At 34.6% G+C, this 62,301-nt stretch overlaps 6 protein-coding genes and 1 pseudogene across 9 annotated transcripts; 5 read left to right on the top strand and 2 right to left on the bottom strand.

Moving 5' to 3' along the window:
- The first annotated feature begins 4,363 nt into the window (after window positions 1-4,363).
- LOC18054929 (acyl-protein thioesterase 2) lies at window positions 4,364-8,881 on the top strand. 4 transcript variants are annotated; one of them, XM_024177513.1, is made up of 11 exons: window positions 4,364-4,598; window positions 4,994-5,017; window positions 5,121-5,210; window positions 5,304-5,415; window positions 6,426-6,462; window positions 6,600-6,669; window positions 6,843-6,947; window positions 7,595-7,754; window positions 7,870-7,952; window positions 8,241-8,334; window positions 8,425-8,881. In XM_024177513.1, exons 3-11 carry the CDS (start codon window positions 5,180-5,182, stop codon window positions 8,510-8,512), a joined length of 780 nt encoding a protein of 259 aa, XP_024033281.1. In that variant the 5' UTR covers window positions 4,364-4,598; window positions 4,994-5,017; window positions 5,121-5,179; the 3' UTR covers window positions 8,513-8,881. The 4 variants fall into 4 exon arrangements, with proteins under 4 accessions (XP_024033281.1, XP_024033279.1, XP_006450483.1 ...); XM_024177511.1 differs by lacking the exon at window positions 4,994-5,017 and having other exon boundaries at window positions 8,425-8,880; XM_006450420.2 differs by lacking the exon at window positions 4,994-5,017 and having other exon boundaries at window positions 7,595-7,745; window positions 8,425-8,879.
- A 79-nt stretch (window positions 8,882-8,960) lies between these two features.
- On the bottom strand, window positions 8,961-15,875 carry LOC18054928 (protein tesmin/TSO1-like CXC 2). Its single transcript, XM_006450418.2, has 12 exons — window positions 15,660-15,875; window positions 14,666-14,817; window positions 14,044-14,560; window positions 13,788-13,937; window positions 11,973-12,532; window positions 11,808-11,882; window positions 11,531-11,702; window positions 11,330-11,428; window positions 11,149-11,215; window positions 10,592-10,751; window positions 9,660-10,486; window positions 8,961-9,581 (listed from the first exon to the last, which is right to left on the bottom strand). Exons 1-11 carry the CDS (start codon window positions 15,768-15,770, stop codon window positions 9,691-9,693), a joined length of 2,859 nt encoding a protein of 952 aa, XP_006450481.1. The 5' UTR covers window positions 15,771-15,875; the 3' UTR covers window positions 8,961-9,581; window positions 9,660-9,690.
- Window positions 15,876-22,086: 6,211 nt separating this feature from the next.
- Window positions 22,087-23,197, top strand: LOC18054927 (TATA-binding protein-associated factor 2N). The gene is made up of 3 exons (XM_006450417.2): window positions 22,087-22,131; window positions 22,300-22,701; window positions 22,810-23,197. Exons 2-3 carry the CDS (start codon window positions 22,313-22,315, stop codon window positions 22,901-22,903), a joined length of 483 nt encoding a protein of 160 aa, XP_006450480.1. The 5' UTR covers window positions 22,087-22,131; window positions 22,300-22,312; the 3' UTR covers window positions 22,904-23,197.
- A 4,461-nt stretch (window positions 23,198-27,658) lies between these two features.
- LOC18054798 lies at window positions 27,659-29,056 on the top strand. Its single transcript, XM_006450416.2, has one exon. The coding sequence runs from the start codon at window positions 27,771-27,773 to the stop codon at window positions 29,040-29,042; it is 1,272 nt and encodes a 423-aa protein (XP_006450479.1). The 5' UTR covers window positions 27,659-27,770; the 3' UTR covers window positions 29,043-29,056.
- A 192-nt stretch (window positions 29,057-29,248) lies between these two features.
- LOC18054797 (crooked neck-like protein 1) lies at window positions 29,249-31,539 on the top strand. Its single transcript, XM_006450415.2, has 4 exons — window positions 29,249-30,323; window positions 30,524-30,731; window positions 30,845-31,043; window positions 31,375-31,539. The coding sequence occupies exons 1-4, from the start codon at window positions 29,478-29,480 to the stop codon at window positions 31,487-31,489; spliced, it is 1,368 nt and encodes a 455-aa protein (XP_006450478.1). The 5' UTR covers window positions 29,249-29,477; the 3' UTR covers window positions 31,490-31,539.
- Window positions 31,540-38,362: 6,823 nt separating this feature from the next.
- On the top strand, window positions 38,363-48,442 carry LOC18054796 (annotated as a pseudogene).
- A 10,153-nt stretch (window positions 48,443-58,595) lies between these two features.
- On the bottom strand, window positions 58,596-59,407 carry LOC18054795 (EG45-like domain containing protein). The gene is made up of 3 exons (XM_006450413.2): window positions 59,215-59,407; window positions 58,808-59,084; window positions 58,596-58,712 (listed from the first exon to the last, which is right to left on the bottom strand). The coding sequence occupies exons 1-3, from the start codon at window positions 59,321-59,323 to the stop codon at window positions 58,706-58,708; spliced, it is 393 nt and encodes a 130-aa protein (XP_006450476.2). The 5' UTR covers window positions 59,324-59,407; the 3' UTR covers window positions 58,596-58,705.
- Between the last annotated feature and the right edge of the window lie 2,894 nt (window positions 59,408-62,301).

Raw genomic sequence — 62,301 nt, 5'->3', positions numbered from 1 at the left:
GATTCTCGAACTAAACTAAATTTGTGCACAAGGTTATTGCAAGAAAGATTCGATGGAACAAATAAAGACTTATGAAAACAAATAAATTGAAAACAAAAAGGGGTGTGCTGTGCAGCCAGCTATCCAGCTGGTAGCATCTAAGTATATATTTGGATTAATTTGTTCAAAAGAAATAGGGCATTTGCATGCACGAACAATTGAGCATGGCTACTACCAATAATGGCAAAAAGAATAATATTAGGTTTCTGCTATTTTCATCGAAGTGCTGCGAGGATTGATTGATAAATGATACAGCTAGCTATATACATTCTCGATCATTAATCATCTTTTTACAAGCCATATAGGCCCATGAAACAGAAGACAAATTAAAGAAGATGCGAAAGTTTCAAGCTTGCATGCATAGCCGTTCATATTTTCTTGCTTTGCTTCTTTCTCGTTCACATTGTAAACTCATAGAAACTCGTGTTGATAGCGAGGAGGACTGTAGATTGTAATATTGTCAGCAACAATGTCTCTTTCATTATCTTCATGACATCATACCCAATAGATTTGTAGTGCCTGCTTCATCATCAACCGCAATGATATCACAATTAAGAGTTGACTTTACCATCATTACAGCTGGGGGGGCCAAAATAAAAAATAAAAAAGAAGGTAATAATTATAATAATCATAATAATAATGGCGAGGTATCCTGATTCCATTTAGTTTGAAACCAAATGAATATGATGATTAAGATGCCACAATAAAAATGGCCAGTCCTAATTTGAAACTTTTAGTTATTAATTTGTGTAACGTAAGCTTCAATTGAGAAAGGGCACTTTGGCAAAATCTGATTCCCTTTTTGTGTCGTCATCTAATTCAAAAAGTTGACTTAATTTGAAGAACAAGTTTTTCCAAATGGCTCGAAATTAACATCCCAATTTTTATTTTTTTTTTAAAAAAAAACCCCCACTTTGTTTAAATCAAATTCCACTTTCTTAATTAATTTCTAAAAAATCCCACTAACATTTTTATGAGAATATGACAAATCGAGCACCAAAATTGTACGGAAAAACTGTTGGATCCTTTTGTTCACTCAAGTTACTTCATGACTTTTGTAAAATCTATTTAATCTATTGAACATTTAATAAAAATATATTAATTTATTAATAATATTAATATATGACCAAATAATGAATATGTTCATTTTGATGATTATACGCACGGCATTTTTATTTCAAAAAGTCATTACTAAATCTTAGCAGATAGTAATGGAAAACGAAATAACGATATGATAAATAGGATTTATATGTAAAAATTTTGAAAACTAATTTATTTTTTTGAATTTTCAATAAATAAATAAAATGAAATACAATACGATTGAACTAAAAAAAAAAAGAGAGACAAAACTGGGAGTAAAATTACATCCGAACCAAAGTAGTTTTGTCCTCAACTGGCACATCAAATTGAAATCGCACCAATTAATTCAGCGTTTGAAAGGAAGAATGACAACTCACAAATCACGGAAAACACGAGGACGAGGAAATTACTTGAAAGAATCGAGAAATTCCCGACACAAATGCATTATAATAATGTGGAACTTTTAGTGTAATCTTCAACTTGGGCCATTAACGTTACGCAATAATAATAATAATAATTATACAATATAATATGATATAATCTTTGGTCTTTTGTGGCATCAGCATAAGTTCAGCACATATAGATAATTATATATTATGATTGTCGAAACCATGGAGAGACACATAAAATCTCAAGTAGGGTCACGATGATGATTATTCCAAAGGCAAATGTTTGGCCATTCTTCTTCTGTATTTTAAGGGAATTTTCTAGGATATAACCATGATTCCTCTTTTATTAGTTGTGGGGTAAGTTAAATGTATGCGTAGAGTTGACAACTTAAAAAGCATTGCTGCTAACTACTAGGTTAATTGCTATCCACTAATTTTATATCAACTCCATGGTTATTATTCCCGAAAATGTTTTCATTTCTGTTTATAGTTGGATTAACATTAACATTAACATTAATTTATAGTTGAGTGATTTGAAGTTTTTAACCCCTTGTGAGTAGAGGATTTTCCTTTTTCGCAGAAAAATAAAAATATCAATTAGATATAAACATTGAAATCTGAATGATTCGTAACTGAAAAATATGACAATTTATAACAATTACGTTATATTAGTAATAAATATTTATCAAATTTTCATAAAGTATAACTGTATCCTTTCATGATAAACATTAATAAATTTTTGATACCACCACAGCCACGTATAAATTAATTAAAATCCCTAACATTACTTTTTTATAATCAACTAAACTTAACTGTAAGTTACACGTCAAAGCCCCCTCATAAACCATATATGTAAAATTCGCTTGAGTCAACACACACACACACACACAGACACAGATGTGTGAGTGGGAGTGTGTTTTACGATCACATCTCTCTTCGAAACTTTTGTATAAAGAAATATTAACCAAAAGAATACAAGAGACAGTGGTCACCCATGCTTCACATTTGAAGATCTCCATTATCATTCTTTTCTTTTTTTCCTGTTAACTATCTTTCTTCTATTCATTCAATGTGAAATGAGAAACACTTTCCCAAAAGCACCAGAAGACGCCATTTTAGAAAAGCCCTTTTCTTTTTTTTTTGTGGTTTGGCCACTGCAAACGAAACCATTCTTTTCATCTTTAAAGTTTAAAAGAAACCGAGGCTCTATATTTTGCAGAGTTTGCATTTGACTAATTTATCCTCTTCTCTTCATAGACTGATGGATAGAGAAGTACTCTCATCTATTATTGACTTCAGAGGACGAAACTACGTCGAAGCATAGGGCCCTTACCCTTAGCTTCTAGGCTATTAAAATTAAGGAGTCTGAATGAAATTTTGTTTAGCTCATTTTTAATGTAACTCTTATACTTTGGCCTCCTTAGCTTTACAATTATGGTGTTAAGGGTCTGTCCATTTTTATTATTTGGGAAGTTTTAGTTTAAAAGTTACAATATTAAAATATTTAATAAACATTAATTTTTGTACCTTGAAAGTTATGTTGATATAATTTTCTACTTGTATCATAAAAAAATTATTATACCTTTAATAATTTTGTCAAAATAATTTTTTTTTAATTTATATTTATTATAAATTATTAACTTTTATTTCATAATTATAACTTTTTTTAACAAATACGTCGCCTCAATTCTAAACACATAAACCGATATCAAATCTCATCGAGACCTATGATATTTAGTATCACTGTCACTAGGCCCTCAAAATAAGGTCTAGCTATGTTGCAATTGCAGTAAGGTACCATAATTGTTTTCAACCATTGGATCCAGCCAATATAACTGCGCAACTGTAAATTTAATGGCTGGTTGCAACTGTAGTACCATACCACATGTGCAACATAGTTTTGCGCATTCTAAGAAGGGCACGCGTTTGAAAACGACAGTTTGGCTGGCTTTACTCATTCACATTTTGACATTACCAAGCCCATAGTTTCACTCTTTTTAGTAGTTTTCATTCATTCATTCTTTAATTCTTTCATTGTAATTGTTTTGTTTTTCTTGGATAAAATTACCCGCCCAACGAAAGTAATGAATTCAAAAGTCCTAGGACTCGAACTCTCATTCTCTTGCTAATATTCATTTGTAAATAATTTTTTATAGATCAATAATGTTAGGAACTTTAATATTCAAGCCTCAACTTAAAAGTATTTAAAGTCTTTAAGTCGACTGATATTAATTTATTTATAAATAATTATTAGTAAAATTATTACACAAGTGCAAAAGTTATTAATTCTTTCACATTGATATTTATTGGTTAATTTACTAATAAACAAGTATTGGTTAATTTATTAATTATTTTTTATAAATAAATTATCTAATATTAAGAATATTATTGGAAGGATATTATTGTAAAAGAAAAGAAAAAATAAAAATAAGAATGTAATATATATTAACGTAGGAGTGCTTTTAAAAAAATATTTTTAAAAATATAAATATTAAATGAATACTTAAGTTAAAATATAAAAATTAAATGAATATTTATTTATGTAGATTTTTAAAATATCAATGGACTTTCAAGTTTATATAATTAGCAAGTAATAATATGCTTTCAAAATTGTCATACAAAATTTGTATAATTGTATTCCACGTAACTTATCACCACTGATCGTGACCAACGGCTGTTCATTACTCTGTATTTAGACTGCGATTAGATCTTGGATGCAAGATATCATAAATAGTAACAAATATATATTTTTCTTAAAGATAAAAAGAAATCGAAAATGTGACACGTTTAAAGGACATTTTGGTCACAGGAAGTGGATGATGCAAGGAAATGACTAGTTTATTTTTGGACTCAATAGCTTCTCTGTGAGCCTACTTGGGGGTTTCACACTTTCACTGTATCTGCAGAATGAACAAACAAAAAACAAAGTTGTGGGTAAACAAGCAAAGCCAATACAGCTAGCTGAAAGGAAAGAATAAAAAGCTCATATGCTTTTTCAGTTTTTATTTGAAGGCTGTACCATAACTCTCAAACTCCACTTAAGTATTCAATATTATTTATCCCCATTTTTATCAGATCTTCTCCATACTTGTAAGTTAATTCGTGCTACTTTTATTACCACATTCAACTTGTAAATATTTTAAGTTGTTGTTTCTTGTGTAATGGGTATCCGTCAATAATGAATATATTATTTAAAAATTGGATTTTTTTTTTGGGTTCTTTTTAGACTTGTGGTTATATTCCTGGGTTGTTGTAGTTGAAGTGCTTTACTTTCTCTCCACTGTCCACAAGCATAGATTCTTTTCCACTCTCTGCATTGCAAGCTCAAGTTTGTGTTAACTCATATTGTGCATTGATGATGGCTTGTGGATTCTTTGTTCGTAAAGAGTGACTGCTTTTCTTTTCTTTTCTTTTCTTTTTGTCCTTTTCTTTATCCCTCTCCTTTCCTTTGTTGCCTTTCACTTTCTTGATAGTTTCTTTTGAAGGTTTTCAGGCAGTGTAGAACTGGGGTAAGCAAGAATAGTTGATGTAGATTGATAGGTTACATTCCTTTTTCACCCTTCTATATGGTTATAAATAGAGATAGTGACAATCAGTTCTTGTTCATTGCAGGAACTCAGCTTAACATTGAAACAAGTGGTTTCGGTAGTGTGATCATTTTGTTGCTCATAATGAGTTACAGTAGCACCACTATGGGTTCTGGTTGGTCTTTCTTTCTTTGTTTATATGATGTCGTATTTATCAGTTAATTAGTAGGAACTCTTGTTTATGAGGGTTCAAATTGCAACATTTCAGGTAGTCAAAGTAGAAGACCGTTTGAGTTTGGAAGAACTCATGTGGTTAGGCCCAAGGGGAAGCACCAGGCTACCATAGTTTGGCTGCATGGACTTAGTGATAAAGGATCAAGGTATATAATGCTAATTTTTCATCAGCTCCTTCCACTAAGGAATTACCTTTCTTTTTGTTCTAATTTTAAGATGATAACTCTTTAACTAATTTACATTTAAAATTCTGTTTTGGGAAGCCTGATCTTTTAAGCTTGGTCTTTTTATTTTGTCAAGATTATTCTAGCAAAATTTCCATTCTTTTCTGAAATCATTGCTCCATGGACATGCATGGATCAGCAAAGTGTAAGGTTTAGGCTTCAAACTGTTAGTGATCATCTGTATTATTGTCTTTTGATGCTTTAAAAACTGGCTTTTCAAGAAATTCGATTCTTTTCTCTTTGTATTGAGCTTATACCTTGTGTAGGAATGGTGGACTTGTTTTAGTTCCTAAATAAGGAATAAAGGATTCAGAGAATGTCAATGCCTTGTCCTCTTCTGGTGGAGAAATTTGGTGTTTCATTAACTTGTTGAACCTTCCTTGCACTTTTGGAAGATTCTCACATGATTAGATTTGGTGGAAGAGAGCACCACTTCTGTGAACCAAAGAAAACATGATTGGTTGTCGCTTTCCTCCATCCTCTCTGTTAACTCTAAGGCATATTGGAGCAGGCTTGAATTCAAAAATTATATATGCTATATGTTAAAATTGGGGACCACTCTACTACTATCTTGTTTGTCCTTTACAATTTAGCAAAGAGCAATATACTATTCCTAATGATATTAAATTTAGGATCTAGTAATTTATTCTTATTTTTCTAAAATATGCAAGGTCAGTTTTGTTGAGCCCTGTATATTGTCATTTTGCAAGACTTACCCAATGACTGTTAAGGTTTGTGCCCAACTTTGAGTGTGGTCCCAGTGCTAGATTGGTTAGGGTTTTCCTTTTATTAAATTTTGTTCAAATTTCTTGGACTGTGATAGTCAATCTTGGTTTCTGTTATGTTATTGTTTCTGCATGTTGATACTGGTCAAACTTAGGTAGATGGTATGATAATCCCTAATGTGGATTCCCTTTTGCTCTGTTGTGCAGTTGGTCCCAGCTCTTGGAAACCCTCCCTCTTCCAAATGTAAGGATAAGCACGTTTGCCTCTATTTGTGTGCTCATGCAACACTTATCAACTGGTTATCCTAGTCTCCCGGTCGACAAAGTTCTTCATTGGTAAATAGTCTGATTTATTTCTCTGTTGAACTGTGAATCTTGCAGATCAAGTGGATTTGCCCTACTGCTCCCACTAGGCCGGTTGCAATATTTGGTGGATATCCTTGTACTGCTTGTAAGATTTTGTTGCTTTGGATTGCTTTGATTATCTCTATTTTAGGAATCAATTCTTAGGAAAACTTTCATTTTCAGCTACTGCCAAATCAAAATCATCTGACAATGATTTTAATATCCTTTCAAAAAGAATTTAATGTGCTTAGTTGATAATTTTGCTATTTTTATTTTAAGGGTTTGACGTGGGAGATCTTTCAGAAGATGGTCCTGATGATTTGGAGGGGTTAGATGCTTCAGCAGCACATGTGGCCAATCTTTTGTCGACAGAACCTGCTGACAGTAAGTTCCTCTCTTGGTCCTGTAAGAATAAATATTGTAGAAACTAGTTCCGACGGGATCACTGGAAAGTAACAAAATTCTTTCCTGAAGCGTATGAATAGATTAAACTGTTCCAAGCCTTTTGACCACTTTGAGACTTGTCACCCTTTTCGTGTTGGAAAGAAAAGTGGCGAATGTTAAGATTTTCTAATTCTTCTCTCTTCAATAGTTTATTTTTTCTTTCCATGGCTTTCCCGTATACAAATGATTTGATTTTATTTTATTTTTAATTATTTATATTTTGTGTGTATGTGTGTGTGTGTTTGCCTTTCATTGTTCATCATCCAAAACTTAAATTTTCTTCCTAACTTCTGCAGGGTATTTTTTCCCACCTTTTTGGTTCTTTACTGATTACCTTTTCCCTTCTCTTCTCTTCAACTTTTGTTGTTCCATAGAATTAATGCCTTCTTGTGTTTCTAACACCGATGAAGTAGGCCAATTCAAATTGACTTGAGAATGGTATGATTCAAAGTCTTTTGATGATTTTATTTTCTTGTGGATTCCCTGAGCATCACCAAGCAGAAGCTATTGCTGGCAAACCTTTTCTACACTGGCAAGAACTATAGCGACACTATTAGAACTAACATACTTATTTTGTTGTTTTGCAGTCAAACTTGGTATTGGTGGCTTCAGTATGGGTGCTGCAATAGCACTCTACTCTGCCACATGCCGCATATTAGGACAATATGGGAATGGAAACCCATATTCAGTCAACCTTAGTGCAATTGTGGGTTTGAGTGGCTGGCTTCCATGTTCAAGGTTTGACGTGTATGTCATAAAGGCATACAAACACGAGGCACTTGCACAAAAGAATGTATAAACCATCCTAAGGATGGTTAACCAATTCATTAATATAGGCAACTTTTTTCTGTTTTTCTTTTAGGACCCTAAAAAGCCGAATGGAAGGATCGCGTGAGGCAACAAGGCGTGCGGCATCTTTGCCCATCTTGCTCTGCCATGGTTCAGGTGATCATATTCATCCCCAGATTTTTTGAGTAATTCTGGTTCAGTTAGTTCTTCATAAACATGTCATTTTTCTTGTGATATTGCAAAGCCACCCACTGACTTACATATCATCAGCATCTGAACAAATTCATGTGAAAGAGTGAAAAAGCTGCTGTGTTTATGGGTTTGTTGATAGTATAATAAATTTGGTGGTCAGTGAAAAGTGGAAATATTATCACTATTGTATCACACATTTCGGAAATCAATTTCGCTGTGCATAAAATTTACATGTTTATTTCCCTGTTGCAGGTGACGATGTGGTTGCATATAAACACGGAGAGAGATCAGCACAGACGTTAAATTCTGTTGGATTTCGAGATCTTACATTTAGATGCTATAATGGGTATTCATGTCCTTCCTGTTGTGTTTGTTGCGTTTATGTATATGTGTGTGTTTGCATATTGTAACATTCTCAATAAATATCATTATGTAGGGTAGGTCACTACACAGTCCCTGAAGAGATGGATGAAGTTCGTAACTGGCTCACTGCCAGGCTGGAACTAGAGGGTTTACGGGCATGATGACAAATATATTAGTTGAGGCAACAAGGGGATATGAACAACTGGAGTCGAGTTATATTATGTATAAGAAACTCTAAGAATAGATGTTCGGTGTGGGGTATATGGTATAGCAGCATGGTTCGGCTTTCTATTCCCATGATGATCTTATTTTTGGCATTTTTTTTGGGCAACCAATAAAACTTTTTTGACGTTATGGGTTTAGCCTTTTCTTTGATTCTGCTGGTCAATAAGGCGTCATTGTTATTTTTCTTGTTGGAATGGGGCTAGACGATTCTCTTATAGGAGAAATTTTTTGTTTGGGTGAATTATTATCTTTATTCTGTAGCGTGCTCTCACAATGGATGTATTCTTAATTTATAATAAAAGTTGGATCTGGGTGGGCTCATTTTCCATTTCCTAAATTGTGTTATTGCATCTCCGATTTGCTGCTACATCAGGAATTGAAGCATAAAAAAAACTTGCTAGCTGAAATATCCTTGAATACCTCACTGTTTGAGATGCAAAAAGCAGTCACTAAGTTCTACAATTTGAGATGCAACAAGCAAACCTGAAATTGTATGTGCAAAGGCATACAAATACAATAACGTCTTACAAAACTCACTTACATTGTTTACTAAGAAAGTAAAATTTATTTTGACCTAAATCGAATCTAGCATCCTTGAATAGTTACCCGTTATCTAAGCAATATGAAACCAAACTGAATAAAAAAGATTCATTTTAACAACAAAGCAAATAGCCAAATACTACCATTTAATAACAATCGGCAGGGCAACACTACACTACACAATTGCTGATTCCATTGCAATATTCACGCTTCAAGCCTTCAACTGACTTTGCTCCTTTGAATGGGGGTACTCTACCTCTGGTACCTCTACCACAAGAGTGATGACAGTCACCATCACATGATAGAATGATGATGACCAACTTTTACTTTTATGCGTTGACACATTATATATATATATATATATATATATATATATATATCCATTTCCAAACCTGGAGTAATAGTTGAACCGACAACTTCTTGGCTTAACTGCAGCCTAACACCAAGGTGACCTAAAAGAGTTTGCTGAAAGAAAAATGGAATTAAAAAAGAAGCCGCCAAAATCTACATAGATTGAATTGTTAAGATGTGATAAGGACTCACCTCGCATGGCTGATGCATCTATCATACGCTGTCATTGTTTATTTTCTTGAAAATTGCTTCTTTCCTGATCAGTGCTTTCTTCGGAGTCAGTGCAAGGGTTGAGATGTGGGAAAGATTTCTGACCAGTGCTTCCTTTGGAATCAATGCAAGGGGTGAGAGGTGGGAAAGATGGCACGGCCTTTAATATGAACTTACGGCCACTTTTCAACATGCTTGAAGAGCTGGACCCATGCTCATGTGCACGACCATGGGGAGGTGAAACACGCTTGCGGCTTGGGGAACTTACTTTAACAGACTTAATGAGGGTTGAAGCATCTTTCAATACCTCAGGCGTATCATCTCCCAGAATGCCACTAAGCCTGCCATCAGAGTCAAGTGCCTGGAGACTTTTGGTCCCACCTAGCTGAGTCAACGGGGTAACAGGTGAACTACGCCAACGAAGTGAACTGCCTGACAAGAGGCTTCCACTTCTCGGGCATAATTGGAGTCTGGAAACATTTGTCCAGCCTGTTGCTTTTGATGATGCTGAAGACTCCATGGCTGTTGAAGGAAAATCAAGCAGTGGATTGAAATCACATAAATCAACAAGTGAATGACACCTTGGCGAGAATTGTTCTACCATATCTGCACTGCTGTAATCCCTTTCCTGACCATAAGGATCTACATCCACAATTTCTCTACTCTTTTCCAGAAGCATTTCATTGCTATCAGAACTATTCAGAGTTCTTGAGGATTTTACATAAGATGATAAGATGGTAAGATCAGACTTGGGCGATGGAACATATCTACCAGAAAGAATTCGTGATTTTGACGCATCCTTTCCATGGCTAAATAAAGACAAAGAGGTTAATTAGTAAATAAACAAGTTGAACCTTTCTTTGTTCATCTAATCTTTCTAGCCAAAAACACATATCAGATCGAAGGAACCTTACTCTGAGAACTGGAATGATGGGGTCAGTGGTGTCAGGTTGCAAAGATCATACAACTCAGCATGCAAGAACTCATTCTTGTTTGTAACCCTTTCTGGTTTGGAATCTGACACACCCTCTGGTATGGCTCTACTATTAACCATTTCTTCATTTCCAACATATTCTGTGAGACCGAGAACAAAGATTACTCAAACAATTTTCAGTTAGTGTGACCATGTTATTACTCAAATCTTCAAACCTATTTTCTGCAATATTCATGCTAAAACTAAACCATGAATCGATGAATCACCCAAAAGATTCCCTTATATATGTCAGCTTAAAATGTAAAACAGAAAGCACAAACCATAAACAAGATTTCACAATAAATAGCCATAAAGCAATATCTTCAACTCTTTGAATGTCAGTTGAAAATACAATCAACAACAATTAGTTTGGGAAGAGAATATCCTTATTTCTTCTTTCCCTATTTAGATAATGACTCGCCTCATTTATATCTATATATATGATTGATAATGTGCCATTAGGAGTTGAGGTAAAGAATCTAAAATGCGTTTTCTTACCTTCCTTCCTGCCATAGACATTTTTACAATTCTCACATCGACATCCACTTGAGCAACCAACATAAGCCTTTTTAACATAAACCAGAGAAAGTGATATCAGCAATTTAATAAATGGCAATGATAAATTGAGAGACAATAATATGACATATAGACCAATATAGGCAGTGCAAAAACATTGAACCTGGTAGCATTCACAATATTTTTTCAGACACATTGACTTTTTGCAATTGCAGCCTCTTTTATGCCTAGATGAGGATGGTGTGAAACGGTTTCCATCATCCTGTATAGTGCAAATACAATTGGTATTTCCAAATTAAACAGAGAATCAGAGAATCATAATACGAATGACATTGACTTATAAGGGGTCAAACCCATTCTTTACCGGAAACTCAGTGACCCGCGGTATAATCTTGGGAGCAAAAGCCAGTGGATTACGGGATTCAATTTGTTGCCGTGTCTCAAGTACAGTATCTTCATATTCAGGTCTGTTAAAGCACCCTTGGCAAGCACAAGATTCAGCACAATAGATTCCGGCAGCAAAACAATCGCAGTAACTGTTTAGTGGTAAAGTAAAATGAGAAAAAAGGTTCAAAAGAAAGCATAGGAGAAGAATACAACAAGGGAAGAATGATTTCTACAAAAAAAGTGAATTGACTTACAGTTTCAAGCATCTTGTCTTCTTACAATTGCAACGTTTGCAACCATCACTATCAACAGTGCTTGATGATTTCTTCCTGAAGAATTGTACAGAATTTACTGAGCCAGAAAAAGATATGAAGAAACATAGAACAAGCAAAGTTTTAAAATATCACATATAAACTTGCCTTTTCTTTTTGGGGCTCAGTTGGCTGATCTCCTCAAAGTTGTCAGCATGCTCCGAGTTAAACTTCCTCATAGTGAGTGGAGTTCCATTAGGGTCAACTGGTGGTGGCCAGTTCAAAGGTCCCATGTCATCAAATGATTCGGAAATCAAAGAACTAGCAGCTATTGATGCCTTAGATTCAAGCATCCCAGCTTCAGTACTGGATAAATTTACACCAACTGGTGCACCATGACCCTCTGGGGAAGACTTGATAAGATTGTTGAGATGCAAGCCAATACCCGATGGCTTGGAGACAGTTAAGGGAGATTTCCCAGTATGATGAGGGGGAAACACGGGAGTCACAGGATGGGGCAAACTAGCTAGCTGCCTCTTGCCAGAAGTTATATTTAAATCCACATGAGATGGATCCGGGCTCTCTGATTCTACAGGGGTAGTAGGTAATTGAGAACTTGTTACATCATTCAACTTATTTGAAGGATTGCTACTGCATACAGTAACTTTAAGTTGAGCTTCTTCAAATTGAAGGCAACGCCTACTCATGCCACGCTGGTGTTTACCGGCCTACATGGAATTTTGCAATTATTCTACAGCAAAAGAAAATCCGATAGGATTTGATACCAAGAACAAAGAAAAAATACTCAGTAACATTCTTGTGTTACTAAGCAGACAATGCTACCGTGCCAAAATCGTGAATTCTGGGAACAACAAGCAAATCATTCAAAGGCAATTAGTGAACACTGATCAAGCTCCATTGTAACTTCTTATTGTTGTAAAAATTGCCATCATTGAAGCAATAGATTATAAATTCCTCCCTAGTCCTTCATTGCTCAATCATCATCTTGTCAATGTTCAAAACCAAGTTTAAGTCATCGTAAAAATTGCCTTTTTTTTAAACACCAGATCCTAAATTTCTTCCCCAGCATGATATTGCTCAACTACTGTCTTATCAATGTTCAATGTTTGAAATTGTGGTACATAGGGCTTTGATAGATTTTCTTTGACTTAGTACTCAAGAGTGAAGATGTCCTAGCATCTACTCAGTGACACGTGGTATACCTCTTGATAAAAAAGAAACATGGCAAAGAAATTACATCAGAAACAGAAAAATTCAGCAGAATCCATGTCAGTAACTAATTCCATGTACCAACATCCGCAAGGATTCAATGCAAGTCAATAATCACCCCATTAATCACTCATCATCTAGCTGCCTCCAGATTCTGCCTCATTCGACTAGTTTAAGTCTACCTCCCATGACCTTGTTCATACAAAATTTGGGTTCAATGGTCATCTCCTATCAGAGGCATCTCAAAACCTTTTTCCTAAGCAAAGCCTTATTCCAGTTTCAACAGAATAATCATCAATCTACACATGCTAACACCCCCCCCCCCCCACCCAAAATAAAGAAGTTTATTTGAATATTCTCCAATATTTGAGTTATTAAAGACAGAAAATGTCAAAAGATTTGGTAGAGAAGTTATTGTTGAAATTTATTGTCAATTTTTAGTGATAAAATTGTTATTCAAGCTGCTTATCTACACATGCAGCACCCTAATTTCCTAATACAGTTACTCAATCCAGTAACACATGATGCCCAAAGTCTAATAAATTTACATAAATAAGAAAACACACATCATATTCAGTATAAAAAGGGGAAAGAGACAGCAATCAATTTCAAAGGTTGCATCTAGTTTATTACATACCACACATACTACCATAGTATTGGACAACATTACACACACATTGAAAGTTACAATTATAATAAATCAAGAAAACTAGCTATAAATATAACAATTACAAATTGTCAGATGATTCATACCTCAGGATCATGCATTGGATTATCATGAGGTCCATACAGGATTGCTCCTGCATTCTCACGAAAATCTTCATATGTCTGAATAGTCTGGAGTGGTTCACGCAGCGATTGAGAAGGACAATCAGATTCATCTCCACGGCCACTCCCTGCATTCTGCAAGTTAAACCAAAAGTCTTCTGAAACCAGTATATCTTTTCTCCTATATATCAAGATGGTCCTATTCCTCATCAAATGTAAGAAAGCTAGAACCTGTAATTACCTGAGCACTTGTGTTTTCACTTTGTTGTTTCTCGGAAGCATGGTTGGAAGAAGAGTTAGACTCCATCTTTGGATATTCATTTGGCTCAATATCGCACGTCAACTTTCCTTGAATGCTTTCTTCAGCTTTACCAATCATGGCTACTGCTACATCCACGTTCGACACTGCATCATTTTTGTCGTCAAATTTCAACAAGGCTTTCTTTGAATCAGTTCTACCACTTACTGATGATTGAAGCACATCAAAAGATTGTTTTGAGCTTATACTGACTCCATGCTCAGAGTGCGCACAGTCAACGTCCACAGCATCAGCCAAATATTCATCAACACACCCGGAGGAACCACTGGGTTGGACTTGTACGGAGCTTCGCACATCATTGTCTTTCTGAGAGTTAACAATCAGTCCACTTTGTAATAAGGAATCAGATTTCTCCACATTACCAAGATCTGCAGAAAATTTTCTGACTCCATCATCATTTTCAGACATTTCTGCAGTGGGCAATTGTTGACATGGTGGCCTGGTAAGAAAAATTACATGCAATGTGATTAATGCTCCAAACATCAATAATGTATAGTTTTGAAAAAAAAATAATAATAAGTACAAAATTAATGACATCTCCAACCTTTTGCAGGAACTTGTTTCTCTGAGTGCATTTATTTGTGGGGACGTGAATGCAAGAGGGGAGTTAAGTCCCAAGAACCCTTGTAATTCATGAGGACCGCTGACTGGCTTTATAGGTGATAGGTTGTTCAGGAAGTTAGAGAAAGGGGATTCCTGAGGATAATTTAAAAAAAAAAAAGAGTCAAATAAATAAATCCAGATTTCATGACAATGCCAATGAAATAGTTAAATAAAACTCTCCACTTGAGTACGTGCAAAAGACTGCAGGGTTTATATAAACATAGAAAGGAGTATAATTAAAGTAAAATCTTATACTTTCAACAGGTTTAGATACCAGAAACAAGAAGCAAGTTAAAGCAATGCATAAAAGTTTAGCCAAAATCCTTATTTGTCAATGTAGAGAGCATGGATTAAAATATTCACATATATTTCCCTTGTCTTTGTAATTATTGAACCAAACACCATCAATGCAAATATATATATATATATATATATATATATATATATATAACAAGCATAAATGTACTTAAGACTAAGACTCCAATTGGTCAAGAACACCAAAGTTTGGTAGACTATTAAACCAGTGACATCAGTAAATGATCCAGCAAAACCCCCTTTACGTCCCATTTGGGCAACCAATTTCATAGATAAACAGCCCCTATTACCAACTTAACACTTCAATTAACTTCAAACTAGTCTTCGGTTACTCAATCAAACCAAAAATTCAAAGCAATACAGATAAATAATTATGCCCAACAAATCCCAACCCCCATAAAAAATATCAAGCAATTAGAATAATACTAAACCCTAAGCCTCCCTAAAACAAAAACCAACCAAAATTCAGACCCAACAAACAGTCAATTCATAAAAATTTCACGAAAATTAGAAAAAAAAAAAACCCCCCAAAAAAAGAATTAGATCCCAAAAAAAAAAAAAACCAAAATGATGTCACATATCAGTAAACCTTTAACGCATAACAAAGGAAATGAAGTTACCTGAACTGGAGGAGAACTTGAAGATGAAGCGGTGATGTTGGTAGCGGCGGCGGAGGCGGCAACGGAAGCGGGGGTTTTAACGGCGGCGGTTGTAGGTTCAGGAGAGTCCATGTAGAGAAAAAGCCCTAAAACCAGGGGGCTCTCTCTGCATCTTTCACGCTCTCTCGCTTTCCCCTAGTCCATGAAATTGATTTTTGTCAAATGATGAATCAAATTTTGCAAAATAATGGAAACGAAGATTTTTATTTTTTATTTTTAATTAATTAATTTAGTGAGAGCGTGTGTGAGAGAGACGTACGGCTAGGAGGGCGGGCATTTAAAATCCAAGCGGGAAAATTTTTTCTTTTTTTTTTCCCACTCTGGGTTTAATTGGACATATGGGCCTTTGCTTCATTTTAGGTTGTTTCGGCTTAAGCCCTTAATTATTAACAGTCAATACCATTGGGCTTACCAGGAAAGACTATTTTGAATGAGTGATACTATTGGCACCCCTCAATAGTTCCTATGAAACTCCACTACTATGTATTTTACACATTTAACCTTGATTGAAATTATAAGAACTCTAATTCAAATAAAAAAGAAATTATAAGAACTCTTTACACCCCTATATTATTAAGAAGCGAATTGTTTAAAAAAACAAAACGAATTGAACCATAAAATAACAAACCTAAGCAAAAGAGGCATAAATATAATTTTGCCCTTAATACGTAGAACTAGCAACGTAGCAATCAAAGGGGTGTTTAATACTTTCATTAAGGAAGAGTGGAGGTTTATTCTTTAAATTTCGTTTACCGGTTATGGAAAATGTTGTTTATTAAGTGTTATATCTAGCCGAATGTTACTACTGGTCATGAGATTTAAAAAATATATATTTTAGGGTTCAACGAGGAGGAAGAAGATGGGGTTATTTGAGGAATTAAAATGAGTGTTATTAGTAAAATAGTAATTTTAGTACTTTAATTAATGGGTGCATTCAGAATAGGGGTTTTATGAGATTATTAGAGGGGTGTTAATAGCTCCACTCATTTTAAATACCCCTTTTTTTTTTTATAAAACACCTTCTATGGACCGAACAAAAGATGGGCCTTGTTCATAAATTATAATCCGGTATTGGTGGGTACGATAAGCAATTATTATTGGGCTCGAATTGGTTTCCATCTTAAATGATGTTGTTGAGGAGAGCAAAATAAATTTGGAAGAGGTTTTCAACAACGCCAATTCCAGATTCGTTTCCCAGCCACTATCGCAGTGTATTTGATTATCGAATGCGTAAATACGACATAATATTTGGGATAGTAGATGGAAAATTATGATATGCTCTTTTAGTAATAAAAAGACAACTAAAGTCACACTATTATATATATAGTCACAACTCCTTAATTGAATAAAAGGATTTCTTCTCGTCTCATTTTCGAGGTTAAAGATTTGAGTTTTTTAATATGTATAATGGGAGTAATATTATATGCTCTAATATGTAATATATATTAAAAAAAAAATCACATCATTATGCTGTAGGAGTCATGTAAAATGATTTTTCTTCTCACAAATGAAAGGATTTAAGTCTCATATGTGCATACGTGAATATGTTTTTAGAAAATATGATGTTTCAAAAAAAAAAATCTAATTTTTTATTCTCATTGTTATACTTTAAGCAACTTTTTTTGTGTGGGTATTTTATTGTTCATCACACCTCACCAGTCAAATTAAATGTATCTCTTTAAACGTGAACTCCAAATTTTATTGTGCTTTCGATGGAAGATCGATCAATTTGGGTCATCCAGTAAGATGCAATTGCGTCAATTGATATATGAATCATACACAATTACAGATAATAGTGTGAGATTGAGACGATGATTAATTAAATTTAAAATTGTGTCAATTTATGTTTTATTATGATTTTAAATATGTGTAAACATAATTTTGTTGGTCATTCAAATTCAAATCATCAAACAAAATAGCTTACATCAGTGTATTTTAACAGATAATAACAATCATTTACCGTCAGGGTTTGTGTAAGAACTGATAAAGAAGTGGGAGAATGAGGAGATTTGGGAACTCAGCACGATGAGAATAGAAAGATATCGGATGACTAAAAAGTAAAAGAAAAGAGAAAACTTTTATCATTATTGTTGGTGAAGTTGTGCAATTCCCTACAGAAACCTCACGTGCATGCAACCCAAGCACGCATTCCCTAAACCCGAAAAAGAAAGGAGGTAAAAAAAAAAAAAAAAAAATTTCAAACCACACAAATAAATGCATGTATATGTATGGTTTAAGGATAAAGATTCAATGCTGACAAATATATATTACGATAAAAATTTATTTATCAAGTTAATTTTTATTTATATTATGATATAAAGTTTTATCAAGTTAATTTTTATCAAAAGGTTAAAGCATAGTTTGAAAAAATTATGGAACAAAGCTTCGAATCAGTATTATAAGCATAAAAAATAGAAAACAGATTCTATTTTTCATTTGATAGAGATTGAATTGATGAAGTGGGCTGATATTCTACATTCATATGTATATTGATTACTATATAGTATAAAAGCAACATTCATTAATTATGAAATAATAATAATATGATGACAAATATATATAATCGATGCATCTGAATTAAATTGAAAATAATTAAAGCGATACTTCGTATTAGTATATTAAGGATTATACATTTACTGCGCAAGGAGTATGATCAAAATAATGAATGAAAAAAATTGCATGGAGGGATAATTTTTTTTATAAAGTTATAATTATGAAATAAAGATTACTAATATATAGTAAATATGAGTTTTAAATAATAATTTTGACAAAAATAACAAACTAAGATGTTATAAATTTATCATACAAGTGTGGAATCAAATCATTTTAACTTCCAAACCACAACAGTAAATATTTACCAAACACTTTAGTGTTATAATTTTTAAATTACAACTGTTCAATCTCAATATCGATTAAGGCATAATTCTTTTATCAAACGATTTTTTAATTAGATAAATATAATCATAACATCAGTAAATTTGTAACCTAACGCGCATACAAAAAATAATGTTGTATAATAGAAGATGAGGTGTCTTGTATGGGAAGAAAAAAAGGGGAAACTAATTAAAGTGGAAAGTGTACACGTATACGTTAGATGTAATGGGGTTGGTCATGCATGGAATGGAAAGCATTTCCCAAAGAGAGAATCGAATCAGTACCCCTTTCCTTTTGCTTTAATTTTCACAGTAATTGCTACAGCCTTCCGATTCTTTACCAATCCCCGAGAAAATTTTGTGGGTAATAATATCTTATGCATGGGATTTTTATTTTTTATTTTTTATTTTTTTCCTTTTCTTTTCTTTATAATTTCATGCAAATTCCTTCACTCTAGCTAGATAGAAAGAGGGGGGGGGGGTTCAAAAAATAAAAATGAAAGAGGACGAAGGAGAAGGAGAAAAAGAAAACTAATGACAGAGAAAAAGCCAACGCAGTGAGTGATCATGGAAGAAAAAGCAAAGGGGAGGTGAGGGGAAAAAAGATGGTCAAAATTTGATGAAACCTCGAAGACTACTTCTCTTGTATATTCCATACCATCAACTTCGACTATCTTTATCGAAACTCACTAACGTACCCATTTCCTTTTAATTTTATTAATTTCTTTGGCTAATTTTGAGCTCTCTATCTATTAATTATATTTCTCTTACTCTGAAGAGATCAATTAACATCTTATTGAATCTTTCATCAGAAATGAGAAACGTCGATATTCGATAAACTGTGTAAAATATTCAAGTAACAAGAAATTAAAACAACGTTCCTTGAAATTGTAGCCATGCAGATGCACCTTTGATTTTGCTTTAGTCTTGCCTACGTCTTTGGCCCGACCTGTACCACATTTACATCTTCCTCTAAATTACCAAACCTGACATGCACGAGTGACCCCGAATATTTATTATATGGTCTCTATGCAACCTGATTATTTTTCTCTCTTAATTTTTCGATGGCTTGGTTCGGGGGCTGAGTCATCTAGAATTGAAAATGTGGAGTCTAGAGGTCATAAAGAGTAAACGTTTACAAGTTAACAATTTAAAAAGTGTCAAAACTGTAGATGTCAAATTTTATATATATACCAGAATTTTAAAGTGTAAGAAAGTTTGAGATAACATGTAAACGGTTTATGCACTTTAAATTTTAAGCATCTTAAATCTCACGGTTTTATAAAATTTTTCCAAACTTTTTCCACACTTTAAAATCTCATATCAGAAAATTATTCTCTGTGTGTGTGTGTGTAGTGCGGCCCTGTAAAAAATAAAAAAAACACATATTTAATACATTAACAGACAAAAAAAAAACATAGTTTCCAATGAATTGAAATTTGTGTTTTTTTTAGTATTTTAATGATATCCTTACTTTAACAAAGTAAGGATGTCTTCTCTAAAGAACAATATGTGTGTGTGTGTAGTCCTTCTCAAGTCAGGATATCCTTGCTTTGTTAAAATGAACATATCCTCATTAGAGAATTATTATGTATACATATATATTTCCCTAATTTGCAGGAGAATTGAATACAAATCCTTAGTTTTGATATCATCACACTATAAAGACCGGCCCAACATAAATAACAATCCAAAAACCTCTTTAGATAGAGTTTCATATGATTGTTATAAATCTAATTATATTCTCGGAGTTATGAAGTTTTTTGGTTGACTTTTACTATTCTCATGAGCTTCTATATAAATGCACATTTTGTATCTCAAATAGGTGTGTGTGAGACATGAGAAATATGTAGAATCTATTAGAAAATACAAAGAAACCTACTAAAAGTATGGGTGCGTGAAAATGAGACAAAAGAGCTAGGTAGTGGGTTCTTGCAATGTGATCTAAACAAATTTTCTTTTCATGATTATCCTCCAATGTGATTGAAGGGATTTTCTTTTCACGATATCTTTATGACCACAAGCAAACAGTTGCATGACCATTTTCCTTATGATTATATTCTGCCTCTAATCAAAATGAAAAATCAAAATGACAGTGACATAACTTCGTTGTGATCTACTTCCGCATTCAGGGATAAAAAATTATACTTTTGGATCTATCATTAATTGTGTGTTAAATATATATACGAATTTCAATAATTTTGGACTTGAATCCTTAGAGTGGTAATAAACGGTACAACAATAATGCGAATCTTAATAGATGTTTCCTTTGAAAATTAGGGTTTCATGAGAAACACTTTTGACTTATGAGTGAATTATCAAGGATTTGAAGTACAAAACGAAGGAATATTCAAATTTGAAAAGTAAGCACCATTTTGCCGATATAATAACTATTACGAGGTCAGTTTGAATTTGCAAAGTATAAAAATCGAAAGGAGACGTGACACCTCCTTGGTCATTCTAAGATAAGAATAAGGTAAGCGTGGGGTCCTTCTTCACTCTTAAGGTTTTTTGGATTTATGGAATATTCATTTTGTCTTGCAAGAAATAGTAAATTTTGTTCCTCCTTATCTTTTCATGACTCAGAAAGAAAACTTATTCTACCAAGCTAGGCCATACTTCTACTTGCATGGATATTAGAAAGATCTTCAATTGCATCCATGCCAATGCTATGGTAAATAAATTAAAATTTTGTTAATATATATGTTTGATCACTGATCAATCACCATAATTGTCCATTGATTTCAACTCTTCTAGATTATTTAATGGTTTCATTCGAGCTATTTAATGGTTAGAGGTCACAATCCGCATCCTAGTTAATTTGCTTTAAGTGGGGACAAGAAGATGTTTTGACTAACAAAGTTGAATATGCAACAAGCTTTGAAGCATACAAATGTTTACAACTTAGTATTTATAACATTTTACGGGTACTGCTAAACAATGAAAGAATTTGGATTATTTCCACATTTGAGCTGAATTACCCTAGCAATTAAGTTAATTAAAGGAAGAATATATCATACTCATACATGGATAGTCACATATTTGTGTCAAAAGATTATTCAAAATTTAAGTAAACTTAGATCAGTAGAAGATATCTAAAGAATTAATATCAGAAAAGTCCATGAAAGAAAGGGGTATTTTTGGAACTTGAACATGAATTTAACCTTTTGGGGATTTGTTTTTGCATTTGCCACCTCTAGAACGAGAAGCCCTAATCTAAAGGAAGCTGTCGTACTACTGTAGCTTTATTAAACTTTGGTTATTTTTTTTCCACTTTGGAATGCCATTTCAAAATTTCTTTTAACTCTCTCTTTTTCTAAATTTAGCTTCTTGTGATGATTCCATTGTTCAAGTGGAGAGAGCCAAAGTGAAGAATAATGTATGAAAAAGAAAATCTAATTATAAGCCTCCTCTTGCAACAACCTCAATCTGCTCCGATTCTCGAGGCATTGGCTCTAGCTAGCCAGTATATAAACCCTCCCAGCCCCCTACCCAAAATCACAAGTTCCTTACAACAACAATCTCTCTTTACTTCAACTTCAACTTTCTGCTTTCCTAAGGTGAGCCTTACACACCTCCTATATATTTTGTTTGATTTATTCAACATGCTTATTTTAAATTTGCCACTCTCTGTGGCACAAGATGTATGTGATATTGCGAAAAAAAAATTCTTAATAGTCATAACTAATGAATTTTTTTTTTTTTTGGTTGTTGGCACGGGAGTCAAGATCATAAGAGAAGATGAGCAGGCCAGGAGATTGGAACTGCAGGTCATGCAACCACTTGAACTTCCAAAGAAGGGACTCATGCCAACGCTGCGGCGAGCCAAGAGCCGGTGACAGATCAGGCGACTATGGAAGTTTTGGAGGGAGAGGAAGCTCTTCTTTTGGATTCAGCACTGGGCCGGACGTTAGACCTGGTGACTGGTACTGCAGCGTCGGCAACTGCGGAGCTCACAACTTTGCTAGCCGTTCCAGCTGCTTCAAGTGTGGCGCTACCAAGGATGATTCTGCGGGTGGGTTTGGTGAAGGTGGCGACATGCCTCGAATGAGAGGCTTCAGATTTGGTGGCGGAGGCAGCAGCAGCTCTAGCCGCTCCGGATGGAAATCCGGAGACTGGATATGCACCAGGTTTTTTTTTTATTTTTTTATCAATTCATGCATATATATATATGTGTGTGTGTGTGTGTGTATTAATTTCAAATATACCTACAATGAAATAACGCCTGAATTTTACAGGCCTGGTTGCAATGAGCACAATTTTGCAAGCCGAACAGAATGTTTTAGATGCAGTGCACCAAGGGATTCTGCAGGCAACAAGTTTTCGTATTAATTCACATGGCTTCAATTATCAGTTCGATCGAGGAGAGAATTATCAAGTCGAGAAATTCGAAGATTACCCTAATATGATATTCTATATATCATTTAATTTTCTTTATTTTAGATATTTAATTATCGGTTTTCCTTGTACTAGGGTTCTTTAAAATGAATCATGGCACAGAATGTTCAAGTAGACCTAAAATTATTTATCATTTTGTGAGCTTTCAAAAATATATAAGAATACGCTGCATGTAGTTCTGTGCTATTGCGATCTAATACCAGTGTCCTTTAAAAAAAAAAAAATCAATTCGAGCTTTAAATTAGTTTCTTCATTTTATTTCCTCTCTATCTGCAATATGTTCAATTATTTGCATATATTATCTATAATTTGCAATTGCTTTTTTCTGATAGGTGTGGTCCAAGGAATATTTGACTTACTGTGAATATCTATATCTATATATATATATATATATATATAATATCACTGCTAGCTAATTTCTGCAAAGCAATTAAAGGGGTACTTTGTTCATGGACCACACTACGGGATCTTTTGTTCAGACCAATGCAAAATATTGAAAAAAAAAAAGATACATGATGATGATATTCAGATAGATTATTCGAGTATTTAACCTTCAAGTAAGAGTATTAATTAATTTTTGAAATAACAAGAATCCTATCCCCAAAAAATCATACTTGAGAATCCATTTAGTTTTTCTCTTCCAAAATAGAGTTAGGAATTAAAATCGAAATAGTGGGGTTCACCACAATTTGAAAATAAGGAATGTGAGATTCATTCTCAAGGGAGGGGGTGGGAATGACGATTGAACATTTTGCCTTCTCCACAATTAAACATGTCAACTTTGTCTTCATTTATAATTAATTAATATATTATTAAAATTAATTAATTAATATACAATTATAATAATTTTTAATATAATTGTTATAATTAATTCATATATTATTGTTAATTAATTAAATAATATAATTATTACTATTAATTAATAAATTAATATATTCTTAACAATAATATACTAATAATTATAATTTTTGAATAAATAATCACTACAATTAAAATATAAAATGATAATTATAATAATAATTCATTAAATACTTTTTAGTAATTTGTTACAATCTAACTTATTCCGATTCCGATTTTGATTCTAAAATAAATTAAACACAGTAATGACAATTTAACTTATTATGATTTCAATTCATACAGTTTAGGTAAACAATTTATTCTAATTCTCATTCTCTATTTACATTCTACCCCATTCCGATTGCAGTCCATTCCGATTTTAGTTTAGTAACCGCATCATAAGTTTAATATTGTTAATCACAAATTTAGACTTGAAAAGGTTTTGGCATGCATCCCAAACAATCATGATAAAGTGTTCTCCAACACAAAATCTTTGCCAAGTTTAAATCTGTTTACTGTGTTTGGGTTTCAGGCCACCTTTGAAACTTAATTTATATTGAATATCGATTAAACATAGGCTTATTGAAATTCTTCTTCAAAATAATCAAACTTTATAAACTATTTTCTGCTCCGTTTGGGATTGTTGTGGAGTTTGGTAACTGGCACCGCCTAATTGTGGCAGCTGTATTTTTACAATTTTTTGTTTTGTTTCATACATTTTTAAGCAAACATTCATATATTAAGTCTTAGATAATAATTTAGATAACACCCATATATATTTTTTTATTATAGTTTTTGTTTCATAACTATTGCAGTTTAAAAGCCTCAACACCTCACTATCAAATAGCCATAAATATATCATAAAAGATTAACGATGAAAATTAAATTTGCAACTAAAAATAAAATGAATTTTTAGTTCATTTAAATAGTATTAAAAGGGCGCAGCATGCTTCGACTAAGGCGAAAATCCGACCGAGTGAAAATGGTGTTATAGTTAATTTATAAGACCTTAAACTCACTATAGTGATTCAAATATTTTGAAATTTGAATTCTACTAATCATATCATATTTTTAAGTTTGGAATTTGGTCATCCATCTTCAAAGTGAAAAATAATTAATTTACTTAATTTTAAAGAGAGTGTGTGTGTGTATAAACCTCTGGTGAACCATATTCAACTATTCTGTCTCTTTGTTTAACTGAAAGAATGAAAGTTAACACCTAGTCTAAGGATGTTCAATCCTCGTCTCATGCCACTATGAGTTTTCTAAGAAATGACTATCAATTAATATCCAATTTATGATTAACGGATGGGGTTAGCTTTCCACTAATCCAATGAATTTGCACTCGCGAGCTGGTTGAACACATTTAAAAAGTATAATTTACATAGGATTCCAAAACTTTTTAAGCTATCACCTTTCATGGGTTCCCTCATTGACCTGTTGGATTCATCTATATATAACACCAAATAAAATTTTATTGGTCAAAAAGTAACCACACCTTCATTAGTGTCTGCTACTACACTCCATTACTTGGCTTTTAGCTAGATTCTTTGTTCTCTTTAAGCTTAGCTTTATGTTGCTTCATATGCTTGCTTTGTTGATTTTAGTGAAGTCAAGTACATATATCCCATTATATCTTGTCGTCACCATAATGCCCTAGTTTAGGTTCCTTTTGTTGCTTTTAATTTATTATTTTCAACGTTAAGGCCAGTTCGAGTGCATTATCTATCACTGCAGCTGCAGATTTTCATTAACAAATCACACATTTATTTATGTTCAAATTGAAATTAAGGGACTAAAATCAACAGCTGATCTGATTAACAACAATGGGAACAACATGACAGAAGTCCACTGGATCATCTCGGATATTCAAAGCTTAATGAGTCAGTTTAGTCATTTTGTGGCAAAGTTTGTTCCCAGGTCTTGTAATACCTGTGCTCATAAGTTAGCGAAAATAGCACTAGGTAAAACTGATTCTTTTGTTTGGAAGGGAAACTTCCCTCCAGAGATTGAGCATGTAGTATCTCTTCCCGAGTAATGGAAGCTTTATTTTCCTCTCAAAAAAAAAAATTGAAATTAAGGGACTAAATTATCCATACTCACACGACCTTGCAGAACATTCAGGGAATGAAATAATTAAAAAAGAAGGTATCATGTGCCTCATTTAAAGGAGCATAAACTTACTTAAGACATTCTAAAAAAAAATTAAATAAACAGTAAAAAATAAAAGGATATTTCATTTTTTTTTGTTCTTTCTTTCGGGTAATTGGCTATAAATTTATCGTATCCCAACTGACTATTTAAAACTTCCAGATGATCTTTTTAATTACATTTTCTCTTGAACCAAATATTAATTTTCTTAAGGTGTCTGGGTGCATCACCAACTTAAATGTTCAGGAATTTTTATTAGAAATAGGAGAGTCCAATAATTAAAAGGGTAAAATCAATTGATGATAGGTAACGAGTCACCACACACAAACTAAAATTATCCCACCAAAGAGTGACTTTAAATTGTAGCTCTACGTGTCATTAACTTTGTGTTTCAAATTTTTGTATTTTCCAATCCAAGATAAATCAGAATATATAGCGAGCATATTTGTTATAAAAATTTGAGATGCAGTTCGATCTAATTACAACAAAGACAAGACATTTGATGGTCTCTTCTTGCTCGAGAAAGAAACAACATGAGCATCTTTAATCATGAATTTAAATTTCTGTTGGGTCCCAAAAACCATTGAATACTTGGCAATTCGCTGAATTAGGTACTTGGAGAGTGAAATTTAGTAACACTGTGACGGTCAATGCTCTATGGCAAAAACAAGAGAACTTTTTATCCAATTCAAGGCACGAAAAAATGACTAATACTTTTTTTAAAGTTTTTTCCTTTTGCAAACTTTATATAAATTTATCAAGCATGTTCAAGATCGTCAAAAGTATTTTCCTTTTCTTTCTTACTAAAACAAACATGCATGCCCTTAATATTTTTTTCACTTCTTGTGGTTAGCTTAGAGAATAACATCATATATTTTATTAAGTAACAAATTAATTAAGAGAATCCTTCTTATTGAAACTGCCCACAAATCTGGATGGCATTATTTAGGGCTAGAGAGTGATTCAATACTTGTTATTTATATGCTTCAAAAGACTTTCCCTCCTTCACTGTAGAGAAATCGTTGGTTGAACTGTAAACCGTTATTTTTTCATATGCCGTTTAGATTTTCTCACAGTACTTACAGAGAAAATAATTGAGTAGCAGACTTCAGTGTAATACTTTTTCTTAGTTGAGTGATACACCTACTGAGATTTGGAAGTTTCTCTACTAAGATACTAACTGTTTCTCAAAGTAAATATTCAGTTAGACGTTTTATGTAGTTTCTCTATCTTTTGTTTTTTGTGACTCTTTTAATAAGATTTTCCGCTATAGTTCTTACAAGGAGTAAAACTCATTGTATTACCCGAGTTACTCTATTTCTGTATCATTTTCTTTTTCTTATTAATAAACGCCTCCTCTACGAGGCTTGCTTTTATTAAAAAAAGAAAAAAAAAAAAAGAAACCCTTGTGCTTTTCAGCTCGTATGACATGCGTAGTTATAAGATGGTTTTGAAAAATTTACTAAAATTGTCAAAATTTGGGGGCCGTTTACATATTTTACCCGAGTTAGACACAAATTAAAAAAAAAAAAAAAACCACCCACTAAAAAAGAAAGAGGAAGAAGAAGAATATTAAAAGGATGGGCTGAATTTGGGTTCCTTATTCGTACGTAACGCGACTAACCCACTCGTTTTGGGCCGAAACCATGATTCGGTGGGTTAAGAAGTAGGAGCAACGTCTCATCACATTCACAGCACAGGTCCAATGAATTTAAAAGGCAGGTTTTACTTCTTGTTAGTGCTATTAATTTCTAAGTTGACGTGCACAGCATTCGTTCGATGTAATGCTGCAAAGAGTTTTAGCTAGCCAATAATGGCGTATAAACTATTGTCCAACTTGTTACATGGTGCTAATTGTTGTAAAACCAAGAGAAATGGAGCCCTGCATTCGAACGGGATGTTATTCCACACCTCTAGAGATTCCCATGAAGAGATTTTGAGTTATGAATGGTATGCGAAGCTGTATCAAAAGATTACAAGACTGACCCATTTGTTAAAAAATGTTGATTTAGTTGATGGGAGGATGGTCAATGTAACAGACGATTCGGTTATCATTAATGAACGTATGGAACAAAGAATGCGTATTTTCAAATCTTTTGTGAGGGCCTTTATTGGGTGTCCTTCAGTTCAGCATACTATACAGAAGAATGTGGCGGCGTCATCGGGGGATGCAAATTGTGCCCGATTGGTTTGTTTCAGTAAACCATGTGAAAGAGAGCCCATGATTGTGAATTCACTCACCATAGTGAGCAACTTCCTCAAAGTTTCTGCCCAACAAAGGAAATCAGTGCGTGTCTCAATATGCCCTCAGGTTACACAGCACCGAATATGGGTAGGTGCTATTGATGAGATATTAAATGGGTTGAATTTAGAAATTGGTTTGTTGAACGATCAATGCCCGACCAAAGGGACTAAGATGGGTCAGCAGATTGTTTCCAGCTGTCTAAAGTTTTTAGCCAAGACAGAGACTTCCTATGATCGTGACTCCACTTCTTGGATGAGGCTTGCCCCTGCAAAAGTTGTTGATTCTCATATTTCTTCTAAATGGGAAGAGGTTCTTGAGATGTTCAATGATCTGATTAAGTGTTTGGAAAATGAAAGAGGGCTGCTTTATTACGTGTCAAAGCTTGAAGTCATGAAAGAAGGGTTGGCTCAGATCAAGGATGTGTTGGCTGATAAACATATTGGATACAAGGAAGTTCGGCTTCAGGAAAGCTTAGTGCAGAAGAAACTTTCGAAGACATTGGGTCATTCGTCAAAGTGCCTGTTCACTCTTTTGTTGTATTACCTGAACGGACAAGTTAGAGACATTGAAGTGGATGTGTGCGGTGGGATATATGCAAATGGCAGTGACAACAAATTTACCTTGTGCATGGGAAGAATTCTAACATCAGACGAGGATAAGATGGTTTGGTCTGGGGTTAAGCAGTTGGACAGGGCTCTTGGATTGTTCAAATTCTTGTGGGAAACAGCAGGAATGAAAGGGGTTCTGGATTTACAAGGCCACTTATGGTCTGTAGGGGCTACAGAGAGGTCCCTTACATATAGAGGAAACGCTTTTTTCTTACATGGGGTCAGTCTTTGATCAAAATCTATGTTATAATTTAATCAATACGATGAAGTTATGCTCTTTTTTTTTTCTTTAATTTTTCCTCTCAAATTATTCTACTGATGAAATTAGATGTGCCATGGTCAATGGTAAAATTTAGCAACGAAATAAAAAAGACAGGCGAAACACTTGCAATTGAGTTCATACAGAGAGAGAGAGAGAAAGATCAAAGGCAAGAATATTAAAACTATTTCATCATCTACTTTTTGCTAAAAAATTGGCCTCTTTCTGGCTCCGCCCATGCGCAAATTGGTCTCTGAACAAATTGGTTTCCTGTTATAACAAGGATTCTTCTTTCCTTGTCTGTCTATACTATATAAATTGTAATTTCAGCCTTTGGCAAATTGCGATCAAATTAATTCTCTTCAGTCAGAGAGCCCTACGGTATCCTCCCTCCTAACAGTCTCTCTCATGGCCAAGAAAAATCCCCGAGGAGCCCCCATCCGAAAAACGGCGGAGCAAATCCTCCGCGAAAGCCAGGAGCACTTTGGCGAACAGAAAAGCGTGGACCCCACTGCACTCTACGATTACCGCCTCCACAAACGCAATGATTTCGAAGACTCAATCCGCCGAGTGCCAGGGGACACCGCCGTCTGGATAAATTACGCCAAATGGGAAGGGTCCCAGAATGAATTCGACCGCGCAAGGAGCATGTGGGAACTCGCTCTCGAGGAGGATTGCAGGAACCACACCCTTTGGTGCAAGTATGCCGAATTTGAGATGATCAACAAGTTCATAAACCATGCTCGGAACGTCTGGGACCGCGCGGTGGCTGTGTTACCCCATGTAGACCAGCTCTGGTATAAATACATTCGCATGGAAGAGATAGCAGGGAACGTGGCCGCAGCCAGACTGATTTTCGATAGGTGGATGCATTGGACTCCTGATCAACAAGCATGGCTATCTTACATCAAGTTCGAGCTTCGATATGAACAAGTTGAACTTGCTAGACAGGTATTTGAACGTTTGGTTCAGTGCCACCCAAACGTTGTCTCCTCTTGGATTAAGTACGCTAAGTTTGAGATGAGAAGGGGAGAAATTGATCGGGCAAGAAATGTGTATGAACGTGCCCTCGAGAAAAAATTGGCTGATGGTGATGGTGATGATGATGAAGGTGCTGAGCAGTTGTTTGTTGCGTTTGCTGAGTTCGAGGAGAGATACAAAGAGTCAGAGTCTGAGGCACTTAGGAAGGAATTTGGAGACTGGGTACTGATTGAGGATGCGATTGTGGGAAAGGGAAAGGCTCCGAAGGACAAGGTAATATGCGTTGGCAAATCATAATCTATTAGTTAAAAGTTGCCCATCCCATTTTAATACAATAGGCAACATGCTATGCAGTAATAGATACAGTTTTTATTGCCAGCCTGATTGTCCTAGAACGGAACCAAGCAACTTGATGCACTTCCCTGCTTTTTTTCCTTTCTTGTCAGTTTCTACTTGAGTTCATTTAATTTCAGGCATACATTCATTTTGAGAAATCACAAGGTGAACGTGAAAGGAGAAGAGCACTTTATGAGAGATTAGTAGAACGAACAAAGCACTTGAAAGTGTGGATTAGTTATGCGAAATTTGAGGCTTCTGCCTTGAGCAAGGATGGTGGAAATCCAGACTTGTCAGAAGCGGATCTCTGTGAACGAAAGAAGCAATCCATTCGGGGTGCAAGACGTAGGTCATTCTGATTCCAGACCCGATCTTATCCTTGTTATTATTTTAATTTAGTCATCGTAAAATCTATCACCAGTTTGCAATATGTCTCATATCTTCTCTATCTTCATCAGGGGTTTTTGAGAAAGGAATTAACTATTACAAAACATCGGCGCCTGAAATGATGGAAGAAAGGGTTATGTTGTTAGAAGAGTGGTTGAACATGGAGCGTAGTTTTGGTGAGCTTGGCGATGTTAACTTAGTCCAGGCTATGCTGCCAAAGAAACTTAAAAAAAGGAGGCAAATTGCAAGTGACAATGGGCTTTCAGCTGGGTACGTACCAGTTAATTGTTGATATACTTTTCTCTTGCTGGGATATTCCTATTTTTTTGTCCGTATGATTTTGCCAAGTTATTGAATCCTTTTGCAACCAGTAGCATTCTTTTTATCTGCATACTTCGCTTTTAGCAGTTTTTCTTAATCCTACTATTGCATTGTATTACACTTAAGTGCAATACAATACAATGTGCTAAACACGTCCTTAGTCTAGATTAGTTGTTTGTCAAATAATCACACAAAACTAGTTAAATCTTGTTGATTGTAATGTTAGATTTTAAGTCTCGTTGCACACTCAGTTACAATTATCAAAATTTTGACTTGACAGGTACGGGGAGTACATCGACTACCTATTCCCTGAAGAGTCCCAAAAAACTAACTTCAAGATACTAGAAGCAGCGTCTAAATGGATAAAGAAGAAGATTGTTTCCAACGACCAGTAGAACAATTTATGTTCTTTTATATGAAATACAATGAGTTTTATTTTGTTTAAATTTCTGTCCACTGACCATTTACGCATGCTTTTTTTTCCCCCAGATCAAGACAGAAATGTGTGTTTTACCTTGCCTAAATTATCAATAGAAGCTTTAGTAGGGATGGCAAAAATCCCAACGGGGACGGGTACCCTTGGGGATTTTCTCCATTCGGGGAGGGTATGAGGATAATTTCATACCCAATTTCTTATTCGGGGAGGGGATGGGGAAATTTTTTTACCAAATTTCTTATTCGGGGAGGGGACGGGATGAGGTGGAATCCCCATCCCCTACCCATTTCCCCATTTTAATTTTTTAAAATTACTAGTAAATAAATAATAAAATTTAAATTATAAAATTATAAATATTGGTAAAAATAAAAAATATCAAAATATTTATATTATTAAACTTTTAGGCCTAATTAACTAATTAAAGTCCTAAATTTTTATTTAGGACATTAAAAAGACCGAGTAGATTCTATTAGCCAAACATTTTTTTATAATTTTAATATTCTTTAAATATTTTAAACTTAAATCTATTTTTTATTTATTTTTAGATGTTATAATTGCCCACAGCGAATCACAATTTTAATATCTAATCTAATCTAATCTAATATTTGCTTTTGATTTGCTCCGATTTAACTATTGTATTGTAAAGGGAATAGTCCACATTTATAAAGTACCCACGCCACCATTGAAAAAGTTAATTTTGAATCTAAATTCGATTTTATTTGTAACAATTTTGTATTAAACTATTAATTTGTTCATGATAATTTGTAAAAGAAGTGTGTATTCCTTGTATGTTGCGTTACTTACTAATTTAATGTATGTGACTTTTGTAATAGATATTAATGTAAGATATATTTCAAACTTTACTTTTATTTGAATTTTTTATTTTAATATATGATTAACTCAAAATTGAAAAAAAATGTATTAGTTATTCGGGGATCGGGGACCCTCGGGGATCCCCTGTTATTATTCGGGGAGGGGATGATGATTCTCTCAAGTAATTCTGACGGGGACGGGGAGGGGACGGGGACATACGCAAAATATCGGAGATGGGTACGGGGAGATCGGTCCCCTCCCCTCCCCTCCCCATTGCCATCCCTAAGCTTTAGAATGTGAAATTTTGACTATTGAGCATAAGTTTTACATGAACTCGAAAAAGAAGAAAGCAGCCTGAGTTATGAAGATTATTTGGAGCAATGGACAATGCCTTTTCATATTTATATCTAGACAGAAAAATTTCAAGGAGGAAATACTAAAAAAGAACAGGCAGGGAAGGAATGGTAGTTGTGGAGCTTTTCAGATGTTGAGGCACCAACTTGCTTCGACTACTCGGCAAATTTTCAAATGCATCGACTGATTGAGCCGCTCATTAATACTGGCAAATTTAGATAAGAAATATGTCACAACTTGTTTAATCGAACTTCTAGACGAATATTCTTCGGAAGAACTTCTAGGAGCCAAGAAGAGACTGTCTTGATCCTTGATTTGCTGAATGAATTTGCTTCTTAATAAACCCAGTCGTTAAATTAATCTTTGGGATCTGCTGGCTTGTTCCAACAAGAATTCTTCGTAATGCTAGTGAAATTGCATTCTCAAGCAAATAAGTCAAGAGCTCAACCTCATGCTGGCTACCATAGAATCCATTGATCTCGTGTTCTGCGAGATGCTTATATGGATATTCGAGAAGCAGCCTTTCTATATCTCTCAGATGGTTAATGAAGCTTGCCGAGAGCAACCGCAAAGAAGAAAATGAAATCAAGTTTAAGCATTGTAGTTTCCTACAGGATAACAGGAGGTTCAAAAACTATAAGTGCTTTTGGACACATATTATAATGCAAGCCGATAACAGTTAAATTGGTAAGTCAAAAACCCTCAATTCGGCAGGCTATGTTGAGTATGGTTCAAAATCTGGTTTTGGGTTAATTGAATTAAAGTGATGAAGACTAATGGGATATTTATGTAAATAACGAAACTAAGCTCAGGGGTGCTGTGTGCAAGGTTCTTAGATTTCTGCTTCATAGGCGGAAAGTTTGAGTATAGGAGTTTGACTTCTGTTGAGGCTTAGGTTCCAAGATCGGTACCGAGTGTCGTTAAGCATATGTGTAGTCTATGTGGAGGTAGCTTGTAAAACCATCCAGAATCCTTGGTTGTTTTCTCGTAATAAAGGAGAGCGTGAAGCTCATTTCAGGAGTGTTCATTTTTCTGGGCTTCGTTTGTGGGTTCCATTTTTATCTGTTTGCTCTAGTTTCTTGATTGTTTGCGGTTGTATTAAATATGTGACGAAATGGAAAATTTATTGAGTTTTCTGGTAGAAGAAACTAGTTTTCTGAATAATAATAAGCTTCATTGAAAAGTCTGAGTGAATAAAAATAGAGCTTTGAGCTCTTTTTATTTTTTATTTTTTGGTCTTAACCACGAGGTATTCTGGGAAATGCCCCAATTGTGGGAGGCACCTTTAAGCCCGTACCACACAACCCAGACTAGAAGTCCCCGCTCAAACCGGGAGGCACAAGTTCTCCCAATAAAAGCGACTTCCCTGCGACTCGAACTAGGGAGCAAACCCAATCAAGCCACTTAAGAGGACTCCATTGCCAGTGGAGCCAACACTTTGTTGGTGCTTTGAGCTTTTTTTATAATAAGCTTAAATAACGCGAATTTACCAAAATAGGCAAATGCGTAATCTAATATGATAATTAAATTCTTCTAAACAAAATAAGAAAAGGAAAACAAACGGCACTCAAATTCAAGTTCGAAAAAAAAATAAAAATCCTAGAATAATCAGGAAAAATAGGAAGGAATCTTAAAACTAAAAACAACTAGGAAAGAAACGAAATTTCAAATCTGATCACGGGGCAGAACGGCTTAGGTGGTTCTTGGTTTTGTTCGTCTCGCCATAAGTTTCAAAACGATATATTATACGCCGAAAACGGACACCTATAGCCCAAGTTATAGCATCCGGAAGGTCCACCACTCACTACATACAACACCCTACATCAATATGGGTCCTTCATTGTTCACATAAATATCGCCCTTGGGTGTATCTTGATCCAATTACATTGAATAGCTTTTACAGGCTAATTTTTGCATGTTATCAACTTCCAGCTAGGCCGAAATTGATTGATATTCAAGGCAAATATTGTTCAATTTCAATGGATTAATCTCTACTACAGATTAACAACATTTTAGTGATGTACATCATAAGTAACCAATAGGAAGGCAACATAGAAATGCAAGAACTCGCTATCAGAACCAGCTGCTTAACATTTGCAAATTAACGCAGGTCAATTATGTGGAAGCTCAAGTGCCTGAAATTCAAAGGAAATGTACTTGTTAGTATTATGAAAAAAAGGCAAAAACACAGAAATCTGTATGTAGAGGAAATAAAGGATAGATTAACTTTTAATTTATCGAACATCTGCTTTTACTCACTTTTATCGAAAACATGGAGTGTACATTCATAGTTTCCAACTAAGGTAGATCGCTTGCCAATTGTGTAAGAGCGTAGGTCACTGGTCACCCCATGACTTTGATTCAGTTGTGTGAAATTGAGATAAACTTCTGACAGCTTATGGACACATTTGAAGGAGAAGCTTATTGGAGGACAGGTATGTTGGGAAAACAGATGTCAAAGGACTTCTTAGTTCCTAAACAGATCCTCCTATCACTATAAATAAACGTTGGTTTACTAAGAATACACAAAAATAATATTTTGAATTGTTATTTCATGGCCAAAGGTGACCTAAAATCATTAGTTCATTATCTAATGAATTTTTTTCGTTCCAATACTTCATCCGAGAGTTGTTAATACTTATCAAATCTATTTCTATTTGATGGAATGCTTTTGTATCAAATGACAGAGATAACTTTTGTTTGGACGCAGATGAAATGGTTATTGTTATTTGCTCTTTCGTCCCAGGTCAACGGATCTACTCAATTGAAAATCCCTTATATGAATAAAACTCATTCTAATTGACCAAAATTCTTTTTTTACTAACCAAAGATATCCATGGGGTAGCTCACCCTATTTTGATATCAATAATCATATAATTTCAAGTCTTGAGAGATATCAATACTTTCAGCTCCCTTCATAACTGCCCCACTGATCCAGTGATGAATATGAGAAGATAATAAGTGAAACTGGATACCCGTGCAACGTTGATGCATTATCTTATCGACTCGTGCAACCTCCCAGCAGCATTTCTACGTACCTTTTTTTATTCAAACTGACAATTGTTTCTGCTGTTATAAGCTTTGGTCCCAAAGTACATTTATAAAATCCAACCTGAGGTCGGAGTGACAAGTCCAAATGTATCTCCATCTTTTGGATGTAATGCTAGTCCTTACAGCATCTCTCGGCGGTACCGTTAAGCCTTCAACTGTTTTCGACCCATATTTTTCTCCAATACAATCACAAGTAGTCAATGCCCTGAAAAGTAAGAAACAAATGTCAGTTAATATCCCATAGAAAATTATTTTAACACACAATTTGACCTATGCACATAGCAATCTTTAAATCACAGTATCTTATCCCAAAAAAAAAAAAAAAAATCCCAGTATCTTACATCTGAAACTCCTTATAAAACATAAAATATGATAGCAATGTCGTGACTCCTCATGCGTATTTCTCACTGTACTCTCTAAATCAGGCATGCACTAAGTTCAACAAAAAGTAACAGTTCCCGCCTTCAGCTTGACAAGACTCACGTTACAATCACAAGGGCTCCTCGTCATCAACGAAGATTGCCGCACTGTGAAGTAAATGAATTTGAGACAAACATGGCATGATGCACAGCTCTAGCAAGAGGCTTCCCGTTAGGCAGATTAATTATTGCCAACAAATCAACAAGTATCTAACCACAACCAAAGCCTCAACGGCTAGCTAATCTGCTCTAGCCATGGCTAAGGCTTTTACGTAGAAATTAGTTTATTCCATTTATATCCTCATCACTTGTAGACATCAAATAGTGTTGCAAAATATTTTAATGAATAAAGAAAAACAACTTAAGTTTTCCAGTTCTTGCATCTCATTTTCATTTCAGCTAACTGCATGTAATTTTTTTATATGGAAGAATAACATTTGGGTCACTCAATATTTAACTTGTTAAAAAATAAGGATATTGTTTATCCATTTGAATCAAATAGGACCCTGAGTCAGTGAGTCTTTCTCTTTGGTCGTCAAACTTTTTTGCCGGTTAAAATTATTTCTGGTATATATAATAAGTTATTTGGAAAAACAATTCAATATTCTTTGATCTATATATCCAATCATTTTAGATAATTTTTTTTTTTGTTTAGGCCAAGAAACTTTTTTTTTCCTGATTTTTTTCTTTTTTAATTCTTCAAAGTTTAAGATGCTATCGGAAATCCTGAAATAGTTATTACTTATGTATGTAAAAAGCTGAGCAAATGAAACTGAAACTAATGACTAGGATGAAGGGCTTGTACCGTGAAGTGTAACTGAGGAAGCATAAAATTAAAGACCGTCCTTTAATGTTGGCTAATGTCTCATGCTTTCCTTTCTCATCAATCACACAGCATCGTCGATTGCGGGCAATCATTGAGCAATCACCCTTGTTGTGCGGCCATCTATAACTCAATCAAATGCAGCTTGAACCACGAGTTTGCGTTATCTAGAAGTAATGATTCTGGAGCCTTCAGTACTATTTCTCTTGCTTGCAACCCTTTTCTTCAATGCTTCTGTCCGCAATATAATTGGACCCCTCTCTCACCCGCCATTGTGTCTAGCGCTAGCTATCAGTAAATCTCTCATATGAAATTAATCATATTGAATTGCTTTAAGAAGTGCTAGTTAGCAGAGCAATAAATGAATATGGTTTCAATTCTTTAACCAGCCGTTTTAAGCTGTGCCCAATGAACTTGTGAGCATTCGCCAATTCCGCTGCAGCCAAAATTTCAGCCTCCGTTGCACTTCCTTCCTTACGGTAGAAAGCAATGTTGACAGCTCGCATTGTACTGTCATTAGATAGACAGCACAGGCTCCAGGCTCACTAGGCCCATGCATTTAAGTCTCAGCAGTGATATAATTGTTGATATATTTTCCACTTGCACTATCTTCTCTAACAAGAGCTACTGTCTGATAGAAAGAATTCATTTGGTTAATTTCTGGACTACTACTAACATGCTGAAACTCAATATCTCCCTTTTTGTTCCACACTCTCTATTTTTAATTTCCTATCAAGAATTTCAAACTCCGAACAGAAGTAACAGCACCTTTTTGATTTCCTATCAAGAATTGCAAGCAAGAACACGTGATTGAGATTTGAGAAAGCTAGCCCAGGTAGCTGCCACTCTGAAGCAAAGAAAACCGGGACAAAATATTCCACTATTTGAAAAGAAACAATTATTTCATCTCATCAAGAAACTGACATACTGATTTAAGAACTTACGCGATAAACCTCTTGAGGACTCAACAAATCAGAGCTCCAGCGTAGACAAAATACAACAAGAGGAAGAACGATATTCGTCGTACATTTTCTGAATATTTCCCACAGCGTCATTTCCAACTTGACATTTCTGAATTATCAACTAGCTTTCTTTTTTTTCCTTTTTTTGGCTGGGCTTTATCAATTTCATCATGAAAAGTGGTCCAGTTCAGAGCGGAAGAAATTTTAGAATATCTCCCGCTATTACGTCAATCATATAATAAAATAAATAATGTTATAATTTATGTGTATGTAATTCCTCTTGAGAAGGGGTCCATCCAACTTACATAATTATTTCTCCCAATTTATCGACTTTTCCGTTCCGGTTAATAAATTATTCATGTTTATAAGGGAACCCTAACAAAGAAAGAAAAGAAAAGAAGAATCCTCCCATGGGGTCCAAGAGAGATGCGGATCGGACGCTGGGCTACCCGACTCGCAAGGACACGGAGGTGAAACTCCCGCGTCAAACACGAGTCAAAAACAAAACCCCGGCCCCAATCCAAAGCACCGCCGAGCATCTCATCCGCGAGGCTCGCGACCGCCAGGTGGCTGAATTCCGTCCTCCCAAACAGAAACTCACTGACTCCACCGAACTCAGGGATTACCGCCTCCGCAAACGCGAGGAATACGAAGAATTGATCCGCCGAATGCGATGAGTCTGTGAATGAATTCAACAGCGCAAGGAGAGTGTGGGAACGCGCCCTCGAAGTGGATTACAGGAACCACACTCTTTGGTGCAAGTATGCTGAATTTGAGATGAAGAACAAGTTCATAGACCATGCTTGGAATGTCTGGGACCGAGCGGTTACTTTGTCGCCCCGTGTGGACCAGCTCTGGAATAACTACATTCGCATGGAAGAGAATTTGGGCAATGTGGCTGGAGCCAGACAGATTTTCGAAAGGTGGATGCATTGGATGCCCGATCACGAAGGATGGCTATCTTACATCAAGTTCGAGCTTCGCTATAATGAAGTCCAACGCGCTAGACACATACAATCTCTCAGCTTGGATTAACTTCGCTGACTTTGAGATGAAAATGGGAGAAGTTGATCGCGCACGCAATGTGTATGAACGCGCAGTGGAGATATTTTTGGCAGATGATCATGATGAGGCTGAGCAGTTGTTTGTTGCTTTTGCTGAGTTTGAGGAGATGGGGTGTAATTGTAAAGAGACTGATCGGGCTAGATGTATCTATAAGTTTGCTTTGGATCGTATACCAAAAGGAAGGGCAGAAGACTTGTATAGAAAGTTTTTGGCATTTGGGAAGCAATATGGAGACAGGGAAGGGATTGAGGATGCAATTGCGGGAAAGATGCGGCTTCAATATGAGGATAGAGTGAGGAAGAATCCGATGAATTATGATACTTGGTTTGATTACATTAGATTAGAAGAGAGAGTAGGGAATCAGGAAAGAGTTAGGGAGGTTTATGAGCGTGCCATTGCCAATGTGCCACCGGCTGAGGAGAAACGATACTGGCAGAGATATATTTACTTGTGGTAAGTTTTTTAGTTGTTGAAATTCTGAGGTTTATCTGAGTGTAATTTTTTATTACAAATTTGCTTTCCTTTTGTGTTATATTAGGATTAATTATGCGTTGTACGAGGAGGTGGATGCTGGAGATCTGGAGCGAACGAGGGATGTTTATCGGTAAGCTTGCACTTTTCTCGATTGCAAATCTTGATTACATATAATATATTTTTGGTTTGTGCTTGTTACTAGTATTTTCTCATGTAGTTACAGTTACCAAACCAATTAAAGAACATGAGTATTGTTTATTCTATTATTGAATTTTGTTTTTATTTGTGGACAATATATTACTGTGTGTACTACGAACTGTTGGTTTATCTTGGCTCTCATGACTTCCTCAGATCAGCCAGATTGCTTCAGCAGCCATCTGCATTACCCATGAATGCCATCATCTTGTCTCCCATGCATAGTTTCTGTGCTAACAAATATTTGCCTATACTAATTTAACATTATGAAGTACCCTTTTTATTTTTTATTTTTCTTTCTCACCACGGATGGAAGAAAGAAGGGTTTTGACATTCACTTGCTATTTTTCCAGCGAGTGTCTGAAGCTGATTCCTCACAAGAAATTCTCATTTGCTAAAATATGGCTCTTAGCTGCTCAGTTTGAAATACGGCAGTTAAATCTCAGTGGTGCTCGACAAATTTTAGGCAATGCAATCGGAAAGGCTCCAAAGGATAAGGTAGTTTTCTGATTGATGCTATAAGTTGTGATTAATTTGATGAATTCGATTTGATTAATCCTCACTGATCTTCTGCTGGCTGCAAAAAGATATTTAAAAAGTACATTGAGATGGAGCTGCGTCTTGGTAATATTGATCGATGCCGAAAGCTTTACGAGAAGTATTTGGAATGGTCACCAGAGAACTGCTATGCATGGAGCAAATACACTGAATTGGAGAAATCTTTGGATGAAACTGAACGAGCTAGAGCTATTTTTGAGCTTGCAATTGCACAGCCAGTCTTGGACTTGCCTGAGTTTTTGTGGAAGGTAGCTTGAGTACACAATGTTTCTTTACTATATTTATATTATATGCATATGGGTTTTATTTTGAACTGTGTCCCCAGGTATGATCACCCTGTACTCCTACAAATCTTGATTTAGTTAATTCCATAACCATTCTTGTTAAAGGTGCTCATCTCTGTTTGACCGCAAATAGTTTATTAGTCATTTTATTTTTTTTGTCATATATCATGTTGAAATAAAGATTCAAAATTATGATTTATTTGTAATCTAGGCTATTTTAAGAATAAGTTAAATTATAATGGGAAGATTCATTAGGATTCTTTCCCAAATTTTGTTTCCTATTATTTAGGAAAGATAGATGTAGTTTCCTATTTTCTCTCCTATTTTGCTGTATATATCCCTTGTACATACCGTTCTGAAAAGTAAGAAAAAGAGGAACAAATTCACGATTTTCTTCATGGTATCAGAGCTAGGCTCTAAACCCTAGTTCTCCTATCAGCCGTCATTTCCTTCTTTTCTTCTACCACCTCTTTTCAACAGTATCCACCTTCCTTCCTCTCCCATCAGTTGTATTCTTTGTGACAAAATACGGGATGGCTTCTTCATCAACATCCGTTACAACATCATAGTCTAAAGGAAACGTAGAGACTGCAACTCATGGTGGAATTGATTCTTCACCGATCTTAATTACCAGTCATAAATTGAACGGCCACAATTATCTCCAGTGGTCACAATCTGTCATGATGTTCATCTGTGGCCAGGGTAAGGATGATTATCTCACGGGTGAGGAGGCCATGCCAGAGGTGTCAGATCCTAGTTTCAAAAGGTGGAAGCCAGAGAACAACATGATCATGTCATGGCTTATCAATTCCATGAACAATGATATTAGTGAGAATTTTCTTTTGTTTGGGACTACAAAGGACATATGGGATGCTGCAAAGGAAACCTATTCTAGCTCTGAGAACACATCAGAGTTATTCCAGATTGAAACCATCCTCCATGACTTTCGCCAAGCAGAACAATCTGTCACTCAGTACTTTAATACTCTGACTAGGCATTGGCAGCACCTTGATCTATTTGAAACATACCCTTAGAAGTGCACCGACGATACAACCTTGTACAAGAAAATTGTGGAACATAAGAGAACATTTAAATTTCTCCTTGGACTCAATAAAGATCTTGATCAGGTTAGGAGCCGTGTACTCGAGACAAAGCCTCTACCGCGCCCTCGTGAAGCCTTTTCTGAAGTTAGGTGTGAAGAAAGCAGGAAAAAAAGTGATGATGGTGTCATCAGAACCAACACTGGACGCCTCTGCACTTGCTACCCATGCATCCAACTCTGTAGGCCTTAGTGAAAATCGTACAAAGAAAGAAAGACCATGGTGCAATCATTATCGTAAGGCAGGCCACTATAAAGAGACCTGCTAGAAAATTTATGGCAAACCTGTTGATTGGAAACCCCATTCCAATGGCGACCGTGAATCTCGTGCTCAAGCAGCATCCACCACGGACAATCAGGCCCTACCCGAGCCAAATCCATTCAGCAAGGAGCAAATGAAGATTCTTCAAAAGCTTTTCGATCAAGCCACTTTGAACTCCAATGCAGGGACAAGTCTAGTGGCTCAGAAAGAGACTCATTCAGCATTTGCAGCCACTAATGGAGCCAGCAAACCCTGGATAGTTGACATCGGTGCTTCTGATCACATGACCAGAGATACCTCAATGTTGCAGGATTATAAAGCTAGCATCAACAGCACTTCAGTCCGGATCGCAAATGGCTCTCACACAAAAATAACAGGGACATGTTCCATCAGACTTACGAATGAGTTACACATTAATGCTGTGCTTTATGTGCCTAATTTGGCTTGCAATTTACTTTCAATCAGTAAATTCACTCGTGATCAGAATTGTGTAACTAAATTCTATCCAAATATGTGTGTTTTTCAGGACTTGGATTCAGGGAAGACGATTGGCAGTGCTGAGCTATGTTCTGGACTCTATCTACTCAAAAGTGATCAATCCTCCTTCATACAAGATTCGAGAGCAAATTGTGCCAAGTCCAATAGTCTGTCAACTAGTTATCCTCATTCTATTGTTAGTCCAAATGTCAATAACGATAGTGAAATTGTTTTGTTACACTATCAATTAGGTCATCTTAGTTTCATGTACCTCGCAAAAATTTTTCCCAATCTATTCATTTATAAAAACCCTTTATCCTTTCATTGTGAAATTTGTTAGTTTGCAAAACATACTCGAAATGTTTATTCAAGTGTTAAGTATAAGTCTTCTCGTCCATTTGCTTTAATTCACAGTGATGTGTGGGGTCCCTCAAGAAATATCTCTCGGGCTCGTTGGTTTTTGTCATTTGTGGATGATCATACTCGTCTCACTTGAGTGTTTCTCATGAAAAATAAATCCGAAGCTAGTCAAATCTTCCAAAACTTTAACGCCATGATTCAAACCCAATTCAATACCAAAATCCAAGTCCTTAAAACCGACAATGCCAAAGAATATTTCAAAGACTCCCTCAGCTCATATATTCTCCATCAAGGCATTCTTCACATCAGTTCTTGTGTTGACACCCCGTAACAAAATGGGGTTGCTGACCGCAAAAACAGACACCTTCTTGAAGTGGCTCGCTACCTTTTGTTCTTATCTCATGTTTCTAATTTTTTCTAGGGTGAAGTTGTTCTCATTGCAGCCTACTTAATCAACCGAATGCCTTCTAGAGTCTTGGGGTTTCATTGCCCAAGAAAAGTTCTTCTCAATTCCTTTCCACACACTAGGATTGTTTCAACAAATTTACCACAGAAAATATTCAGTTGCACAGCATATGTCCATGTTCACTCTCAACACAGTGAAATACAAGTATGCAACCCAAGAGGGGGGGGTGAATTGGGATTCTAAAAAATTATTTGATTCTAAAACAAATTATCATGCAAATCTAAAATGAATTTAATGGAATAACAATTAAATCAATTACAATATAAAAAGATAAGGGAAGAGAGATTCAAACACGAAAATTTTTACGTGGTTCGGCCAACCTCGCCTACGTCCACGCCTCCAAGCTTTCCGGGCTTGAGGATTTCACTAAGCAAGTCTCCAAGGCTTCAAATGCTTATACTTGATTTCCAATGTGTCAATGAACCTTTACAACAAAAGATTATCCCCAATCACTTTACCCAAGTGTATCCCAACACTTATAATCACTCAAAGTAAAAGATTAAAAATCATTTTTCTCTCACACAATATTTAAGATTACAAATTAATGCCCAATGTGTGAATAGATGAAACAAGAATGTGTTTTAAAGCTCTATGAAGATTGTATTCTCGAATATAAGCTCAATCGTCGTGTTGTGATAAACTCTTGTTTGAATTTGAATGAGTTTATTTATAGATGGAGCTGAAAACTAGCCGTTATTGACTTTCTGTAAACTGTCGGATCGCCGTTAACTAGATGTCAGATCGTCGTTTGACTGGTCAATATGACCGTTGGACTGAATTTTCAAATTGTCGAATCACCGTTATCTAGATGTCGAATCGTCATTAGTTTCCAGAGACTAATCTTCAATTTTGTTCGATGTCGGATCACCGTTCTCTAGATGTCGGATCGCCATTAGTGTCTAGAGACTAATCTTCAATTCTGTTCGATGTCGGCGAGTCGTTATCAAGATGTCAGATCGTCGTTAGTGTCCAGAGACTAATCATCAATTCTGTTCGATGTCGGCGAGCTGTTATCAAGATGTCGGATGGCTGTTTTCTACAGTAACTGCTACAGTGTATTTTTTGTAAAATTACCGTTTGACCCCAAAACTTTATAAATTTATAATGTGGACTAAAACTTTATAAAACTTGTCAATTAGGTCCATTTTCAGGATTTTAAGCAATACTTGTTATCATCAAAAATCTCAAAGCTTTTTCAATTTGAAACCATTAACATGAGAATAACCAAAAACATTTTCATAGAATATAACGCCTTTATAAAATGAGAATGATGATTTAAAAATATATGAAAACTATTTTGAGTTTTTAAAAGATTAATAAATCTTAATCAAGTTTGTTATCATCAAAATCAATAAAGAAATATTTATGTTAACACACAGGACCAAACTTGATCCCCGATCTCTCAAGTGTATATTTTTAGGCTATTCTCCACATAAAAAATGATACAAATGTTATTCTCCTCACACCAGAAAAATATACATTTCCAGAGATGTAACATTTGTTGAAAACCTGCCTTTCTATTCCAAAACTGCTGTTCAGGGAGAGGGTACGAGCGAACATCAGCCTTGGGAATCTTCTTAGCAATCTTGGCTGGAAACCCCTCATGAAAACCCTCATAACTCAACCACCACACATGATCAATCTATCCAACAGCCATAATAAGCAATCTTCTCAATATCTTCACAGTCTTTTGAGTCATCTGAGTCCTCCCAACCACAATCAGCCGAGTCACCTCGCCATCCATCAGCTCATCAACTACAGCCTTTAATCTCACCTTTTCCGCAGCTTGCTGTTGATTATCTCAATGTTTATAGGAGGAGAAGAACCGGAGAGCAGATAAAGCACAGAACTCAGCCACTTGTCCAAGAAACTGAACCAAATCCAAGCTCTTGTGAAGACAACACATGTATGGATAATCTTGCCTCGGTTGATTTCATGGTTCCAAGCGTTGATGATTCTAATAAATCAATTGCAGAAAGAAAGGGGGTTCGAAGTTGCACCACTCATCCAATTGCCAAATATGTCTCATATGATGGTTTGTCCTCATCATACCGATCATTTGTTTCTTCTTTAGATAATATACATGTTCCCAATAATATACAAGAGGCTTTCGGTCATCCTAGGTGGAAGAGAGTTGTTCATGAAGAAATAAATGCTCTTGAGAAAAATGATACATGGGTTATAATATATCTTCCTGCAGGGAAACGACCAGTTGGATGTGAGTGGATTTTTACTGTTAAATACAAGGCAGATGTAAGTGTTGAGAGGCTCAAAGCTCGTCTTGTAGCTAAAGGGTTCACACAGTCATATGGGATTGACTATCTTGAAACTTTTGCTCCGGTTGCGAAGCTCAACACCATCAGAATCTTGCTCTCCTTAGCAGTAAATCTAGATTGGTACTTATACCAACTAGATATAAAAAAATGTGTTTCTCAATGGCGATCTTAAAGAAGAAGTGTTTATGGAAGTTTCCCAGGGTCTTGATCTAAATCTTACTGGAAATAAAGTGTGCAACCTCAAGAAATCTTTGTATGGGCTTAAGCAATCCCCTCGAGCATGGTTTGATAGATTTGCAAAGGCAGTTGTGAGACTTGGTTACACTCAGTGTCAGGCAGATCACACTCTATTCCTCCGAACATCACAAGCAGAGAAGATCTTTGTCCTAATCGTATATGTTGGTGACATCATTCTCTCAGGAAATGATGAGGAAAAACTGCAGAAGTTGAAGAAACAGCTAGCTTAGGAGTTCGAAGTTAAAGATCTAGGGAATCTCAAATATTTTCTTGGGATTGAGGTGGCAAGATCTAGAAAGGGAATTGTTGTCTCCCAAAGGAAATACACCCTGGACCTACTCAAGGAGACTGGTATGATTGGGTGCAAACCAGTTGATACTCCTATGGATTCCTACAAGAAACTAGGCTTAGTTGATAATAATGTTCCAATCAATAGGGGGAGATATCAAAGGCTGGTTGGTTGTTTAATCTATCTCTCACATACCCGTCCGGACATAGGCTTTGCTGTTAGTGCTATGAGCCAATTCATGCACAATCTTACAGAGGAACACATGGATGCAGTCTTTAGAATTCTGAAGTATCTAAAGATGACACCTGGAAAAGGATTGTTTTTCAAGAAATCAGAAGATAGGAATATTGAGATCTACTCCGATGCAGATTGGGCTGGAGACGTCACAAATAAAAGATCAACATCTGCTTACTGTTCCTATGTCTGGGGAAATCTAGTAACCTGGAGGAGTAAGAAACAATCAGTTGTGGCTAGGAGTAGTGCAGAAGCAGAGTTCAGAGCTTTAGCAAATAGAATCTGTGAAGGAATTTGGATAAAACGTGTACTCAAGGAACTCAGTGTGTGCATCCCGTCATCCATTCTAATGAGGTGTGACAATCAAGCAGCAATCAGTATCGCTAAAAACCCAGTGCATCATGATCGAACCAAACATGTCGAGATTGATAGGCACTTCATCTCAGAGAAGGTCACTAGTGGAAGTGTGGAACTAAAGTACATTCCAACTAGACAACAAATTGCAGACATCCTTACTAAAGCACTGCCAAGACCTAACTTTGAAGACTTAAGTAACAAGCTGGGCTTGTATGATATACACACACCAGCTTGAGGGGGAGTGTTGAAAATAAAGATTCAAAGTTAGGATTTATTTGTAATCTAGGCTATTTTAGGAATAAGTTAAATTATAATGGGAAGATTCATTAGGATTCTTTCCCAGATTTTGTTTCATATTATTTAGGAAATGATAGATGTATTATCCTATTTTCTCTCCCATTTTGCTGTATATATCCCTTGTACATACCGTTCTGGAAAGTAAGAAAAAGAGGAACAAATTCACGGTTTTCTTCATATCATAACTCTTTTCTAGTGATGGTCTATTAAAAAAGTTGATGTTTCAAGCTCTCTTTTTTATTTCATATTCCTGTTTTGTTTTGACTTCTGTATGTTGTACAAATGTAAGTTGCTGTGAACATCGATTGATTTGTATGCTCGTATTTCGTTTTATACTCTACCCTTTGTTTAGCATTCTTTTGTTTTTGCTCCTCAGAAGATGCTTAGTTTTGTGTGGAAACTGTTTAGACTTGCATGCCTAAGAGAATAATCTGCGAAAAGATGCAGTAATATTTACATTTTTTATTTTTTATTTTTTGGTTGTTGGCCAACTTAATTATTCTGGAGCTGAACCTAGCAACTCGATGCCCTTCCCTGCCTTTTCATTTTTTGTCATTTTATATTGAACATAGGAACTATATGACATATGTATGTTCATTTAACTTCAGGCATACATTGATTTTGAGATATCACAAGGTGAATATGCAAGAACAAGAGCACTTTATGAGAGACTCTTAGATCGAACAAATCATTTGAATGTGTGGATTAGTTATGGGAAATTTGAGGCTTCTGCCATGAGTGAGGATGGTGGAAATCCAAACACATCAGAGGATCTCTGTGAGCAAAAGAAGCAATCCATTCAGCGGACGAGAAGTAATTCATTCTGACTCCAGACCATGATTTATCCTTACTATCACTCTTTTATGTTCAATTTGATCATTCTGAGATCTATCACCAGTTTGATTTGTAGTCTCATATTTTTCAATTTCTTCATCAAGGGTTTTTGAGGAAGCTATTAACTACTACAGAGCGTCAGTGCCCGAACTGAAGGAAGAAAGGGCTATGTTGTTAGAAGAGTGGTTGAACATGGAGAGTAATTTTGGTGAGCTTGGCGATGTTAGCTTGGTCCAGACTAAGCTGCCCAAGAAACTTAAAAAGAGGAGGCAAATTGCAAGTTACGATGGGCTGTCAGCTGGGTATGTCCCAGTCAATCTAATGTTGATTGATAATTCTCATTCTAAGACATTCTAACTTACTGAATCCTTTGCAACTAGTGGCAATCTATTTATCTGTGTAAATGCACTTTTAGCTGTTTTTGATTCATAATACGGGGGCTGTGGGCAATTGGTGCACCTATATGCCATGAGTCCCACTGAATTACTTTTAACCCCACAGAGTTAGTCAACTAATTATGTAAAACTAGTAGTTAACTTTTGTTAATTGACATGTTAGATTATAAGCTCTATTGCCTTTCGGTTACTGATACCAAAACTTTGACCTGGCAGGTACGAGGAGTACATTGACTACCTACTCCCTGAAGAGTCCAAGACAACTAACCTCGAGATACTTGAAGCTGCTTACAACTGGAAAAAGCAAAAGATTGTATCCCACGAGGAATAGAACAATTTATGTATCTAAATACAGTGGGTTTTGTTAGTCTGAGTATGTGTTTAGTAACAGGAAACATGTATAACAATTTAACTGCTTTAATTGATGCTATTTAAATGTGCCTGGGAAAACAGACTAGCCTTCCAATGACATTTTGCAAATGAAATGTTAAACTAAAAGATGTTTCAGAGAGCAAACCATTTTCTTGGTGATGTACATGGAAAGTAATTGAGAGAGAAAAAGACAGGAATCTAGAGGAGAGGTCAAATTCTTTTCCAACCCACGTTACCTTATATTCTCTCGAAAAGTAAAGAGAAATAGAATAAAAATTGACCAACTGAAAAGGAAAATATTTTAATGAGATATTTGTTATGAGTCTCGGTGCATATTTTGTCATCAAAATTTATTAAATTTTATATATTATTTAATTGCATTTTGATTAGAGTTTTTGTTAATTAAATAAATTATTTTACTTTTATTAATAAAAATTTAAACTTTTGAGAGTAGAGGTTGTGGAGCTTTTAAATTGTCTAAAGCACTTTAATTTATTTTATAACTAGAAAATAAAACCGCGCTTCACGCGGCTTTGAAAAAAGAATTTAGTATTATCATTTTTTCTTACTTTACACTTGATGAAACTGATAAAAAATATGAATTGATTTTTTTTTAAGATGAGGCAGCCTTATAAAAAATAAAAAAAAACTATTAGCCAGCAATACAAATAAAGAAGTAACGTAAGATAAAGAATAAAATGAGAGAATATATTATAGAGTGATTTTATTCTTTCCAATTGTGTGTGTACAAAATAAAAAGATGAGCTCTCCTTTTATAGTTACATAATCACTCCATGAAATTAATGAAAAATTATGGATCATAATTTCTTATGAGATAGTAGGAGTTATAGGGAAGCTAAAGGTTGTTAATGGGAGATAGTGGGGAGACTAAGAGATATATGTTATGAACATCTACATTTATTTTAATAAATTCACAACACTCCCCCCTTGATGTTCATTACAAAGAATATGCCTCATTAAAATCTTCACATAATTGTTATTGTGTAATAACAATCAAATTAATTATGAGAAGATGAAAAGCCAAATTTAAAAGAAAATTTATCTATTTATTAGATAATAGAGAATATACAAAGATGAGAAATGGTGATGCCACATCACCTCCTCAAGTCCCAACTTTATATATATATATATATATATATATATATATATATATATATATATATATATATAGATATATAGATATTATATCATTCATTTCATAATATAACTTTAAAAAATTTATTTAAAAATGATTTTATAATACATACATACATACATACATTTGTTAAAGATTTAATAATAAAAAATTCTAGTTAACTAAATTTTATTTTTAAAAATGTATGAAATAGGGGCTTGTGTTGTGACCATATCAATACTATTACTAAGATTCGCTACAAAGCTTTATCGAGGTGAGGGGCTGCGGCTAAGTTACAATGTATGTACCTTACAGCCACCCTTGCACAGTAAAATGAAAAGTGGGCCCAACTGGGGCCCACAACCATTTTGTGGGGGTCCTGTAAGGTACAGATACTGTACCGTAGCATTCTCCTTATTGAGGCCCAAATTTGAAAGCCCATTTCCCATCAATAGCAGCAGCCTGCCACATCCCAGAGTCTTAAGAGACAGAGCGATATAAATTATCTTTCTCATGGAATAATTTCTGTTGCAAGTTTTTCAATTACGCCATTGTAAATGCATACAATCTTAATGTTTAAATCACTTGGAAGGAGATAAACAGATTGACAAAAAATACATGCAACAATTTGGATGGATGGATTAGAAGTAACAAAACAAAATTTGTAGCCTTATTGAAATCCCCGCTGCCGTACATCCCTTGAAATCATGCCACCGCACGTGACATCTTGGGATGGTCAACACATGTCATTTACACGTTTAGATAATTTTTATCAGAATTTGCATTGAAAGCCAGAATTGCCACGTGCAGATTTGTAAAAACCGATGCTTTAGGCTCACCTCACCGACCACCCCATGGACTGGCAATGGCATTAGAAAGAAAAATAGCATAAACATGTTTCATACTAAGAGAGAGATAACCTGCCGTCAATGGTGGATCGGTGTTCTCACTTCTCAAGTCTCAACAATATTAATGATACCAATTTTGAGCTTCCATGGGGACTGTTATGTAGAATATGAATAGATATACCATCTTAATATTTATATTTATAAGAGTAAATTTTTAAATTAATGTTAGTAGATTTTTTTTACTATTCTATAAAGAAATGAAAGAAAAGTAGAGACATAAAAAGAAGAGAGTCGTGGCAAGGGCGAAACTATGTGGGTGCTCGGGATGACCCAAGCAACCCCCACAATTTGAAAAAATATATTTTTTTTTACATATTTCAAAATTTTAAAATTATAAATAATTAAAAAAGAAAACACATGGGCCACTCTTTTTTTTTTACTTTTATTTCTTCTTTATAATTAAAGTAAATAAAGAAAACTTTTTTGGGTTTTAACAACTACTTCCCTGACCTTTGCTCCTACCTTTGCAAAGCTGCCCATCAACCTGCATCTGTTCATTACTTTGGATCTTACTCTCTGCATTTGCTTGGCACCGACTGATCATTATATTTTCAATTTAAAGGTATGAAACATCATGATACACAATGAGTTTATTTTATTTGTGGAAATTTATAAGAAGATTAGAGCTTTTGGTTTTTTTTTTCTTTCTAGAAGATGAGTCTTGGTGTATATTTATTTGTAAGTAAGATATGTTTATTGTTAATTTTCATTGTTGGATTATAATGATTGTTATTTTAATTCTTACAGATGAAAAAGCAAACGGTTAATAAATTTTTCAAGAGAAAAAAATCCAGAAAGTACTCAAGCAGATACACAATTACCATTAGTATCTAATCCTGAACCCCCAATTTCTGAAAATCAGCGAACAAAATCTTCAAGAGTTGAAACTAATGAAGTTGATGTTAATTCTTTAGAGCGTGATCCAAGACTACGTCGTCAAATATTATCATGTTAATCAACATGATGAAATTCGACGAGCTTATATTTGAGCAGATTCGTACCAACATGTACGTTCAAAAATCCCGCAGTCTGGAGATCATGGTCGCAATTTTCAAAGTTCAGGATATTCTCTATTTCCCACTTGGTTGGAATATTCTATTGCAAATAATACTGCTTTTTGTTTACCCTGCTTTCTTTTTAATAAACCATCTGGGCATAAAGAAGCAAAAACTTTCATGGTCGATGGTTTTAAAACTTTGGGGAAAGTGAGAAGTAAAAAATGTGCTTTTCTAAACCATGTGGACATTGATCATGACTCTGCTCATAAACGTTCTGAAAAATCATGTGAGGATTTGTGAATCAATCTCAACATATTCAACATGTTTTTCATAAGTATACTACTCAAGATATTCTCGATAATCGACTGCAGCTTAAGTTCTTAATTAGAGCATCTCAGTATCTTGTACTTCAATGTTTCGCTTTTAGAGGCCATGATGAAAGTAAGTCTTCAGATAATCGTGGGAATTTTCTTGAACTATTGGAAGTGTTGGTTGAAGATAATGAAACATTTGCTGATCTTATATCAAAAGCTCCTAGAAATGCAATTTCTAGTTTTCTACGTCACCAAAGATTCAAAAAGAAATTTTGCACATTTATTCAATGAAAGTCAGAAAGACAATTAGAGAAGAAATTGGGGATGCAAAGTTTTACATAATTGTTGATGAAGCTCACGATGAGTCAAACAAAGAACAAATGGCAATAGTTTTGAGATTTGTTGATAATGATGGAATTATTAGAGGACAGTTTTTTGGGCTAGTTCATGTCTATGAGACTTCAGCACAAACCTTGAAAAAAGAGATATATTTTGTATTGTCTAATCACACTTTAGACATTCAAAACATCTAAGGCCAATGATACGATGATGCAAGTGATATGCGAGGTAAATGGAATGGTTTACAGGCTTTGATTTTAAAAGATTGTCCATATGCTTATTATATTCACTGTTTAGCACATCGGTTATAATTAGCATTTATTGCAGCATCTCGATTCGTAATTCATGTGCATCAATTTTTTACGAAATTAACTTCTGTTGTGAATATTGTTGGTACATCTTGCAAGCGTAATGATGAGTTGAAACGTGCTAGAGCTGATGAAATTGCACATATGCTTGCTTCTAATGAACTTGAGACCGGTAAAGGGCTTAATCAAATTGGGACCTTACAACGGGCTGGTGAAACTCGATGAGGTTCTCATTTCAAATCAGTTTCTAATTTAATAAATAGGTTTAGTGCAACATGTGAAGTTTTAATTAGTATTGTGGAGAATGGAGTCACATATGTATCACGGGGAAATGCAGATGCAGCTTATGAAGTGATAACTTCATTTGAATTTGTCTTTATATTACATCTCATGAAAAATATCATGGCGATCATTGATTTGCTTTCTCAAGCTTTACAATGTCAATCACAAGACATTTTTAATGTCATGCGCCTTGTTTCATCCACTAAAGTACTTTTGCAGAAAATGAGAGATGAATAATGATAGAATTTGATGGAGAATGTGATTTCTTTTTGTAAGGCACACAATATTGACATTCCAAATATGAATGCTCGTTATATTGCAAGGCAAGGTAGAGCTCGTAATCAAGAAGATAACTTTACTATGAAGCAGCATTATTAGGTAAATATTTTTTATGCAACAATAGATTCTCAATTGCAAGAATTAAATATTCGATTTAATGATAGCTCTGTAGAGTTGCTTATGCTTAGCTCAGCCTTGGATCCTCAAGAAGGATATAATTCTTTTAGAATTGATGATATTTGTCAATTGGTTGATAAGTTTTATCGAGATAACTTCAGAGATAATGAAAAGATATATCTGAGAGTGCAGCTTGATCATTATAATGATAATGTTGTTCAACATCTAGTTTAAAAAATTATCGTCTCTTTCTGATTTATGTCAATGGTTGGTATGAACTAGAAGATCATCAATATATCCACTTGTCTACAGAATAATTGTGTTAGTGCTTACTCTTCCAATTTCTACAGTAACTATTGAACGATCTATTTCAGCTATGCGTATTCTCAAGACTAGACTTTGCAATAAAATGGGTGATGATTTCCTCACAGACACATTGATCACATACATTGAGAGAGATATTTCTAAGAAAATTAGCATGGAATCAATCATAGATGATTTTAGGGATACGAAAGAACGTAAAGTTCGCTTTTAATATATGTTAAATTATGTAGTACAACATACAAATATTTTATTTTTTCATGTAATTTGAGACTTGAATGATACCTTATTTTCATTTTTCTTTCACAATCCTTTTGTGCATGTTCATTATTTTTAATTTAAATTTGAAATTTTAGATTACGAATTAATCGCTAGCTAAAATTTGGACTTGTGACATATTTCAGCAACCCCTGAACTAGAAGTCTGGTTCCGCCCCTGGTCGTGGGATGAGAAAATGAAAGTGAATCTTAATTTCATTGTCTAACTTAACATCAAATTCATTCCTTCTCCATTTTTTTTTTATGCTCTCTCTTCTTTTCCCTCACATTTCCTTTAACTATTTTGAACCGAACATACCAGTATTCAAATTCCCAATAAATCTAATATCGTAAATATATATATATTGTAATAAAAGAAAATGAAAATATATGACTGTTAAGGTCAGTTACTGGTGTGTTTGTGTCCTCAACAAGAAGTTAGTAGGAGTAGATTTTCAAAGTTGGTATTGATAAAGTCTTTGGACTTCACTGCAAGTATATGTACTTAATACTACTAGTAAGCTTTACACTGTAACATAGGTACATTTTAACCAATTAAATAAAAAATAAAAATATAGCCTATTAATTCAAAATGAAAACTCTATTCCAACAGTACTATAATATGAAAAGTATTGTCGTTTCATGTGTGTTATTGTAGTACTGAGACATGAACAGTGATCTCATTTCTATCTTGGTGGTGTCTTCTTAGTATTTAAATATCAGTGCAGTGCTCTTCTTATAAAATTCATTCGTGCTGAAATTACATTAAATGATATTTATAAATTTGTTTAAACGTTACCATTGTTTCTTTCTCCCTCTCACACACACACACCAACTCTTTACAGCCACACCTACGTAATTTACCATCGTTCGTCATATGTCTCGTTCTAATATAAATATATAATCCCTTTATTTATCATGACTTCTGAGTTGTTAGTAAATAAACTTCAAAAACAATCTCTCTATTTCTCTCTTTTTTAATATTTTCTTTATAAATTAGTTATTTCCTTGAGGAGTACTTTTAAACTCCAAATTAAAATGTACATTTGATTCGAATGGAAGATGGTAAAATGATCAAAGTATCGAGACTGTCGGGAAGAGTAGGAGAAACAAGAATCGAACCTGTATTTGGGGTGTTTAAGAGAGGAGGCAAATGTAGATTAGATCAACGGAGCAAGGGCGGTTTTAGAATTAAAGCGGGTGTAAATAGTTATTATGGATTTTCCAATATTATTTAAAGAGGTACACGTAAGTAGAATGTTAGGGGTGCCGACTGCCGAAAGCTCCACTCTTTTTAATTAAGAGTAAAACACTGGTCCTTAATGTTTCAATGAAGGCCCAAATTCATTCTACTAATAAGGCCCATTTCCCAACACTAGCAGCCAGCCACCCAAAAGCTAAGACATAACGACGGTATTTGATTTCGAGTTTTGTATGTAAAAATTATCATATGTATTGCAACCTTTTTTTTTTGGGTGGTGAATCCGAACGTGTAATTTTTACGTGCATCGAAGGTTATAAAGATGGATACTAAGAGAAAATACATGGGACGATTTTGATTTTAAAAGTAACAAACTTATTTTGGTGCCTTATCTGTTTTATTGAAAGAGGCTGGTAGGTAGGGAGTGATATAAATTTTAAAATATTGACCATAATATAAAAAATTGTTTTAAATAATTACCTCCACCCTAATATAATTTTTTTTTTAATTTAAAAAATGAATAGGAAATTAAAAGAAAATTATTTTTGAGTGGGGTCAGTTGCCCCCCAAACCCTCGAATATTGTACACGTGCCTCTGCCTACAACACATCATGATTTCATATATTAGTCTACTGATTGTTTATCATCATTTCACATTGCTATAACTTGTAGGAAAGGAAAGGAAAGGGAAGGGAAGCGATATCTCTCATAGCTGCTATAGTTAGCAGTTGCCAGGCTTTCACATTGTTATATATATATATATACATATAGGAATTTAGGGATTGATTGTAAGCATGACAAGCATATATAATAGAGTAAATATCTATAATTAATGCATATATACTCTCAAGACTCAAAAGAGTCTCATGCATGCATAGATATGAAACTAATTAATTACGCTGGCGATCGACATACACACACCGCATATGATGGCGATGAACAACAAGTGGTTTGAAATATAATCATTACTTTGTGTTTGCAGCTGATTTTGGGTCAATGAATAAAAAACCACAAAACCAACCCAAGAGCAATAAATTTATATTTTTGTCGGGGAGCGGGGTACCTTGCTTGTTCGGCACGTGCGGGCTATTTAGGCTTTTTATGGAGTGAATGAGGATTGAGATGATGGTGGTTATGGAGGGGATCTAACTTCAGGTGCGGAGGGCTAGTGAAACTCGCCTTAAACCTGCAAAACAACCAAAAAAGAGGTCAGAGGTGGAGCCGGGGGTGGCCGGCGACCACACTCCGACACTCAAGTTAGAGTTGGGTTATCTCAGGTTAGAGAGCTTGCAAGCTCTCGGTAATGGAGATTTTGAGGTTGAAGAAACCCTCGTTTTTTTTTGTGAGTGTGTTAACTTACTTGATAAAAATCAAACCTGAGTATTTATATGATGTACCCCGGTCGCCGTGCCACCTGGCGCTATTTTAGTGGCGTTCCCTGCTGTCATGTCAGGAATATTCTTATTTTCATGCGTATGGCGGCTTAAGCGTTTCAAAAATATGCGTGGAGAGCAAGTTTGTGGCGTATTCACGTGCTGGGCGTAGTGGAGTGGTCCAGCGTACCTCTGCAATTCCGTTGTAATTTTGCAAGTGTAGCAGGAAAAGCTGGTGGTCCCAACTGTCACAATATCACATTTTTGGCGGATTCGCTGGCATGACAGGCGGCTGTCTCCTCTTTTGTAGCACGAGATTTCCTCACCGATTCCTTACTTTTTGACACGTGTTCAGCCGATCTTTTTGAGATTTGGAGCCCATCTATCTCTTGATATTTTACGAACATTTTTCCTCACCTTTTTATCCTTGCTCGTTGTACCCCAGGTACCGAGTTTTGTGGGGTAGGTCAGGTACCCCGGGTGCCGAACTAATGGTGTAGGTCGGGTACCGAATTTATAGTGTAAGTCGAGAATCTCGGGTGCCGAGTTTATTGTGTAGGCTGGATATCTTGGGTACCGAGCTAATGGTGTCGGTCTAGTACCTCGAGTACCGAGTTTATATTGTAGGTCTGGTATCTCGAGTATCCCGGGTACCAAATTTTATGATATAGGTTGGGTACCCCGAATGATAACTAATAATTACATAACATTTACATCAACACGTGGCGCTTCATTTTGAATACTATATTTATCCTCAAACACTTTGTCTTCCCAAATTAATTTTAAGTCGCACGGTTGGATATTTTTCAAGGCTTATTAATGAATGACAGTTGAGGAGGGAACGCAACACCAAACGTATACGCGTCGCCCGCGAAAGCCGTTTGAAGCGTGGTGCCGACACCATGACGCATCATCGCTTCCATTTGATCAATTAATTGCTTCTGCGTGCGTATCACCTTTGTCGTCATACAACAGCTGAATGGTTACAAGATTACGCTGAATGGTTTCTTTAAATATATAAGTAATTTCAATGTTTTAATACTGTTTAATTATTAGAATTGAATATGCTAATAGTGAATTGAAAATGATTCTAATAATAATTCTTTAAAATATTCTCACCAAATGTTACTTTTAGGATTATTTTTTAAAATAATATTGAACATATTTTTAAATTTTAAAATAATATTTTCATTCTCATTTTTTTCATAAAAATAAAAATTTGAAAATGATACCGAACGGGCTCTTCACTTTCCACGTGCAAGAGAATTCTGATATATGGTAATTTTTTCACTCAAAGATCTTGATAAATTTATGATAGAAATGAGTACTATGTACTTTTTTCTTTTTTTTAAGCTTATTTCTTTCTAGATTTGAACCTTATATAAAAGTTAGGTCTATGCAACTATAAACAACATATCAATCTTGCAGCACATTTGTTATTGTACACTTCAATTGGTTAGAGCCTTTAGGACGGAGGATTAACTTAAAAGAGCATAAGGATATTCTTATTGAAGGTCTCATAAATTTTTCATAATAAGTGGATGTATCATTTCAAGACACGCCGATGTACTGATTTTTCTCCTTGTTCATCAATACAACATAACAATAATAATTTGTCCATTGGTCTTTTGTGATTCTCTATTGTAATAAATTGTCCATAAATTATTCCAAAACACATGTTATAAAATTAGTACATTATACTTTTACCAGTTGGAAATGAAAAAAGAATTGAAAGTTATGTCGTACGTTTATGTTTCAATAACAAAGAAAAGTATCCATGCGATCATATCGCTGAATTAAACTAAAGGTCTTTCATTTCTTAGGTCCCCTCACATGCTTATTGGTGTGGATACAAGGATGCGTACGTTGCAATTAATAATGCTTAGAAATATATATATATATATATCATTATTTTTTTGTCTTTACCCACGTAGGTTCATTTAAAATAAATTAATATATACCAACAAGTGTGTAGATTAGCTGGTATGGGGCTGTTATGATTTAACCAAAGTTATCGGTTTGAGACTTAGGAATGCAGCTGCATTAAATACTCGTTATGAGAGCTTTGTCGTCTTATTGGTTCTATCCGGCTCGAATTTGAATTAGTTGAGAATCAATGTGATCTCCGGATACCAGATGTTTTAATACACACAAAAAAACTAATATATTATATGAATATCATTGTACAGGTACCTCATCTATCATTTATTATACAGCAATACAACTGTAATTTCTATAATCTATGTTTCTCAAGTTTCTAATTAAAACACACACACACACACACATATAGATATAGGTATATATATTAGCTAGCATGCATCACATTCATATATCACGCTTCTTGATTATATCATCACCAGCTCATTTTGTACTTTCCGAATCTTGAAGAGTCATATCCTGCAGCCACATATAAAATTAAGAGTTAGTTGATAGAATCAACAACAAATTAGTAAAAAGCAGCAGCATTGAGATGATCATGAGAAGATGCATACTGGACATATTCAACGTTGATTTTTGCATCAACACGGGAGATTGCTTGAAAAGCATCATTCGAGAGGACGATAGTTGAAGGGCAGGGTGATGCTCGGCAAAAATCCACAACCTTAACGTCAATGGTGCTGCCCTTGCATGGTTTGTTGTTACCGCTTATGCATCTCATCCGGTAACGCCTTCCACAGGCTGCGCCGTTATCCCACAGGCCTTCACCCACCGCGACAAACAAGTTCCCCGGTGGGAACTGGTCTTGTCTGTTGCCGTTGCATCTCGTTGCTGCATGCAGGAAAAAAAAAAAAAAAACATTACTATGAAGGTGCTTCATCACGTGCGTGCAAATTAATTAACAATTAGCTGTATGTATATGTACATGATTCATGTATATATGTATATGATTTTTACTCACGTAGGTATGGTGGATGATAAGCGGTAGCAGTTCCAATATCCGCGAACACGAAGCTTAATTCTGTGCTTAATAAACTTAATATGATTGTAAACACTAAGAGTACTGCCATACAGTAATTAACCAGTGTCCAAAATGAGACACTTAATATTAATTGGCTAGTTTAATATTGCTAGCTGTATGATAAAAGCTAATTGTAAGCTGCCCTATTTATAGATATTGGATTATTGAAGGCGCGTCTCTTGAGTATGAACGAATTTATTCATGTTCGATTTTAGTTATCTTTTCGGCGTTGATTGGCTTTTTCCAAAAGTGAAGAAGGTTCATGTCTTAAGTTTGACAATAATAAAAATCCCAATTTTCTTCTAGAGGAATGGTGTCATGGATTCTTGATGAAGTGGGCCACTTTAATTTGAAAAATAATATTTAACCCCACCTCATCAATTTCATGAAGACAAATTTTTTGAACATATTTGTCATTATTTCAAAAATTGGCACAGCCTTATTATTATCTCAATTTTAATTTATTCTTGTCTCGAATGAGATTGTGGCGAAACTCTCTATCATAACTCATAGCATTTATCTCTTTAACTAAAAGTAATGGTATCACACGAGAATGATGAGCAACCAAAATTTATATTTTAAAAAGAAGAATAAGCTCGCGATCTAGGAATCTGTCACGTGGTTTTGGTAACTTTTTTTCATATAAAATTAAACTGCTATTGGCAGCACAATTTAGAAGTGGAAAAAGTAAACAGACCCATTAACTGCACAAAAACAGTTCCCAATTGATTGAATTTATTTGTGGTATTTCGGAGTGAGTGTTGCTAAGAATGCATAATCTCAAATGGCTCTAAATAAATATTAGGTCGTACTTTTCCTTCAGAAGGTTGGGTTTCTGATGAAATATTTGACATGTTCATGAACAATTTTACATGGATCCCATTTTCTCAAGGTTGGTATCTATCAATAGAAAAAGCCAATAGAAGATTCATATACGTTCTTACTTCCAGAAAAGTCAATCTATCTGGAGTCTGACGTACAGCTTTCAATCCTGTGTGACACTAGCTTTACAGCTTCCTACGGCGCATATATTAAGCTATTAGTTGTTTGATAAATATTCAAGTAGTTAAACAAAAACATATGGCTAGTTTTCTTTCAAAGATTTGACTTCTTCAATTTAATAAATGGGATTGAGTTGAGATCTTGAGTGGGATACGCTTAGCCGCAAGGTCACGAGGCTGAGAGGTGACAATGGTTGATAAAAAGGCATTGCCTTTATGAAGGCACGATTAATAAGATTTATCTCAAGTTAGTGCGTAATCTATGCTATTGGGTTCTAGCACAGGATTAAATCTATCATCAATTTGGCCGCAATTTTAGCGGATGGCAGCCACAGTCAAGGTTTGCTCCAAAAGAAGCCGCTCGGACTTTGGCCGCGTCCCCATATTAAAATATGGAGACTTAATTTTCCTTACGAAATATGAGTAGAACAAACGTTTCTTGAATATTATTGAGGGTAAAAATCTTTATAATACTTTATAAATTCAATGTAAATTAATCCTAATAATTATTTGATTGTAAATATTAGTAGCTGTCTCATATAATATCAGTAGTATTTTTATTATAATATCAATGTAAAAAAAATTAGGTTAAAAACATGAGTTTACTCCAATAGATAATTAAATACAATCATTATTTTAAAAGTAGATATCAAAATCTCTTCCCATTGGTGAATTCTGCCAATTTAAATGAAAAATAAAGCATTATTGTACATGGATTTTGAGATACATAACAGAATATTGATCATCGTGAGCATTACAATACATTAAAGACCAGTTTGGGAATGTTATAACTTCTAAAATAATTGTTGTTAGTTGTGCTATAAAAATAATCAGTTATGAAGAGAATCAGTTAAGTGTTTGGTAAATTTTGTTTTCAAAAGTACTGTGAGTTTTGAAAGCAGTTATGCATGTTTGATAAATTTTACTGTTAAACTGCTAAAAGAAAATAAATGACTAAAATATACATAATGTAAGATAAAATTTACTTATACATATAAAAACATGTACATATAATATTTTTAATTGTATATTATAATATTTTTTACCAAAAATAAAAATTTATAATATATTGATTTTATTTTTTATCTTAAAACAATTGATAATTAAATTTATAATATAGTAAAACAAATTTAATAATAATTAGACCAACAAATTGATATTAATAAATTTATATTGATGAATTATTATAAAAATTTATTAAAATATTGATTTTGTTTCCAATTTTAATAAGGAAAATTTTGGGTTTAGATAATAATTTTAAAGATGTTTATGAAATTGTATTAAAGGATAAAATTGATTTTCAAAATCATATCTAAAAGTTACTACCTCTCTGCTTTTCAAAATCAGCTGTAGGAGGGGTTGATTTTGACAAAAGTGATTTTGATGATTTTTTATCAAACACTAAAATTAACTTTTAGATTTTCAAAATCACTTTTAAGCCTCTAAAAAACAATCCCAAACGGGTCCTAAACCCTTACTTTTCTTCATCCAAATAAATTAAATTCATTACCAAAAAGCAGCTCAAATACACATTTCTAAAATGTTGGGATCTAAGAGCATCTCCAAAAGTCTCTATTAATTTTACTTTCAAATATATATTTGCTTACTTATGTGGCAACAAAAGAGAGTGAAAAAATATGTTATTCTTCAAAAGGCTCTTCAAATATAAATAAATTAATATTACCTTAATCAAATAAATACTTTTTCAAAGGAAAATTAAATGGTAATTAAAGCATTTATCTCTCTCTCCTCTCTCTCTCTCTCTCTCTCTCTCTAATTAAATATAATAAAATATAAATTGATGAGGGAGAAAGCAATTCTACAAATTTGAAGAGAGATAATCATTTCTTATTTGAAGATTTTTAATTGGAGTGTTTTTTGAAACTTTAAATACTGACATGACTCTTTAAATAAGCTATAAAATCTTATTTGAAGAACTTTTAAGAGATGCTTTAACTACATTATAGTAAGGATGCAATAGGGAAGGGAAGGGAGCGGACTAACATCGCCGCATCCATTCCTGATA

Source organism: Citrus clementina, unplaced genomic scaffold (assembly GCF_000493195.1).
Source record: "Citrus clementina cultivar Clemenules unplaced genomic scaffold, Citrus_clementina_v1.0 scaffold_1, whole genome shotgun sequence".
Lineage (NCBI taxonomy): Eukaryota > Viridiplantae > Streptophyta > Magnoliopsida > Sapindales > Rutaceae > Citrus > Citrus x clementina.
The sequence above is the reverse complement of the archived record's forward strand: the minus strand, read 5'-3'. Positions and strand labels throughout refer to the sequence as shown.

What these genes read in the sequence shown, in the direction of transcription:
- LOC18054929 (XM_024177513.1), top strand. Translation starts at nt 5,180, where the DNA reads ATGAGTTACAGTAGCACCACTATGGGTTCTG. An exon ending in GTCGACAGAACCTGCTGACA is followed by an intron (nt 6,948 to 7,594) that starts GTAAGTTCCTCT and finishes GTTGTTTTGCAG; the next exon opens with TCAAACTTGGTATTGGTGGC. An exon ending in ACATTTAGATGCTATAATGG is followed by an intron (nt 8,335 to 8,424) that starts GTATTCATGTCC and finishes ATCATTATGTAG; the next exon opens with GGTAGGTCACTACACAGTCC.
- LOC18054928 (XM_006450418.2), bottom strand. Translation starts at nt 15,770, where the DNA reads ATGGACTCTCCTGAACCTACAACCGCCGCCGTTAAAACCCCCGCTTCC. An exon ending in GAAACAAGTTCCTGCAAAAG is followed by an intron (nt 14,561 to 14,665) that starts GTTGGAGATGTC and finishes TTTTCTTACCAG; the next exon opens with GCCACCATGTCAACAATTGC. An exon ending in AAGACAAGATGCTTGAAACT is followed by an intron (nt 11,703 to 11,807) that starts GTAAGTCAATTC and finishes ACCACTAAACAG; the next exon opens with TTACTGCGATTGTTTTGCTG.
- LOC18054927 (XM_006450417.2), top strand. Translation starts at nt 22,313, where the DNA reads ATGAGCAGGCCAGGAGATTGGAACTGCAGGTCATGCAACCACTTGAAC. An exon ending in GGAGACTGGATATGCACCAG is followed by an intron (nt 22,702 to 22,809) that starts GTTTTTTTTTTA and finishes TGAATTTTACAG; the next exon opens with GCCTGGTTGCAATGAGCACA.
- LOC18054798 (XM_006450416.2), top strand. Translation starts at nt 27,771, where the DNA reads ATGGCGTATAAACTATTGTCCAACTTGTTACATGGTGCTAATTGTTGT.
- LOC18054797 (XM_006450415.2), top strand. Translation starts at nt 29,478, where the DNA reads ATGGCCAAGAAAAATCCCCGAGGAGCCCCCATCCGAAAAACGGCGGAG. An exon ending in GAAAGGCTCCGAAGGACAAG is followed by an intron (nt 30,324 to 30,523) that starts GTAATATGCGTT and finishes ATTTAATTTCAG; the next exon opens with GCATACATTCATTTTGAGAA. An exon ending in GACAATGGGCTTTCAGCTGG is followed by an intron (nt 31,044 to 31,374) that starts GTACGTACCAGT and finishes TTGACTTGACAG; the next exon opens with GTACGGGGAGTACATCGACT.
- LOC18054795 (XM_006450413.2), bottom strand. Translation starts at nt 59,323, where the DNA reads ATGGCAGTACTCTTAGTGTTTACAATCATATTAAGTTTATTAAGCACA. An exon ending in TTATCATCCACCATACCTAC is followed by an intron (nt 59,085 to 59,214) that starts GTGAGTAAAAAT and finishes TCCTGCATGCAG; the next exon opens with CAACGAGATGCAACGGCAAC.